Consider the following 72,089-nt stretch of genomic DNA (forward strand, 5'->3'; position numbering starts at 1 on the left):
GTAAAATATATTTGTAAAACTAGATACTTTTATTGAATTATTTTAACATAAATACTTGCTTATTATTAGCAGGATAGACAAAAATAAATAAAAACAAATTATACAGTAATCATCTTTATGGTACGAAAAAAGAATATAACTGTATAATTTGTTTTTATTTATATTCCAGTGAACTTGTTTCACTAGGATCTTTTGTTAGCAAACTATTAAATCTATATTTTGAACAGTTAAAAATAAATAAAGCTTTCAATTTTTTTCAACTAATTTTGTTCCTGATTAAAAGTAACTAAATAGCTTTATACTTTGCTATAACGCTTGAGTGTTGCACTTATAACTTTATTTAGCTAGAAAACAATATACATCAAAAAGTAACTATTAAAACAACGTGTTCCAGAAAAACAAAACGACGACTTCAACTACGGAATATTGTTAAACTATAGACCACCCAAACAAGAAAATCCTCCACCGAAACAAGAAACAGCACCCCATACAAACATATTAGCCCAAAAAACAGGAACAATCAAACCACGAGCCGTAGTAACTTACGGCAAAGGAGTTAAGAAAGTTAGTGAAGTTCTACAAAATTTTCTGCAAAACGAAGTACATACAGCAAATGAAAACCTGGAAACCGTTAGAAAGCGCAGGGATGAAGAAATAAAAACAATTGAAGAAAAAGTGAGAAGTCTTGAACAGTTTATGGGAGCGTTTAAGGCAATTGCTGGATAACTTCTGTTAAAACTTAATTAACAAATACATTTTTTTTTAATTCTTAAAAGTTATGCTCGCTTTTTTATTATTTAACATTCCTTTAAACTTCTTACCTAAGATCAAGAGCTAATTTTTACATTATGTTTGTCTAAGTATATATTTTAGATGCAGCGTGTATAATATATATCTATGCAGCATTTTTTAAAAAGTTTCTACTAATACACTTTAAATAAACGGATTCTTAAAACAATCAAGCTTTTTTACACTTAAACTGAGATGTTTTTAAGCTACTGATCGTTTTAGTTATATCTCATTAATAAAAAATATGATTTTTTTTATCTGTAAAACAATAGCAGTTTTTTAACTGAAAAACTTATTTTAACTATTTTTTGCGTTGTATTCAGACTATTAAATGACTTAATATTGTATTCAGGTTTTTAATTTTCAATAAACATAAAGTCAACTTATCTTTTTAGATATTTGATTTTAAATATAATAACATTTCATAGCAAATGCTAACAACTTTTAAAACATATAATTTTAAACAGTCGTGGTATAATTAAGTACAACTAAAAATGGTTTTAATATAAAAATATAGATTTTTTTTTTCATAAAACGTAGACAAGTATCATATTCTTAAAAATATTTTACTAAGCAGACTTAAACAAGTTTATGATTATGTAAAACCCAATTAAACCATTTTTTTATACTTAGTTTTTGTTAATAAAATGTAAAAAAAAAAATTATTAATAGATTAGTTAATTGATAGTTATGTGAAAAATTGTAATCATTTGGTTTTAGCAGCAATATTTCCAAGACAAACTGATTCGAACTTTTAAATTTAAATTCCGATAGTTCTTAGCTAATATGACTATTTCTTCTAATTAGCGTATTTTTGAAAACTACTTTTTTAATCGTATTAATTGAACATATTTCATTTATTGTTACAAAAAAAAGTGGTGTAAGGTTATAAAATTATATATAGTTTAATCTCTAAAATTATTCGACCCACCAAAGTAAGTTAATTTTGTTTAACCCGCAAAAGGTTTTTTTGTTATTTATTTAATTTTTGATTTTTTTTCCGTCTAATAGAAAAGCTCCCTATCCCTATAATGGGTTATAAAAAACAAAACTATATTTGAAAAGTAAACTAGCAATAATAGTTTTGAACTGTTTAATTATCCTAATAAAGGTTTAGTAAGTCGTTTATTTAGTATTTTAAGATTAAGCATTCTATTTCATGTGAAAAATATGTTAATAATATTAATTTTTACTAGCTAATTAAAAAACTAAATAATAATTATTCGTTAAAAAATATTAGTACATTCTAACCTTTTATGTTAATTTATACTTACAACAGTTCTGGTTTATTTGTAACAAAATAATTAAGTTAAACTTAAATTATAATTTGACAGAATCATTAAGAAACACTTATTTTTTAAAGGACTTCAATGTTGTATCCTATCATAGTTATAGTGCTTATATGTTTATAAAAGCATTAAACATAAAAAAAAATCGAGATAAAATGGGTTAAAATATGTTTTAATTTTTTTCAAAGAAATAATAGATACATACCTTTTTTTACTTTATGTACTGCTTTGTAACTTGTGATTAACCTGAAAAATGTTTTAAATTAGTTTTAAAAAACTTAGAAGTATTTTGACATTTTAAAGTCATTAAATGATTTTGATACTTCTGTAAATCTAACTGTTGTTTAATCTTTTACGCATTTAAATTGAAATACATGTAATCTTGATAAGTTAAGAGCAAAAAAAAAGCTTAAAATTACTTATTTTTAAAGCAGTTTAGTTTAATAAATAAGTACTATATAAATGGTTTTTAATTAATAAATATTAAAAAAAAACTTAAATAATTAATTAACTAAAACTTTCAACAAAAAAGTCACATAAATTGTTTTCGCGATCAAAATTTATTAATTAGGTTAACTTTTTGTTATTATTTATCTTTCTGAGTTGCAATGTTTACTTTTTGAAATACGTGTTTAACGATTGTTTGTTTAACACAGAAAAAAGAGTACTTATGTATACTTTGGCTTAAATGTGCACAAAAAACATTATTATGTTATAACTTTAAATGCAGTTAGAAAAGATTTTTTTTTGAAATTAAGCTAATTATATTTTGTCAGTAAAGTATTTTCAATAATCTGTAGTTAAGCAATCGAGTTTTTTTTTTACTCAATTGAATAAATAAAACTGCTATATATGTTTCATACATTCTTAAAGTTTTAAAAGCCTAAAAAAAATTTTTTTTTTTAAACAACTTAAATCAGTTATAAACAAATAATAGGCGAAATAAATCTATTTTACGTTTTTTAACCAGTTCGAAACTGAAGTTTATGTCAAAATTATTATGTTAAAAGAAGTCACTTAAAAGTTTTAAAAATGTTGCTTTTTGTTACCCGATAGAAAATATAGTCTTAAACAAAATTTTGTATTAATAGTGATTATAATAAATTTAAAATAGTTTATTTGAGCAAAGCTTGAAGATTAAGCGTTTATTTATATATTCATATTCTATAACTAAATATGTTTAATAACCTTGTTCGTTACATGATGCTTTATTTAAGAGATATTAGTACTAGCTAACAAAAAGATATTTAGTTTGTTTAAGTTAAATTATGGTGTAAACACTACAAAACATAGTACAGAGAAAAAATCGTAAGGGTTAACAAAATGAATAAATTTTAGGTTTTGACGTTGTAGGTAAACTAAATTAAATCGTAAAATCAACAAAAACATCAGCAAAAGTTTGCAGAGCAAAAGCCTGGACTCTCGCATGCCGTGCGATAAGCTCAAGTTTACAATAGGGTTGATCACAACAATTTCATCATCAGACCACAAGCTTCAGTAGACTAAAACCGGTCTCAGTCCACCGAAGCTTGTTGTCTGATGATCGAATTGGTGTGATCGACTCTATAGTTAAGTCGTAAAAGTAAGATATCTTTTATACTTAAATGTTCCATTTTCAATTTAAATATATTATTTCTGAGTTGTCTGAACTTATTAAAAACTTTAAATTAAATACAATCCAAAACTTAAAGTTTTTATGTATTTAAGATAAAAATTTAGCTTAAAATAAGTTATCATTAAAGTTTAATAAAAAACTTTCAGTTATAAGCAAGCATTAAAGTGATAAAGAAACAAAATCATGTTTAACAATTTAAACCAGGGTTTCCAAAATCGTTTTCATAATCCCACTTTTGAAAAAAATTCGCCCCTTTACATGAGCCAAAGAATAATTATAATTATCTAGTGTGAGTTTTATTTCTCCAGCTAGTTATCCCTCAAATCTCTATTTACTCTTCTTATGGACCCAACATATGTAGTATAATTTCTATCAATGCCCTAAGTTTAAAAATTACATCCCTCCTTAATAGTTATTCCCCTCCGTATTACTAAAATCGCTCTCCCCCTTTAGGAAGCGAACGACTTAAAATAAACAAATATGCATCGTAAGTTATAAAGAGTGCAAGCTAATACTGCAGTAACGTAGAATTAATCGCTAATTTTGCGTTTGTATTCACTCTAATTGCGTTTATGTATTATAATAATACAAACTTGATTATTTTAAGTTATCGAATGATTGATCATAACAGGCGTTCGTATCTGTTTGAGTTGTTGTGCAAACAAAATTTTAATTAAGCAATGGTCAGTTACTCCTTTAAAAAATTCTACTTGTAAATTATACAAATTAATAAATGCAGTAATAAAAGTTTTGTTTAACCACAAAACTATCAATAAAAAGAATATTAAACTTATGTAATTTTAATTACTTTTTATAAGTTTTCTTTACTTTCCAGTTTTTTTTTTCAAATCAGAAAATGCCTACATAATACTTTCTTAAAAACGTCTAAAATTGTGTTCAATGTGTTTTTGTGATAATTGCTTCATGTAAAAATATTTCAAACTAAAAATTCTAAGGTCGAATTTTTTGGTCCCATACAGTTTGCATTGGGGTGGTTTTCAGAAAACTGAAGGGTGCCAAGGTTAAATTTTCTTCAAACCATCTAAAATTTTGTCCAGGATGTTTTTGTGATATTTGCAAAATGTAAAAAAAGTAGCTGACAACTCTAAGGTCGCCCTATTTATATACACAGCACCCTATTGCATTTTATTTGATTTACTACCTTAGCCTTGGCTTATAAAGCTACTGATATAATTATTGAAAATAATTCAAAATTGACAGCTTTTATTTGATAAAACAACAAAGTTGATTTTAACTTTAATCTTAGAAACTTTTGAATATTTTTGTTTATAAAATGTAATTTTTTTTTTGTTGTGAAACTTTTAAGAACTAACTATCTAGCACTAAAGTACCATCATATAATGAAATAAAACTAGTTAAATTAATAAACAACAAAAATAAAATCAAGCTTGACTAAAAACTTTTTAAAATACATGACTAGAGTTGTAAAAAGTTGTTTATAAGAAATAAAAAGATATATAAAGATTCGAAGCTGTATTGAGTCGAGAATACAAATAAAACTACTAAAGTCTTTAATTTGTTTTAAAGGACTTAAAAGCGAAACAAAATACTTTTTTGTTAGTTTTTAGGTAATAACTGTTTTTAAATCTACAAAAGATCATAATTAATCTAACTTAAAACAAAAAATAAAAGCATGATAAAAAAAAAATACTTATTTATTTCACAACAGTTATATTAAGGTCATGAGTGTTAAAAAAATTGTTTACCGATCCTATGGGTACGTAAAAAACAAGCAAAACTTCTTGTTCCGAGAAGTCGAAAGAAGGGACCACGACGAAGCGATCAAGCTGGTCTCTTGGTTTTGGACGAACGCTTTCGTCCACAAGTGCATGAGAGTAGACGAAATCAAGGCGAAAGTTCTCGCCGAGTACTACGTCGACGCCCACGCTTACAACGGGCTGAGCATCGGCGTTTTCGACGAGCGCAACGGTGAAATGATCGGGCTGCAGCTCAACAGCATCCACGAGTTCGGAGAAGAACGAACGGACACCGTTCCGAAGGAGCACACGTTTCGCGACATCCAACTGGCCACCGAAGGAGACTACTTTGAAAGGAAAAAGTCCCTAGGCGGAAAATTTTTAGAGTACGGCGTGGGCGTGCTCTACCCCGAGTACGCCAAGAACAACATCGCCACGGAAACGGTGGCGAAGAGCGAAGACGTGGCCAGGGTGCACGGGTGCAATGAGATGGGCGGCATCTGCTCTTCCGAGTACACCTACAAGCTGTGCGTCCACCTGGGCCACTCGTGCGAGAAGAAGGTGAAAGTTTCCGACTTTCACGAAGCGAGACGTGGTCCGGGCATCGACCCGAACCACCGGTATTTTTATTTTGTGTCAAAGTCTTTGAAAGAGAATGAGTTGTAGTTTCTAATTCACTGACTTGTTTTGGTTGTAAAGAGTTGCTGTTTATATTTTTCACAACCTAACACTACAGTATAAGTTTTGAAAGCTTAAAAAAAGGATTTAACTTAGAACATGTAACTTCATTTTACTAATAATTACATACTTATAAGATGATTTACTTCATATTATAACTTAATGAAAGTTAAATAGTGTCTACATGATTTTCATTTTTGAAAGTTTTATTTTTTAAAATCGGTTTTTGTAACACTATTAGTTTTTGCTGTATAAAATTTTTAATAACTTTTATATAAACGACAGAAAATTATTTCCTGTTGTATATAATTAGTTTTACAATGTAATTTAAACAAACTATTATTCAGTCATCCCAACTAGTGTCTTTTTAAAGCTGTTTGGTCTATTCAAAATAAATTTACTATTTTATAACACTTTTGTTTTTATATATTTATAAATAACAAACTTAGATTATTCAATATAGTAAACTTAACCAATTGATGGTATTAAATTTAAATTCAAACAATTACAACCATAGATAATTAAACAAGCAATCATACACTTAACCTTGAAAATAAGCGATCGTATTCACAATACTTTTTGTTTAAACAAATCTAGTTTAATGCTTAGAATATGAACTGCTTCTGATGTTTCTAAATGATAATTGTTTCTGCCAATAGATAACTTATAAATCTGCTTTGATTAAAATTGTCATAACACCTCGAATTTTCAATTAAATTCTGTCCTTTTCAGTTAAAGCTCTGATGCTTTTTTTTGCAACACTGATGTTGTTTTGAAACTATTTGGAAAATTTTGATTTATTAAGTTCCGTTTTCCACATGTGTGATCTTTAACATGCTCAATCAAATTTGCGTGCAACACTATATTTTTAATGGAAATTTGTTGTTCACTGGAAATAATTTGCTCGCGAAGCTTTGTTACATTTGTTTATTGTCTTGAAAAATATTTGGAAACAAAAAGCTTTTTGCGCATTGTAGATTAATTGTGCGCATAGAAAATTTAAATATCAACAGTTTAGACAAAAGACTTTGAAAAATTTGAATGTTCCGTATAAATATAATAATTTTACAGCTGTCTGCACTTAACGCTTTTTTGATTTTTATTATATAGAATATTCCTATTTCAATTAAAATTCGTTCTTTTGCAGTTTACCGTTAAAGTTTAAAAAATCTTTATTTAAAAAAAAAAAAATACTTTTAAACAATTTTTTGCGCTGAAAATATATAAAAACACTAGACTTTCTTTACAATTTTCAATCAAGAATAACATTCTTTTAAGTCAAGACCTATTTATGTGTGTTTACGGTGATTAAAAAAGCTACTTATAAATAAAAAGTTTTTGTTAGAGATTTGTAAACTTTTATAAAGAGACATTCTAACAGTGATTAAAGATAAGTTTTCAATTAGTAACACTTTCTTAAAATAGAAACACTAACGATATATCTAAAGTTTTCTTGTAAATTAAAGTTATTTCATGTTTTACTTATTTGTTCTAAAAGTTTAAAACTACAATAACTAACTTTATAAATTACCATAAAACTTAAAAAAATATTTTGTTAACTCTTATCGAACAAAGTTACAAAAAATATTAATTTTACTATTATTTTTATTTGATTCTATTTCAAACAATTCTTAAAATTATGTTATACTTTTGTAGAAGTACAACGTTAGAAAAACTAATAAAAAAAAAACATGCTTGATTAAATTTTACTTGTTATCTTAAAGTTCTTCAAAATTATTTTTTCACTTTATTAAGATATCATTTCAAGATGAATTTTTATGAGACTAATGAAATAAATTAGTTTTAATAGATTAAAATATCAAACGTTTATCTTAAAACTTTCGTAAAAAATTCAATTTTACTTGTATGATTTAGTTACAATATTAAAGAACTAATATAAAACTCATTTAGATTTCTTTTATAAAAAGCTATAAAACATATTTTAGTACTAATTAGAAATTTGTAAACTTAAAACCGTTCTTTTTTTGTATCAATTAAGTTGTATAACCAAAACAAATAGATAACAATTTAATAATTTGTACATTTTACGATGTGTTAAACAACTTTAAAGAAATTAATCGAAAATCTTTATATTTTTTTCTAAATTCCAAAGGAATTTATACTAAACCAAAAAATCTATTTAATTTACAATGTGTTCCATCGAAATTCGATTCGAGCTGTAATGTTCTGATCATTGATTATAAATCTCGTTAAATAATCTTTAAGTTAGTAAGTTGTTTTTTTAGTATTTATAAAAATGCTTCAACAGTTTTTTTTACATTTTAATTAAGTAATTAAATTTGATTAACCAATATAAGTTTACATGTGTATCCTACTAAAAAGTGCAATATTTTGTTGTTAAAAAAGTATAAAATCATTTAAACTTAAACTTTTAAACCACAATAGTATCGAATAGATGTATAAGTAGAAGTAAGTCAATTAATCTAAGTGTTTGAATAAGTCACTAGAAAAAAATGTAATACTAAACCTTTGAGGAATATTATATGATTTAAAAAGAACTTAACAATTTTAACATACCAAAATACTTGTTTTTTTCAAAAAACAGTTGCAACAATGTAATATTATATTAGTTTGAAAACCTCAATATCTATAAAGATATACTAAACTTCACTAGAAGGTTTGTTAAAATTATTTCAACCGTTTAATACTTTTATTGTAAATCATTCGTACTTTTATACACATAAAAAAGAAAGAAGATAGACATTAATAAGTGCATGTCATGGCCAACACCCAGTTTTTTTTTGTAACGTTTTGGAAATTTTTTATCAAGTATAAAAAGTTACTTACAAGTGTAATCAATTATAAATAGTTTTGTTTAGATAGTTTTATTTTTACACTTTTAAGGACCTTGAATTTCAAAGACATTACTTTAAACCTAATTTAAACGTTTACTTTTATATTATTTTTGGACAGAAAACAACTAATCTGCCTGAAAAAAGATAAATATAAAATGAGAGAAACAAAGAAAAAAGTCATTCATTTATCTAGAATACATAAGTTCCGTGTTGTAGCACTCTATTCACATATCTCATCCAAAGTCGAGAACATGAGAGCGTTATATTTCATTGTAGCTGCAACAATTCTTGTAGAAGTTGTAAGTAGTACAAATAGTACAATAAACTGTTGTGATGGATATAATGTTAATAGATCGAGTTACGTTTGCAATGTGACACAACCTTGCGGAAGAGATGACACCCAATGTAGCAATATAAACCTTCAGTTTGATGATCAAAATATTGTTTCACGTGGGTGTTATTTGTCTGAACTTTGCAGCAATGCTACTAAAGTTTACGAAAATCTGCTGACAATATTTCCCTCTATTTATAACGACACCGGTATAAGCAACAGCTCGCTGCCAAGTTCTGTGGAAATTAAATGCTGCGACGCTGAAAAATGCAATGGAGTGACTTTGGTGAACGAAACTGCAAGCAGTATATATAATGCAACAAACGATGTAACAAATGGTGTAACTACTCCAAATGAAATTTCAGTTGAGCTCAGCTGTTGTAGTGGCACCGCTGTTGGCGATTCAACAACGCCGACAAGCTGCGACACAAAAACGCTTTGCAGTAGAAACGACGACAAGTGCGGCACGGTCGAAGTTCAGTTCGATGACCAGACAGCCATTTTTCAAGGTTGCCTTCCCTCTGCAAGCTGCCAGAATGTCACCGAAGCTTACGAGAGCGCGAAGGAATACTTTCTGACGGAGGAGCTCGGATTGAACGCTTCGCAAGCTCGACCTGAAGATGTCGTATGCTGTGACACGGCAAACTGTAATGGGGTGGGGTTTGTGAAAGGAGAAAGCTTCAACGTGTGTTTTGTTATATTTTTGGTGTTGAGTTACTTTTATTTTTAAAGTATTAATAAGCTAGATGTTTTTTTTTCAGTTCATTATAGTCTTTGTTCAAGTATGGTGTACGAATCGATAATGGGTCTTTTCGTACATCGAGGTCTTTGGATCAAAAAATTTTTTGAGCACTTTCATCTTTTGATATTGCTTAATATAGTTATGATTTTATATAATACACCAAAATGACCCAGTTAAAGATGTAAAGCTCGTGTATAATTTTGCTAAAGTTAAGTTTTAAAGATTTTTTATTTGTCTAACTTGTTATAATGCCTCTTAAAAGTTGTTTTAAACATTTATTTTCTGTTTAAGTACTGTATTAAAAACGAATAAGTTGAAGCTAAACCTTTATAAAATTCCTTCGTTAAACAGTAATTTTTAAATTTTGTATCATAGTTTATCTATAAACTTTTTCATTTGTTTATTTGTAGTTATGTATACTTACTTTTGAAATTTTGATTTTGTGAAAGCTAATTTGTAAACTTAAGCTTATATCTACTTTAGAGTACTAATTTTATTATGTAAAGTTCAAACTTTTAATTATAAAAATTAGTTTTCTGTATTTTACAGATTGGTTAATAAAAATTTTGAACAAACTTGTGTTGCATTTTTTTCAGCTTAAAGTTTTTTAAAGCATAGTTGATAAATCTTATTTGTGCATTGACAATAAGAAATGTTTTTAATTACTTTGTAAAGTTTTAACGTAACCAACAGATAAAATACTTTTGCTGAAATATTACTAAAAACACAACTGTAAAACTGATAATAAAGAGTTTTACAGCAAGTAAGAAAATACATTGTAACATTTTATTTGCCTAAAAACAAGAATACTGAACAAAAATTGTTTACAAATTAGTAAAGAAAAGCTCGTTATATGGATACAAGACCGTAAAAATTCTTACAGTTTAATTTTAATAAATCTAAGTTATTGTGTATTATCTCTTCTAATAAATATTTATAAATTGTTATCATAACTTTATTACTTAGACCTAAATTAAATATTTTTCAAATAAGATTATTTTTAGAGATATGGTTAAAATTTTTTAAAAACTTACTAAAATGTAGTATGTTTTATCAATTTAAAACATCGTTTTTTCTAAATAACTTTTAACATTCTTTAACCATTATAATGTTATTATTTATATGAGCTAGTTTTCAAGTATAACTTACTTTTTAAGACTTTGTCTCTTAAAATCTTATAAGAATTTGATGTAGAAGAACAATAAAAAGTGTTTTCTACCAGTTTATTTTTTTGAATAAAAACACAATTTCTATCTGTTTCCCACAAATTTCCCACAAAACGTTTATCGTTGCAAAGGGCAGATTACTAATGTTTTTTATCATAAAAAATATGGAACAACCTACACTGTGAAAAAGAAAGTTTAAAAGTTTAATTAACTAAAATAATTTATTCTAAATTTTATTTTACTAAAAATAGTTTGAATAAAACTTCACAGAAACTAAAAAAACAATTTAACTAAAATTTTCTGACACTCATTTAAACAACTTATTTTACACTTTTGAATAGTTTAATACTTCAAAACTAAACTTGCGTAATTATAACATATACGCTTAGATAGTTACAGATCCATCGTAGCAATTTAGTAGTTTCATACTTTAATAGCATACATGGTACCATATAAAGTCCTTATTAAGCAAATTATCTGCTTTTGAATAAAAATTTTTACCGTAAACTTAACTTCAAAATAACTCTAATCAGTTTGGTAAAAACTTACTATAAGATGATAACATTTTTCTATTTAAAATAATCAGTATAACCATATGTAGAACATAAAAAAAAAGACTAAAACAACAATCACAACTTGTTTGTTCGTTCTGTCATAAGAACTCAATACTTGAATTTCCTATAAACTAAAATAATATAAACGGTTAAATTCTTCGCACATTTTTTTTACAATGGATTTTTTAAGATTTCATCTGTTAATTCCTTAATATTTAGCTTAATACTTTCAAAATAATGTTTAACTTTTAGACGTACTATTATTAACTCATCTTCTTTTGTATTTAGTATCATGATTTCTCTTTGAGGTTCTATCAGTTTTTAATTATTGCTAAAAGGTTTATAAGCTATTAAAATTACTTTTTTGTCGTGATTGAGGAATCCTCATGGCTGTTTTTATTTTTCAGTTTGTCTAAAATTGAAATTTCTAATCTAATAGTTTTGTTAGTGTTATGTCTGCTAAAATTATTATGCCTATTTATTTCTTTTGATGGTTTCCTAGTTTGTCATAATCTGTTACAATACAAAGGTTATGTTGAGGCCTCTACTGCATGTTAAACCGAACGCTCAAAATTGACCTATCAAAAAATGAATGAATTAGTTAATACTAGTTTAGTAAGTGCAGTTTATACAAGCAGTTTTCTTGTACTGTTAAATCTATTAAGTGTGGTATTGCACTGACCAAGTTCCGGCGCTAAAACATCACTTGGAGAAGCTACTAGAGCAGCGATTCTTAACGGTAAGTTTTAGGGGTAAGTTTTTTTTATTACAAGTTATTTAAATTAATGTTTTTTTAGTTTTCGTTTTAATTTATAAATTAGTATCTAGCTTTAGTTCCCTTATAGTTAAATAAACTCTTTTCGTGTTACGATTTTTCTGTATTTATTAAGCTCAAAATTAAACACTATTTTGTATACTGGGGGTAAATTTGGTAATTACCTTCCAAAAACGAGTAAACTTGGTAATAACTTTCCAAAAACGTGTAAACTTGGTAATAACATTCCATAAAGGAGTTAAACATTGAAAAAAAGTTTAGAACCGCTGTACTAGAGCATTACAAGTAATTAGTAAAAGTAATAAAAGGCAAAGGAACCGTGTAGAACATAGAGGTTACCATGTATTTAGGGCCTAGAGGTACTAAAAAGAATAAAAAAATAATAGCTTATAAACTTTTTCTATTTCAAAGAGAAAAAAGTCTTTGAAACTGACTCACAGTAGCTAGTTATGGCTGTTTAGATAAAAACACTCTAAAAAAATGAAGAATTACAACCGGAAGATAGACAAGCAAATCACGGGACTATCTTGCTAATCAGCGATGACAATTCAAGAAATTTTTGACCCCTTTAGTGATTTTTGAAATTCAGATTTGTATAAAATTAATAGCAAAATTTTGTTTTGTTTAACAGAAAGTTACAACAGCTATCATTAGCTAAACTAAGGAACAAATGTGTTGTCAAAAAATTGTATATATTGTACCTTGTTTGAAATTTATAGTTAACTTTTTAAAAAACTTCAGGTTAGTTAGAGCTGTAAAGGAAAATAAATCTCTCCTGTCGAAAAAACCTTAATTGTTTATGTATTAAAATATAATGGAGGTTGAGACAAAATCTTTTAACTTTAGATACACTTACAAATACTTTTAACAAATACAAATAAATTAATTTCTTCCAGTATTAGATAGAAATGGACTGCTTTATAATCAATTCTGTTTAATTCGGACGATCGAATTGACCAAATACTTGATGGAACTTTAAAGAAAAAACGCATGTCTGTTTCTGTCTCAGGAAAAGGAAATAAACTTCTAAGAGTTCCTTCATTACTTACGGTAAAAATGCTGGTAAGGAAGTAATAAATCTTATTAAAAAATAAAATTGTATTAACAGCATTAACGGTATGGTTATTGACACTCAAGATACAATACAGGGCACATCACATGTGTTCGTGTGACAATATAAAAGTGTCCGGTAAGTAGCATTCTAACTATGGAAAACTTAAAAACTCTCTTAATAGTACTCTTCAAAGTTTTATGTATCTTTGGAACAAAACCTGTGAACACCGTAATGGAGAATTCGTTGTTGTAGATGTTAGTTCTGAAATTCGCATAAAATATAAAAATCTTGGAAGTTTGTCTCGTTTAAGTGGGGATGATAAAGAGCTTGTTGAACTATCCCTACTTTACTTCCGCATGATCTCTCGCTGGGTTTCACTGTTATCAACTTCCAGGATCTGTTTCTAAAGTTAGATAGGTGAGCAAAGTCATTTACGCTCTTAAAAATGTCTTGCCTTTATAATAAAACTATTTGAAAAATATGTTCACACCGGGTAGGTGTCAGAAAAACACATCGTTACTCTAGCACGGAGTTACATTTTAGCACAGATTGCGGTTTAGCACGTAGAGACTCTTTAGCACAGTGTCACTTTAACACAGAAAGTCACTTTAGCATGTAGCTTCACTTAAGCACGATCGATACCTTATACTTTATAAGTTAAATAGTAATTAATATCATACAGTCAGGATCCTGTTGAGTACCCACTTCAGAACTTCAAAATGTGAATTTAAGGAAAAGAATACTTACTAAAGTCATTTTAATTTAACATTATAATTAAGTAATGAGGAAATTATATAACAAAGCTAGGCAGTCTAATTAAGTAAAATGGTATCCATGGTGTGCGACTCAATAACCGAAAGGTTTTTCGTGCACCAGATCCTAGGACCAAATATTTTGAGCGTCTTTTTATGTCGTTCAACAAACTACTGCTAAGCTTATACTAGTAGGATTTTAGATAAGGTTGCTTTTTACAGTTTTAAATCAATAAATAATGAAAAAATAAAAACTCTTGTACGAGTCTATATATAAGTTTAATAATAAGTAGATAAGTATTAAAAAAAATTGCGACCCGCGTGCATGTGAAAATTAGAGGAACTTTAAATTTTATTTTATTACGATATTCAAAGCTATATGTGTTTAAAAAGTTAGTAAAATAAATTTTGGATAGTCTATCAAGTTATCAGAGCTTATAAAAAACAAAGCTAAATTATTTACTAATATTTGTTAATATATATGTTTTACACCTTCTACTTACAATTTACGTTTAGAATTTATTAAAATGTTTTTAAAAACTAAACTTCGTATATGTTAATATTTTTATAAAAATGATTTCATGTTGAGAAATTAAAATTATTAAAACATCTTCGTTAAAATTTTATAGTAAAATGAGTTATAAAAAAAGTAATTTTGCTTTTACCTAGTTAAAACAAGTTAAGGTATGTTTTAAAATAGCTAGTAATAAAACTCAAACACGAAGATTTAGATAAACTTTTAATACATTTAAGTCTTGCTAACTTTTAGTTTACATGTTTCATAGATCGTTTTTAGACTTTTAAACATAATAGTACAAATTTTATATGAGCATTAAAATATTTTTTGTGCTAAAGTGTCACTCTGTGCTAAAAAGTTACTCCGTGCTAAGGTGTCACTATGTGCTAAAGTGACGCCGTGCTTTTCTGACCCGTTCCCATTTAAACCACTTATTCAAAAGAAATTTAAACATTTTGTTTATTTTCGCACAAATTGCTACAATACCTATTAGATCAGTTGTACTGTAGCTTCATCAGCTACTAGCAAAGACTTAGACTAAATAGACAACCTTCAAAATTGCAAAAATATTTATGAGTTAAAAGCATTAAACTCCATGAACCGCTATCTCTGTCACCCGTTGAAGAACTAACTCATCTGAGCTTGTTTGACTATGATACACTCTATCAGTAATAACTAAAGTTTCTAATACTTTAAATAATCAAATAAGACAAAACGAGATTACGATCTTTAAAGTAAAAATTAGTTTCCTAAACTGCCTGTTTGTGCTACTGAGGAAGAAGAGAAGGGAGATCTAGAAGACTTTGTTAAAAGTAATATTTATATGCTTGGTTTTTAAATCCAAGACTGCAGTTTTTTTTATGGAAACCTCGGAAAAATGGATTAACTAAAAAGGTTACTTAGACCCTTTTAAATTAAACTAGTGTGCAAAATATTTCAACAGTTCTTTTTATTTTCGCTTTTGATAAAAAACCAATTATGATTTTTGATATCTTTTTTTGAAGCATTGTATTAATAGAATCTAATACGTTTTTGTTGGTGTTACTGCGTTACTGTAAACAGATATTTTAGTAGCATTAAATTCATAAACTAGAAAATACTTTTCAAAAACTTTTTAAAGACCAAGCTTAATTAAAAATTTTGGCAAATAAAAGCAAACTATTTGTTTTTAAAAACATGATTTAATACAACAAAAAGTTTGTCAACTATAAACAAAAGCTTTGATATTTTTATACAGAATAATTTTTATCAACTTAAACTACAAGTAAACACTGATGCTTAACAGAGTTAATATTAAAAGAAAAGAAGCTGTACAAACTGCTAATTCATATTAATAAAAAGTGATATTTCTTAATGACCTGAAATTAAAATATTTTATTTTTTAACTTAATTTTTTTTAAGTTAAATAAATTGACAAAAATATGTTTAATATTAAAGAGCGTCGTCTAGTTTTAATTTAACAAGCTGTAAGTCTAAAAATACCAAAAATTTATTAGAATATACTGAGTAACGAAATATAAACAAATAAAATGTAACACAAAGTTTTAAATAAACAGTTTTCAAAACATTTAATTATTTATAACGGTTAATGAAAAGCTTTATTGTAGAAAAAAATTATTTTTATAAATTTCCGTTTAACAACATTCAATTTTGTAATTATAAGTTGACAATTTGTAACATCATTATACCAATAACATAGTAACGTTCACATATATCATACAGTAATATCGTATACTAACAATTAATAGTTTTTCTGTAAATTTTTAAAGAAATTCTTATTTTACCAAAAAACGAAGAAAAAAATTACACACCCAATTGACAATTTGTTCGCGCAATTAATGTTTAGACTATTGATTAAAACCATCTTTAAATAATTTTAAAGTCAGCAAGCTATTTTTATGATATTTGAACTAAGATACTAAATTTATATAAACGATGTAAGTTTATACGCCTATCCTAAAAAAAAAACGAATACTTTTAATATTTTGTTAGTGAATAAGGCTAAAACCATTCAAACTTGGACTTCTTAATCCAGGTTAGCATACAATAGATGTATAGTTGAAATGAATTAGTCGAAGTGATTGAAATTATAACAAAATTTTATATACAAAAGTTGCGTTGAAAAAATATGAGGTTGAAGAAGAACTTATTATCTTTGCAAAAGCTACAATAAGGTAACGTTTAATTTATTTAAATATCTAAAAACCAATAAAATATTCTATATTATTTCCAAATCTAAACTTGAATGGAAGGTCTATTCAAATCATTTCAACTGTTCAATACTTTTGTTGTGAACCATTTGTTCTTTTATACACATAAAAAAAAGATATATTTTAATAAATACATGTCATGGCCAACACCCAGTTTTTTTGTTTGTAACGTTTTAGAAAATTTATACTATGTACAATAAGTTACTTAAAAATGTAATTAAGCTTAAACATACTTTGTTTAAATAGTTTTGTAAAATTTTACATTTTTCAAGACCTTATATTTGAAAGACATGACTTTGAGCCCAATTTCACCGTTTACTTACTTGTTTTTTTTTTCTTTATCTACGAGGGTAAAAGATAAACAGAAAACAAGAAAAGTACAAGAAACAAAGGTATCCATTTTTTTCAAGAATACATACAAGTTCAGTTGCGAAGCATTCTGCTTACATGTATCATCCAAAGTCGAGAACATGAGAGCGTTATACTTCATTGTGGCTGGAACATTACTTGTAGAAGTTGTAAGTAGTACAAATAGTACAGATGAAAATTAAGATGAATACAACTGCTGTGCTGGAATTAATACTAATAATCCGACTTACAATTGTAATGTGACACAACCTTGCGGAAGACATGGCACCCAATGTAGCAATATAAACCTTCAGTTTGATGATCAAGAGGTTGTTTTTCGCCAATGTGTTTTGTCTGATGATTGCAGCAATGCTATAGGAGCTTACGAGAGGCTAAGGATACTTGTGAACACGTTTCCTACGGAAAACATAAGTTTAAGCAACAGCTCGCTTATTCGTTCTTTGTAAATTAAATGCTGCGACGCTGATAAATGCAATGGAGTGACCTTGGTGAAGGAAACTGCGAGCAGTATATATACAAATAATGCAACAAACAATTTAGCAAATAATGTTACAAACAATTTTACACATAATGTTACAAATAATGTAACTTAAAATATTACAAATAATGCAACAAACAATTTAGCAAACAATGTAACTAACAATGTTACAAATAATGTTACAAACAATGTACCAAATGATGAAACAAATAACGAAGCAAATAATGTAACAGTTTTGATTAACGAAACTATTACGAATGACAGTTTAGTGGAGTACAGCTGTTCACACCCACGTGAAGATGTCGTATGCAGTGACACGACAAACTGTAATGGGGTGGGGTTTGTGAAAGGAGAAAGCTTCAACGTGTGTTTTGTTATATTTTTGATATTGAGTTGTTTTTGTTTTTAAAGTGTTAAAAAGCTAGACGTTTTTTTGCAGCTAATTATAGTTTTTATTAAAGTATGGTGTACGAATCGATAGCTAATAGGTCTTTTCGTACATCGAGGTCTTTGGATCAAAAACTTTTTGAACATTTTCTTTTTTGCTTTTGTTCAACAAGCTTATAACTTCCTATAAATGCACAGAAATGGTTCAATTAAAGATGTAAAGCTCGAGTATTATTTTTCTGAACTTAAGTTTTAAAACTTGTTTTAAACACATGTTTACTGTTTTAGTACTGTATTAAAAACTATTAAGTTGAAGCTAAAACTTTGTAAAATATTTTGTTAAACTATAATTGTTAACTTTTGTATCATAGATTATATATATAAACTTTTTTATTTGTTTATTTCAACTTATATATACTTATTTTTGAAATTTTGATTTTATGAAGTTTATAAAGTTTATTTGAAAATAAGAATTTCATATCTTATTTTTATACTTTTGAAATACTAATTTACTTTAAGTATTTTTAAACTTTTATTTACAAAAACAGTTCTCTGTCTTTTAAATATTGGTAAATGTGAATGAAAATCTTGAACAAGTTTGTGTTGCATTTTTCAGCTTAAAATCTTTTAAAGTTTACTTGATAAGTCTTTTTTGTGCACAGACAATAAAAATGTTTCTAATTAATTTGAAAAGTTTTAACGTAACCAACAAATAATATAATTTTGCTGAAATATTACTAAAAAAAACACAGTTGTAAAACTGACAATAAAGAGTTTTTACTGCAAGTAAGAAAATGCTTTATAATAATTTAGTTTTTGTAAAGCAAAACTAAATATTGAAAAATACTTATTCGAATTATTCATAAATAAGTAAATAAAGGCTCGTTGTATGGGTACAAGGCAGTACAAATTCTAACAGTTTAAATTTAAAAAAAATTAAATTATTTTTAATTAATTCTTTTAATAAATATTTAGAAGTTGTTATCACAATTTCATTAATTAGACCTAAATTAAGTATTTTTTCAAATAAATTGTTTTTAGACAACTGGATAAAAAAAATTTATACTTACTAAAATGTAGTATTTTTTACTAATTTAAAACAATTTAAACTACTTTTATGAATACTTTTTCATATTTTTTAACCATTACAATGTTATTATTTACATGACCTGTTTCTCAAGTCCAATTTACCATTGAAACTTTGCCTCTTAAAATTTTATATGAATTTTTCGTAGAAGAACATTAAAAAACATTTTTTATCATTTTATTTTTTTAAAATAGAATCACAATTGCTAATTGTTTCCCAGAAAACGTTTATCTTTGCAAAGGACAGAGTAATGATGTTGTTTACCATAAAAAATATGAAACAACTTTCACTGTAAGAAGAAAGTTTTAAAAGTTTAGTTAACTAAAAAAAAAATATTTTTATTTTACTAAAAGATTGTTTAAATAAAACTTCACAGAAACTTTAAAAAATTTAAACTAAAATTTTCTGAAACTAGTTTAAATAAATTATTTTACACTTTAGAATAGTTTAGTACTTCAAAACTAAACTTGCATAGTTTTTACTTATTGCATAGATAGTTACAGATTTATTGTAGCAATTTAGTTGTTTCATATATTAATACTACACATAGAATCATATAGAGTTTATATTTAGCAAATTACCTGCCTTTGATTAAACTCTTTACTATAAACTTAAATTCAAAATAATTATAACCAGTTTGGTAAAAACTTACTATAAGATGATACCATAAATTTGAAATATTTAGTATAATTTTGTGTCGAATATCAAAAAAAAAAAGACTCAAAGAACAATCGTAACTTGTTTGTTCTGTCGTAAGAACTCAATACCTGAATTTCCAAAAACTAAAAACTAAAATAAAAGAACGGTGGAATCATTACTACATTTTTTTTACATTGGATTTTTTAATATTTCATTTGTTAATTCCTTATTATTTAGTTTGATACTCTCAACATCTTGATAAAAATTTAGACCTTTTTTTTTTAAGTCGTCATCTTCTATATGTAGTTTTATAATTTCTCTTCGACATTCTATCAGTTTTAACTATTGCTAAAAGGTTTATAAACGGTTAAACTGACTTTTGTTGTCGTGATCCTCATGGCTGTTTTTATCTATAAAATTATCTAAAAGTGATTGTTTTTACCCAATAGTTCGGTTCGTGGTTATGACTCTTATAATTGTTATGCCTATTCTTTTCTGTTGTTAGTTTCTTAGCTTGCCACATTCTGTCACCTTACAAGGGTTATGTTGAGGCCTCTACTGCATTTCAAATCTCATAGTTATAGCTCGGCTATTAACATGCATCTAGTGCTCTGACCTTAAAGTTACGCGGTAAAAATTTTATCAGCATGGCAATTTTCACCAAAATTGAACTAATGACATTTTATAAATTCGTTATTATCGGTATTTTCATAAGTTTGACAAAAAGCGTTTGTTTTCTTTTTTTATCAATTAGTTGTTATTTTTGTAAACTTTTATCCAAGCTAATAGTTGTCTATGATAGTTCTTCATAATATACTTTTTTCAAAGATCTGAACAACCAAAGTTGGAAAACTTAATTGGTTTCTTTAAAAATAAAATACTAAAAAGAAAAAGCACTTTTTTTCTTTCTAAAAGTTATAGATTATATATTTATTGCTATTTAATGAATTTTTACTCCCTTATCTGCGATTGTATTTCATTTGGTTAAACGTCGAATTGAACAAAAATGCTTCAAGTTGATCTACCGAAAAATCAATGAATTACTTAATACTAGTTTAGTAAATGCAATTTATATAGTTTTATGGTACTGATAAATCTATTAAGTCTGGTATTGCACCGACTAAGTTTGAGAAGCTACTAGAGCAGCGATTCTTAACCTGGGGTTAATTTACCCCTGGGGATAAGTTCCCTTGTTAAAAGGGGTAAGTTTTACTTAATTAAAAGTTATTATAATTAATTTTTTTGAATATTCTTTTTAACTTATAAATTAGTATTTAATTGTAATTCTTTTATAGTTAAATAAACTCTTTTAGTGTTACGATTTTTCTATATTTATTAAGCTCAAAATTAAACAATATTTTGTATACTTGGCTAAGTTTGGTGATTACCTTCCAAAAACGGGAAAGCTTGGTAATAACTTTCCAAAAAGAAATTAAAACATGGAAAAAAGGTTTATAACCGCTGTACTAGAGCATCACAAGAAATTAGTAAAAGTAATAAAAGGTAAAGGAACCATCTAGAACATAGAGGTTACTATGTATTTAAGGCCTAGAGGTACTAAAAAGAATATAACTAAAAAGGTTTATAGAACTTTTTCTATCTCCAGAAGAAAAAACAATTTTTGAAACTGACTTACAGTAGCTAGTTATGGCTGTTTAGATAAACAAACTCTAAAAAAATGAAGAATTGCAACCAGAAGATAGACAAGCAAATCACGGGACTATCTTGCTCATCAACGATGACAAGTCATAAAAACTTCTGACCCCTTTGTGATGTTTGCAATTCAGATTTTTATAAAACTAATAGCAAAATTTAATTAGTTCAACAGAAAGTTACGACAACTGTCATTTGCTGAACTTTGGAACACTTTTTTTTGTCAAAAATTTTATATCTTTCAACTGCTCCTTTTTTTAAAATTTAAAGTTAACTTATTTTAAACTACATGTTAGCTAGAGCTGTAAAAACAACTAATTCTCTCCGGTCTAAAAATTTTCAACTGTTTCTGTATTAAAATATAATGGAAATTGAGAAAAAAATCTGTTAACTTTCAATAAGCTTATAATACCAATAAACTAATAAGTTAATTTCTTCCAGTATTAGACAGGAATGGACTGCTTTAAAATTTATTCTGGTGATTTAGTACAATTAAGTTTACCAAGTACTTATCACTTAAAAAAAAAAGCATGTTTGTTTCTATCTCAGGAAAAGGAAATAAATTTCTAGGAGTTCCTTTATTACAAAAAAAGTATTAATGGTAAAAATGCTTGTCAGAAAGTTATAAATCTTCTTAAAAAATAAAATTGTATTAACAGCATTAAAGGTATGGTTAATGACACTCAAAATACAAAACAGGGCGCATTACAGGTGTTCGTAAGACCTTTTAAAAGTGTCAGGTAAGTAGCATTCTAACTATAAAAAAATTAAAAAGTCCATAGATAGCTGTCAACAAAGTTCTATGAAGCCTTAGAACGAAATCTGTAAACACTGTGATGGAAAATTCCTCATGTAATTTTTGAAATTCGCATAAAATATCAAAATCTCGGAAGTTTGTCTGGTTTACGTGAGGATTATAAAGAGCTTGTTGAACCAGCCCTAATCTACTATGCATTAAACTCTCGGCTGGGTACCACTGTTATCAACTTCCAGGATTTGTTTCTAAAGTTAGATGGGTGAGCAAAGCCATTTATGCTATTAAAATAGTTTTGCTTTCACAATAAAACTATTTGAAAAATATGTTTACAATGGGTAGGTGTCAGAAAAGCACATCGTTACTCTCGCACAGCTAGTCACTTCAGCACGGAGTGACACTTTAGTACAGATTGCGGTTTAGCACGAAGTGTCACTATAGCAAGGCGTCACTTTAGCATTTAGCTTCTCTTAAGCACGATCGATACTTTTTAGTTAAATGATAAATAGTAAATAGTATCATACAGTCAGCATCCTGTTGAGTACACATTTTAGGCATTTAAAATGGTGTAAATTCAATGAAAAGAATACTTACTAAAGTTGTTTTCATTTAACATTTTAATAAAGTAATGAGGAAATTGCAAGACTAAGCTCGGCAGCCTTTTTAAGTAAATTACCAATTATATTAAAATAAATCTCTCGCAGGTAGCATTAAGTTTAAAATAACCTTAGAAGACTCTACTGTTAGAAAACAACTATAATTAATAACACAAATAAAATAAGTACCATAAAGCAAGAAGTTGGTAATTCAAATGATAATTGAACTATTAAATACTTAATTAAGTGTTCTTAAGTTTATATCATACTAATTCATAAAACAAAATTTTACTTATAATTTACTTGCAACTTATTTAAACATTTAACTAGGATGAAAATGGATTAAATTTATACTATATTTATGAAAAATACTAACGTATACTTTAATGAAAGATTGAAAACAAACGAAAGTTACAAAACTGTAGTTGTTTTGTATTAAAGTTATACGAAATCCCGCGTAAGAATTCCATTAAGTTTTTTTTATCCTAGTTTTGCCTTTAAATAGTTTTTAAACAGTTATATATATAATATTGTATAAACCTATCAAACTTAGCCATAATTTATTTGCTTATTTATCTTTTTGTGTATAGGAAACCTCTTTAAGCATAAAATTTTTTAATACGTCAGTAGATTTTGGTATTACCTCTTTTAAAATGAACACTTTAATGATATTCATTTACTTACTGACTATTAATCTTAAGAAACTAAAAATGGGAAAATTAGTTCTAACATTTTTGAAAGGTTTGTTTTAAAAAGATTCGAAACAAAGTTTATACTAGTAGGATTTTAAATTAGGTTTGTTTTTAAAATTTCAAAACAATAAAATAATAAAAAAGCTAAACCGTTAAAAAACTATTAAACTAAGTTTATTTACCCTTTTAGTAGTCTATGTATAAGTTTTATAATACGTAGATAAGTATCAAAAAAAGTTGCGACTTGCTCGCATGTAGAAATAAGAAAAACTTAGCATCTTATTGTATTACGATATTTAAAACTATATGTATTTAAAAAATTAGTTAAGTGTTTTTGATAGTTTATATAGTTATCAGAGCTTTTTAAAACAAAATTCATTTCTAATGTTTATTAATATATATACTTGACATCTTCTATTTCAAATTTATGTTTAAAGCTTGACCTCAGTTGAATTAACTTAAGCTTATTAAAACAGTTTTAATAATTCTAGAGTTCGTATTATTAACAGGTTTATAAAAATAGCTTTGTTTGGAAAAAACATCTTCGTTAAAATTTTGTAGTAAAATGAGTTATAAAATTTGTAGATTTGCTTTTATCTTGATGGTAAAAAGTTAAGGTTTGTTTTAAAATAGCTAGTAGTAAAACTCAAACACGAAGACTTAGTTAAATTTTTAATACATTTAAGGCTTGCTAACTTTTAGTTTACATGTTTCATAGTACGTTTTTAGACTTTTAAACATAAAAGTACAATGTTATATGAGCATTAAAATAATTTCCGGGCTAAAGTGTCACTCCGTGCTAAAGTCACGCCGTGCTTTACTGACCCGTTCCCATTTAAACCACTAAGTCAAAAAAAAATATTGTTGATTTTCACACAAATTGCTACGTTCCATATTGGATCATCAGCTCCAGGTAAAGACTTAGACTAAATAGACAAGCTTCAAAATTGCAAAAGTATTTATAGTTGAATGCGTTAAACTCCATAAACCGCTATCTCTGTCACCTGTTGAAGAACTAACTCATCTGAGCTTGTTTGACTATGATACCACTCTATCAGTTATAACTAAAGTTTATGATGCTTTAAATAATCAATGAGACAGAATGAGATCACGATCTTTAAAAATAAGAATTAGTTACCTAAACTGCCTGTTTGTGCTACTGAGGAAGAAGAGATGATAGATTTAAAAGACTTTGTTAAAAGTAACTATATGCTTTGTATTTGAATCCAAGGCTGCAGTTATTTTTTGTTAAGGAATCATCGGAAAAATGGATTAACTAAAAAGGTTACTTAGACGTAAAAGAAATAGTAAATGACACATGTGTTGTCGACGATGTTGCCGAACGAGGTGATTATTATTCAAAGCATTTTTTAACTTCTTAAAAAAATGAAGATAAGACAATCTACAAGTTATAAAGTAAGATGGGAGGAAAGTGCAAAACCTTCTAAATAAAAAAAAAGCTTTAAAGTTAAACTAGTGTGAAAGAAAATTCATCAGTTCATTTTATTTTCGCTTTTAAGAAAAAATATATTAATATTTTTGATCTTTTTTTGAAGCATTGTACTAATAGAAAATACGTTTTTGTTGGTGTTACAGCGTTACTGTAAACATTATTTTTATAAACGAAAAAAAGTAGTTTCAAAACTTCTTAAAGACTAAGCTTAATCAAAAATTTTGGCAAATAAAAACAAAGTGTTTGTTATTACAAGTAAAATAAAATACAACGAAAAGTTTGTCAACTATAAACAAAAGCCTTGATATTCTTGAAAATGATAATTTTTTATCAATTTAAACCACAAGTAAACACTTATGCTTTACAGAGTTAATGATAATTAAATTTCAAAAATGAAATTATATAAACTGCTAATTTATCAAAGATATTTCTAAATAACCTAAAATTTTTAAAAATTATTCTTTAACTTTTTTTTTAAGTTAATTAGGTTGAATAAATTTATGTTATATTTCAAAGAGCGTTGACTACTTTTAATTAAACAAGTTGTGAGTCTATAAATACCAAAAATTTATTAGAACATTCAGAGTAACGAAATATATAAACAAGCGAAACGTATCACTAAGCTTTTAATAAACTGTTGTCAAAACATTTAATCATTAAAACAGTTTATGAAAAACTTGTTTGTAAAAAAAAACTTAAAAAAACTGTTATTAATTTCTGTTAAACAAGATTAATTTTTGTAATTAAAAATTGACATTTTGTAACATCATTATACCATAAATACAATAAAGTCAAATATACAATATATATACAAAATTAAAACCATAAACCTTATATAAAACAAAATAAAAATTTTCAAAAGCTTTGTTGTAAGATATATTATAATATATATATTTATCTAATACTTTTGAAAAGTGTCCAAGTGAAAGAAAAAACATCATTCAGATCACATGCTGATGGTCAACCTCTTCCATCTCCTACTGTTGGGAGCTTTCCTTGATTTGGGATCGTGAGTCTTTGGAGCTCGGTACATCCTGTTCATGAACATCACCACGTCTCCCGGGTAGTACGCAGTTTTCGATCGCCACAGTCCTGTTTACAGTTGACACTTTTTTATTAATTTTATCGGTTCTGTTCTGTGTGTGTCACCATAAGTTTTTGACAAAACTGTTTAGTTTTTAAGCGGTGAAAAAATTATTAAAAAAAGACTTTCGTTCTTTAAACACTGAAATACTTAAAAAAGTTTTTAGTTAAAAAAACTAAACTACTTACAAAATTTTTACTTTTTAAATACTGAATTATTTGAACTTTTTTTAACTTTGAACACTAATTTACTTACAAAATTTTTAGTTTTTAAATATTGAATTAGTTAAAAAAAATATAAATTTGAACACTAATTTACTTACAAAAAACTTTTAGTTTTTAAATACTGAAGTAGTTTGAAAAAAAATTATAACTTTGGACACTAACTTACTTACAAAAAACTTTTAGTTTTTAAATACTGAAGTAGTTAAAAAAAATATAACTTTGAACACTAACATACTTACAAGAGACTTTTGGGTTTTTAATTTAAAACCTTTGAATCACGTTAAAAAACATTAAATTTTTCAACTTCACCCACCCACTTGCTTCCAAACGCCTTCCAAAGCTGTCGTTTCTGGGTGATAGGGCTCGCCCTTGCTGTCCACCTGCGCCACGTACCAATTGCTTGCACTCGTCCACACCAAGTCCCCTTTCTTGTACTGCTTCGATTTTTTCCATTCGAATTTTGCTGAAAATTTAGTGTAAAGTATTAAATCAGTTTTAGCCTCAACAAAATAATAAGTGAATAAAATTCTACTTTTAAAACAATTATTTTTCATTTTGTTAATTTTATGTTTTCGTTTAAACAGGCATACAGTTTTTATAAACTTACTTCTCTTTTGTTTTGCATAGTTCTTCTTGTATGCAGAAGCATTTGTTGCAAGGTACAACAATACAATAGCTAACAGTAGAACTCGAACCATTTTAAACTAAGGAGCCTGGAAATTAATTTGATAGTTAAACTGCAACAAAAAACTTACATCTATTTAACCGTTGTTTAGATTAAATTTTTGAAAAACTATTAGAGCTCAATTGTTAATATCTGAATAGAGTAGTTTCAAGTTAAAAATCTATTCAAGTATAAACCACTAGTTAGTACATTAGACTGCTTAACATTATCTAAGACCGTTATGCAGCTATAGAAAGTTTGAAGGTTTAATAGCAAAGCATCTTTACAACTGCAATTGTTTTCGGCTGTATGATAGAGTCTATATAGCGCATTAAAAGGAAATAGACGTATCTCTAACCTACCACGTTGACAACTGACTAATTTAACCCACACAAAGTTAAAAAAGTAAATTTTAAGTTTTTAACGTGAGATTTTTTTTGTTACATCTTCTGTTTATTTTTTGGTAAGCTTTTAATAAAAAAATTGTTCCTATTCTTTTACCTCTACAGAAACGCTAGAAAAACTTTTGTTATTTTTAATAAACTTTATGGATATAAAACATAAAAAAAATTAATGTGTAAAAAATACTTTTTAATTAAACAGAAACTTAAAAAATCAAGTAGCTTCGAAATATGGAAAGCAATGTAAACAAAAAGTATTAAACTAAAACGTAACACTTTATTGAAATTTTTTTATAGTAAAAAAAACGTTTAAAAATAGTTTAATTTAGTGTGTATGTGTTAAACTATTTATCAAATAATATATTAGTCTTAAAAATCCATTTATTACTTTTTTTATCAAGGAACGCAATCTGCGCCCGGCAGGCCAGATGCAGTCTGTAAAAGATAAAGCTGCGCCCCGCAAACTTGAAAATCTGACCCGCCTAATTTTTTTAAATGTTCTCTAGATATTCTGGGGTTTGAAACCAAGAGTAAAAAAATTGCAGGTATAATTAACGGGTAAATTTTAACTAGCATCATTTTTTGTTGGGTCTGTATTGAAGAGTAAAAAAGGTCACGTTTTAACAAAATAACAACCTCGGCCTGAGAAGATTTGAAATGTGTCCTGCTACAACCAATTGGCTGCCAATCCTTGATATAAAAAGTAAAAAAATGATTATTTATATTTTTGGTTTTTTATAGCATAACTAGTAATAGGGCTGGAGAACAAAATGAGTTTAGACCGTTTGTTTTGTAAGAATTTTTGACTTTATTAACTTATTTTAAGGTTGTTTCATAACTTATTGTTGCTTTAAAAGGTAAATAAACCAAAAAACTAATGTGTTTTAGCAACTCACAGACTGTAGAAGTTGCTAAAAAGTGAAAAAGAAGTGGGTGTATTTTAATGTTTAGTAAAACAAGTAGCCTTCGCTTCAAGTTTGAAAGAACTTTATTATGGTAGAGTAACACGTGTTTTATCTTTAATATTTTCAATTTATCGAAGCTTTTGAATATTTTTTTGTTTTTGTTACTTAAACATTTCTAGCATTGAAAGAAACTAAACAAATACTTGTAATCAAATGCTATAGTATCATTCTTTTAAGCTAATAAATAAATCTACAAACAAAACATCTAAGAAATATTGTTAAGTTAAACTTTGAAAACATTAATCGTTTTTACATTTGAAAAGTTCGAATAAGTTATACTCAAACAAACTTTTTTTATAAAAATTCTTTTTTTTGCAAACAAATAAAATTTGGTATAAACTTACTAGTTGCCTTTTTTAAAGTTTTTTTGAGAGCAATAGAGTATTTTTAAAAGTTAAATAACATTCCAATATGTAGTTTAAATTAAGTTAAAATAACACTAAATATTATTGTAAAACTTTTAAATCATTTAGTTGCTTGCCTATTATTGTAGAAGTTGGCAAGTTTTGTAGTCGGCAAGACAAATATTTAGAAAGTATTTTTGATATTGTGTATACTTATACTGAATACTAACGTATTTTTATAACTTCATGTTAATTTAATCAACCACCTTTAAACACAATAGTAAAAGTTATCAGGCTAGTAAAGGGAAATTGCTGCCCGCGTGACACATGCGTGATAGTTTTTAGCTAAAAACATACTTGTTTAAAACAATACAATACAACGTTTTGGTGGTAAAAATGTTTAACTAGGCTCTTAATTCAATATTTACTATTTAGTCGTACTTTTTTATAGCTTACTTTATATCATTTTGGCTTAAAAAAGTACTTGGTATTCGATAATGCATTTATTTCAAAATAACTGTGGATCGTTCAATACCTTATCTATTCAGTGCGGCCCGTGAGCGAGATATTGTAGAAAAGTTGGTCCGATTGCTTTGTTGAACGATCTTTTATTTCAATAAAATTTTGCTTTTACAAACTATTTTTTAGTCTTTAGAGTGCCATTTTCCAAAGTTACACGGCTCTCAAAGAATTTGTTAAACAAGTGCGGCCTGCAATGATATTTCTGTTAAACTTGCGACAACAACAGACGAGCAACTAAATAGCTCAATAGTTTTACAAAACTGTTTAGTGTAATTTCAAACTTAATTCAAACTTCTTATGTGAATGTTATTTTACTTAAAACAAAACTCTTTTGTTGTTGCTTTATTTTTTTCTAAGCTAATATTTTGTCTCTAAAAAGACTACAAATATAAAAAGTTTAAACTGTAAAAACATAGTTCATTCAATATATCGATTATGAATTTTTTGTATCGTTGCGTCAATCTTTTAGGAATTTTTTTTAAAGTCAAGAACATAAGTCTAAGAACAGATTTACTGTAATAGAAACATCAAAAAAGCTAAACTTAGTTCCATTACACGTTTTTTTTATACATGCTGGCGTTTTAATCCACATTTAAGCCTACGCGTTTTCAAACAGCTTGTTGTTACCTGTTAGTTAAGGTTTGAAAAAGCTTTAACTTTAACTTTCAGTGTTTTTTTTTAAATATAACAAAGATTAAAGATTTTCTAAAATGCTAAAACATATGCGAACACTTTTAGCAAACAGTTTATTAAAAAGTTTATACTGTTAGAGCGCTAAAAAGTATGTTTTAAAAAAAGTCTTAATTATTTCAAACTGATACCTTAGCATACGGTCCACCAAGTAAGAGTAAGGCCAGTGATCTAGTTTTTAACTTGAAAACAACTTATGTACAACAATTAAGCTTTTTTATAACAAAAACATTTAATTTGGTTTTAAATGGATTTTCAGTACACAGTAGTGTACTTACTAAAAGACCAATTCAATACATTTCTAGTTTTAAAGACTTTTAAAATAGTTTTCTAGCATCATTTCATGAAACAACACGAAATTCAAAGAACTTATTTTAAATTTTCGGCTCGCAAAAGACTCTTTTCTGATAATTATGCCTTGCCGACTATAAAAGTTTCCTAAATTTACTTTTTTAGGCAAGCTTCTAAATAGTTTGAGTAGTTCAACAGCCCGGTTTACTAACTTATTAAAGCGATTCTTAACTTTATTTTTCTCCGACATGTTTTGATTGTAAAAAGTGGTTTTAGCCATATAAGTTCAAACTGTAAAAGAGTAGTTAAAAGCATAAGAGTTTTTTTACAAACTTATCTTAACTTGTAGAGTTTTAACTAAGCTATTATTTGATCTTTACAACTTTTTTAATCTTCAAACTAACTTTTGAGGTATACCCGGTTAAAGTCAGATAGCATAGTAAGTTCATTATGGGAAGAGAAAACTAAACCGGTGAAAAAATATAAAAACCAAGATAAAAAAATTGTTAGAGAGAAATATATCAGTTTGAGTAGTTAGTGTATAGCTTTCTTTTGACCAGACAGTATTCTTTTATATTATATATATATAAAAAGTATATAAAGCTAAAAAAACTCTTCAATATTACATAATGTTTTATAGTCTGACTGTTCAAAAAATATAGTTTAATTAGTCATTTCACAAACCTATACTAACATAATGTAGAACTGTTAAAACGTTTACTAAACGTTTAGTTCATATAGTTGTTTATAAATAAACTTTTTTACAATGTATAAATCATAAAAAGTAGGTTCAAACTAAGTTATTTTAAGTTTATTTTAGATTTAGGTTTTGTTGAACTATGTAAACTCCCTATAACTTAAAATGAATTCTATCATCTTATTTTGAAACACAGTCAGTTTTTAGCAACGCAGTCAGTTTCTTTTAATGTTATAAATTTAGAAGTTTATATTATTTATCTAACTAAAATTAAAATGGTCAAAAACCTTGTTGAACACAACTTATCTTTATACTTAAAAATCTTTCATAACTTATTGAATATTCAAAAGGTGATAAGCTTAACAAAAAGTAAAAAAAATTAACTATTAACTGAAGACGAAACAAAAAGTATTCTTTTTTGTAGACAGATGAAAACTATTTGATCATAACACTTATTTTAACTAGAACCAAAATTAGAAAAACTAAATTTTAGTTATTTTTACACTATACTTGTCAATTATTATATAATTTTATTTTCTCTTAATTCCCTCTTCTTGCAAGCTATTTTAAGTTCAACGCAAACATTTTTTGTTTAAGAATTCATTACACTCATTTTAAGTACTTCGCTTAATCTATGAAATTTTTAGAACAGTGTTTGAGGTATTTTTTGAAACAAAAAAAATACCTAATCAAAATTAGAAACTTTATCTGTGAAACTTAAAAGTTTTTTAAATACAGTTTGTTTAAACTTGAGTTTTTTAACGGATATTGTGTCACTTTGTTTATGGCTTCATTGACTTGTTAATTTTGAATAAATATTTTCGGTAAGATTTTGGATACGCTATAAAGTTATTACTTTGTCATTACATATAAGTGAAAATTATTATAAATAACAACAGTACAGTAGACTACCGCTTAAGTACGCACTTTTTTTGGTACGCATCACGCCTTAAGTACGCACTTATCAAGAAAGGTAGAATGGCCAACCTGCTGAGTTAGCCTAAGACTTTCACAAATTTTAAATTAGGGTGAGTAATCCTGAGTAGTCTAAGTGGCCAATTGTGACAGTCCTGTTGCTAAATGTTAATAAACTAAATACTTATGTAGTGGTTGCAGAAAAGTGAAAAGAATAATGATATTTGAGTTGTAATGCTATTAAATTAATAAATCTAGATGACAAATCTAAAAAAACCTACAAATACAACATAGTTAAGTCATAACTTAATTTAAATGTACAAACATTGATGTTTTCAAAATGTTTGGTAAACACAATGTAGTTTGGTACTTTACTTCTAACAAAACAAAATATGGCTCAATATTCTTTTTTATACCATTGACTGACATTGACTTTCTCTATTAATAGTATGTATTAATTATGTAGAAAATTTTTATAGACAAAATATTTTTTTTTTAAATCTGATAAAAAGTTTTGCGGATTAGAATAATGTATTAAATTTTATTTAAAATAAAAATACTTGTTTATTTGGCTTAATTATTTGGTGGCTAGTTTTAAGAAAGAAAACAAACAACTAAAGTTCATATTATACTATGTCTTTAAAAAGTACGCACTACCCGTGCTAAGTACGCACTTTTTGGTCGGGTTCAATTTGCGTACTTAAGCGGTAGTGTACTGTAATTAACAAGTGAACAATAGTAATGTTTATAAAATCTATCTAAAAAAAATAGAAAAGGCCCGCAAACAAAAAAATGCTAACCCTTGTGTCATAGAGCAAACAATATATAATTCAAATTTTATCGAACTAAAAATAATAATCGCTTTATTTATTAACATATTAAAATGAGATTAAAAGTATAATTCTCGCAGTTTGTTGCTAAGTGATAAAAGTTGGTAAAATTTGAACAAAGCAGCTTAAATAAAAAGTCCGTATTAAGAAAAATGTAACATACCAGCAAAAATAAAATTGCAAAATGAAGCAAGAGCTTTTAGATACACTGTACTCGAAAGCAAAATGGTTCGCCGTCAATCAAATAAAAACAGTTAATTTCAAAGTAGATCCGTCACTAGATAAGTGCGTACAGTTATATTTTTGTATAAATATTTAGTTTTCTGTTTGCCAAACATACTGGTTTATCACAAGTTTAAAAAAGCAAGCAGTAAATAAGTTGTAGCATAAAACATAAAAAGTTGTTTATTACAACTGTAGTTTATTTCTTTAGGATTTAAAACATATTTTGAAGTACTAAAAATGTAGTTTATAAAAAAAGACTGAAAAAGTGATCGTTTAAACTTTTTTCAAACTTTTATTACAGTTTCTAAACAAACCAACTCCCACCTAAAACCAAGTATAAGTTCATGCACTTTTTAAATTTATCGACTTAAACATCTAAAGTAAGAAATTAATAAATTTAAATTTTTTAGAGCAGTAAACCCGGAGAGGGAAGCGGACTTGTTGAAGGGAATTGATAACTATCCGTCGCATGAGTGCCCGAAATCGCTTGTGCTCGGAGAAAAATACGGAAAGAAGTACCCCGTCATCACCATAAAAGATCTTAACGTTTGTAGTTGAATCTGATTGCACACAAGATAAACAACTTTGTAATTGTATAGAATTAGCAATTGTTGTAGCTTGATGAAAGTGTAAAGCTTTATTTTATGAGTAAATGCAAAAAAGTGTTCAGTATGAAGTATTTAATAAAAACAGTTTCAAAATAATTCTAGTGAAAAAAAAATAAAGTTAAGTAAAAATGTTTTTATATAGATCACTTATTTAGCTTTACAAAAAATATATAAATAAACGATGGTTTAAAAATCTACCAGTTTAATGCAACATTTTGTTAAAATTAATTTCGTACAACAGTCCTTCAGCAGTGAACTTTAAACTAGCCTTAATTATTTAGCTTTTAAAAAAGTTTTAGATAAAACTCTGAAAAAAGTCTGAAAAATATAGTACACTTTGGGTTTGATTTAAGAGTTACAACCAAAGCTCTCAACTGCTGAGTTGGAAAATATTTATAAAAGTATCACAATACTTCTCCGTCTCACTATTATAAATTTAAGTACTCAATTGTTTTTTTTTTCAAACAACTACAAAAAAAGTTAAGATCATCAAAATACATGAAGCTTAAGATTATCAAAACGCTATTCAAAAAATTTCTCTCTATGTCACAACAACATATTTTACCACCTTGTTTCTTTACTCGATATAAAAGAAAAGCTGGTACTACCAAACAAGCTATCAAAACAAATAATGCTATAACTTGAAACTTTGTTTTTATTTGTAAAACTCGTTCAAGGAAGAAGACTTTTGGGCGTTCGTTTCGAGCAAGGCTTGGAGCGAGTGCAGCTCAATAAGAGTGGCCGACGGAAACCTGATGAACCAACTCACAACTACCCTGGATACTTTTCTCACAGAAAATAAAGTTTGATTTATAAGCTCATAACATTGTATTTTTTAGTAAAGAAAAAAAAAACTTTTACAAATAATTTTTAAACTTCAAATTTGTTTAAAGGTGTTTAAGTTCAGCACATTCGTTTATGACGAGGCGGCTTACTTCACTCGGAAGGCTTGTATGAAAGATAAAAAAGATTCGCAACCGGGTAAAAATTGTTGTGATCAAAATATTGCAGCAGTTTAACTACTTAACATGCTTTATAATTTTTTTTTTTCAAATTTCGGACGCTTTATTTTTAAACATTTATTTGTAAAGAAAAATTTACTGTTTGACGAAATTTAACTTTTTTTTAGATTAACTTTAATAAATTTCAGAATTAAAGAAAAATGATCTCACCGCGATTTGCCTCGTATATTACGGAACTTCAATCAAGCACCTTCTGAATCTACTTCATGCGGACGGACACGTTGGTGTTTGCGCGAAAGACATTTTAAAACAAAATAAAATATCCGCTAGTGGTGACAACAAGATGAAACTGAAAGATTTTCGGAAGCTATGCAAGCTTAGCGCGTCAAAAGAAAACGCTTTTATTGAAACAAAAGAAAAGTGGTAAAATAGTTGTATATGTATATGGCTTTTGAGTTAAACAGGTGGTTTTAAAACATTAGTTTCATTAAATGGTATTTTTAATTTTAATGTTTTACTTGTTACTTTCTTAATAAAAACTAACAATATATAAAAAGCTTGGAAAGTCACCAGCTTGGGAAAGATGAACACAAACTAAAAATCGGAAGAAAGCTAACAATTAAACAACAAAGAAATAAAGTATTAAAACAAAACTTTGACAATCTCAAGCGTCGAGCGAGGATAAACTTGTAAGAAAAATTTGTATTAAGATCTATAAAAACAAAACAAAAAATAATAAAACATCTAAAGTACACAACACATTCTAATTGTAATTTCAAATAAGTCGGTTTTATAAAGAATAGCTTGAGTTTATTTATAGTAACGTTTAAAAAATTTAAAACATATAAATAATGCTAAATAGAATATTGTATTTAGTTATTTAGTAATGTTCACAACCTCAAGAGTATACAAAAACTAATTTAAACTAAATCTTAGAATAAATGTTTAAATCGATTGGGTTTTAGTACAAGTTTAGCTATTTAAAAGTTGGTTTGAACTTTGAAATTTCACTTAAAGGAAAATGTTTATAACAAAACAAACAATCAATTATGCATAAAATAATCTGAAAAAAAATCATAACAGTTTCGAAAAATTTTAAATTTAAAAAGCAATATGATTTAAAAACAACTCACAGTTTTGATTACGTCAACGACAAGTACGGGTTATCACGTGACGCGTACGAGCAGTGGTGGTGCCGCTGCGTGGCGCCCTTCGACCCCCTCCTCCGCGCCCCCGCCACCCTCCGAACCTTTCCTCCCCTCCTCACCGACAACCGGCACCTGGTGAAGCAGGAGGCGAGCAGGGAGGAGGTGAGAAAGAAGCCGCCCCTCCCCCAGAAGGGCGCCCTGGCGACTAGGGGCAACGAGGAGGGAAAGCCCCTGCTGAGGTGCGATCGGATCAGGGGATTTTTCGATCCCCACAACTATTTCAGCGTGGAGGCGGCGAAAACGAAGCCGGAGGTGGACAAGTGGCAGTAAGTACAGATTTATGTGATGCATAAGTAAATATTAAATGTAAAAATGCTGATTAAAATCGTCTGATGCGACTATAATCTAATTTTGATAAAAAATATCGACAAATCATTTTTATTAAAGTGGAAAATTTTTACGAGGACACGCTTTTTCGTATCTGCGGATTAATAGTTAGAACGATAATATTTTGAAGTTATAATCATTTCTAAAGTGCACAAGTACAAAATACTTTATTTTCTTGCTTTTTTAAATGCTGTTTACAAAGGTGTATGTACTTAATAAAATGTAGTAGAGTATACGGCTGATAAAAAATAAACATGACTGAGAAAGTTATTGAAAAAAATCCCTAATAAAAATCAAGTACATTAAATTAATCACTTTGATATTTAGACTTTTTAATTTTATCAAGGTGCATTTGCGATGTTTGTACTGGAGACGCGTTGAGGAACAACTCTGTGCTTGATTTGCTTTCCCAAATTATTAACAAAAACGAAAACGATCAAAAATATAAAATAAGAAAATTTAAAGACAGATTGTCTTGTTCCGACATATTTACAAAAAAAAAGCTTAAAAAAGGCAAAAAAGGTTTTAAAAAATTAATCAGCTTTTGTTTGTTTTTAAATCAGAACATTTTGGTGTTTACTTTTTGGAAACGAAAAAACAAAGTTTAAATTACATTAGTTTTTTTTCTATTCCATATTCTGAAGTTTATTTTATTTAACGAGCTTAGTTTTACTATAATTGTAGAAAAGCCAAAAGAAGTTTCTCCTCCTGAACAGCAGCCCAGTAACGATGCAGTCAAAAGTATTTCGAGCTCAATAAAGCCTAAAAACAGCACAAAAATTAGATCTAAACACAATCAATCCCTTGTGAAACTAAAGAGCAAGTAAGTTATTAAAATAAATTTCACTTCTATTTTACATAATTTTAATTGGTTTTACAAAGAGGTGTTTTAAAAATTTCTTGTTTCAAGTTACAAGTGACATTTTAAATTAACGTTCTTAAAATGTTTAAGCTGTTAAAAGCAGATATTTACAGTAAGTTTATTAAAATAGAAAAATAAAAGTATTTTCCAACTTTATAAGTTTTTATTAATTTGCTTTTAGAATTATTAAGTTTGCACCAAAATCTATTTTAGTTCAACAGTTCCAACTAAAGCAGTGAAGAAAATTTGTCACAGTTATGGTGTAATTATTTTTAGTTGTATGAAATTAATCTAATTACAAGGTTTTAATTTACTATTTTAGTAATGACCTTGTTGTTTTTAATAAATCTTTTAAAATAGTAACACACTTTAGTATACGAACTATGGCTACATAAAGCTATTAGTTTTCGCCAAACAAGTTTTTAGAGTAAAGCTATTTTTATAGTATTGCTTTCGAGAAAAAGCAACAAAAATCAAATGAAATTTGGTGGGAGGGAGTCAGTGACTACACGACCCCTTATTGGATAGCTGGTTAGAAATTAGTTTTAATTGTTGTGAAATGCAAACTCTATTATTTATAATCTATTATCTTTTTGTTTGTATTTAAAGTGTTGATTAAAAATTAAATTACGCTTGCATGTGTTTTCGTAAATGCGTTTTTATATATCTCCTCATTTTTTTAAAGACAAAGAAAAGAATGAGGTGTATATTGAGTTCAGGCCGGAAGAGAAGTATCAGTTTCCAAACAAAAATTTAAACCTTGATTACAGCATGGAAAGACTTGAACAGAAGAAAGCTAAAGAGAAAATCAGTGAAGTTTGTTATTTAGGAGTTTGAATTGTTTGTTGTTAAGATTTTTTAGAATCAAGTCTTTTTTTAAATATGACACGGTTTTTTTCACAGAAAAACAGTTTTTAAGTTTTATTTCATTTTAAAAGTTATTTTTTTAGCTGAGCAGAAGTTATTATGTCACATGCAAATATTTTCATTAAAAATATGCAATCAACAGCGGGACAAAAATTTCCTGAACTGCTTGAACGAAAAAGAGCAGAAATATGAGCCGTTGGACTATCCTATGCTAAAAAAGCTTGGAATAATTTACACGTTTATTTTGTTCTTGTTATGATTGAATTGTTTAGACCAATGGTCTACCTGTGCACAGTATTATACATAGAAAATGTTCTACTGTAAACGTAAAATGTTTTTATTGAACAAATTATACTTAAGTTACATCTAATCCGAATACTTTGTTAGAAAAAGCTACTTATAATGTAAATTAACAGTTTATTACAATAAACTTTGTTTATTCAAAAAAAAAAAGCTCAAAACATAAGTAGTAGTGATTTAAATGACAGTTTTTTTTGTATTCACAAAACTTATGTTCTAGTAAATTGCTTTGCACAGCTTTTGAAAAGGTTGAAAACGACTTGTTTAAACTTTTTTTTACGAATTGAAATAGTACAGTTGAAAACAGTTTTATATCATTATACACTTTTTTCGTAATAATTTTTTTAAATTAGTTTTCTTAACAGCCATCAGCCTGATATGAGTAGAATGTATGAACAGTTCGAAAATGAATCAAAATTAAAACTGACGACTTACCAAAACAATCTACTTGTTAGTTGATTTGAATTTTTTGTAAATTTACCAGTACAGCTTGTTACTATAAAAAGTATATTAAAATTACAATTAGACTAATAACTGTTTTTAATTTTTTTTTAATCACCATTTAAAATCAAAAAAATAGTTAGGAAACTATTCCTTTAACCTCCTAAATTCATGGTGTTAGGTATATCTTTAAATAAAGTTATAGCTGTTTTCAAAACATGCATATGTATAAATATAAGATGTAACGTTAAAAGGCGTTAAATCCTGGAGATCCTGATAAGCTAAGCTTATCGGAATATATACCACAGATGTTCTTGTGCTAAAACTTTATTTCAACTAACGGCGTTTCACTGCTCTCAAATAAATTTAAGAACAGATGAGTGCAGTGAAACGCCGTTAGTTGAAATAAAGTTTTAACACAAGAACATCTGTGGTATGTATAGATATATATATAGATATATAAAATAAGGTTATTGTTCAAACTTGAACACCTCCTACAGAGCCCACTTGAAGAGCTTTTAAATAATTTATTGTAAAATTCCGATTTTAAAAATACCGGTACATATTTTTCATAAAGCCTTAATTTTTTATAAAGCTTTAATCATCAGCCAGTTAAATTCAAAATAAAAAGCTGTGTACTAAACAAAGATGCAAAAAATATGCAAAAAAACACAAATTGCATCTTTATGATCCTTAGCTTTATGAAACATATGTACCGGATCTTTTAAAATCGGATTTTTCCAATAGATGTATATATGCAAAACATATAAGAGAATAATTTTGATGTTTATTTTTAGATAAAAGTGTTTATTATTCTTTATACTTATTAGACAATGTTTTCTGATAAAATGCAGAGACATTAAGTGTTATGTTTTAAAATATTCAACTATTTTCAAAAAGTTCTACATGTGTAAGTTTTTAGGTCAAAAAGTTTCTTTACCCATCTTAAAGTGTGTTCAACAGAAAATGATAAACAAACTTTAAAACACCATATGAAAAACAATTAAAAAAAAAATAGACCATAGGTATAAAACAATAGTAAACAAGGATTTTTACAATTTATCAATATAACCAGTTTTAAATAATAAAATTACGCTAAGTAAGATTTTATATTCCAGAACAACTCGGCGCGTGCCACGTTCGGAAGCACGAACAACAACGTCGTCGCGCGAGTGAAAGAGGAGCCGGTTCAGACCAAGAAGAGGTTCACTATTGACGGAAAACTCAAGAAAGCGTCCCATGGCAAGGACAGGCTGAAGAAAAGAGCCTCCTCCTTTCCCATGGTAAATTGTTTTTGTTTATCTTTGTTTTGTTTTACGATCAAACATAAAAGATGCCTGTTAATGAAAAACTACTTTGTCATTTAACAAAAATAGCAGCAGCTAGAATGTTCAAGTATTTTCACTGACAAAATCTGTTTTGTTCGATTTCAACCAACTTTGTTGAATAAGCTTTCTTAAAAACTCAAAGCTCGCCGACGACGCGATCGCCACCTTCCGTCGCCTCGTGCCGACGGCCACGCTGCAGGACAAGTGCGGCGCCTTCGTCAAGCAGGCCGACGACTACAAGGAGCAGAGGAAGAGCATGTCCAAGAAGCAGAGGAAGGTGAAGGTGAGGAAAGACGAGGAGCAGGAGGGAGTGTTCGAGCAGCCGGGCCAGAATGAGACGTACGAGGAGGCGGTGAGGAGGGAGCGGAAGAAGACTCCCGACGAGAATTTCAGGAGGTTGTGTTTGGCGGCGCTGGACGTTTTCATCGTCAGGAGCGAGGCGGTGATGGTCAGCAACAGTTTTAAAGTTGGTTTAACATTAATTTTATATTTAATTCAAGTATGTTATATACTTTAAATTTTTTGTTAAATTTTTGTGGTTATGTTTAAAGAAAGAAGCAACTATGAATAGGTTATTGTAATAATTTTTTTTGATAATTTGCAGTAATGATTTTTATTTTTTTTTAATTTTGTTAGTTTTTTGTTTTTATTTGTTATAATTTTTTACAGCACGTGCAAAGCGTGACCATCAACAGACATCCGTTTTGCACTTTCCCTAAACTTTTTGAAAAGTCTGCTGGTCAGGTGTAATGTTCTTTGAAGAGAAGTAACAAGAAACTGTAAAATACTTAAATAAACAAAAAGATGACAGCAATAGCTAGAATTTTTTACGTTACTTTGTTTGTGTATTACTTATACAATAGTCAATAACAAAGTGTATACTTGTAAACTCCTATGATAAACAACTTCTTATTTTTTACACAATACTTTAATGAATAACTGGTAAGTGACGAACTAGATATTTTCGCTTGACAAGTCGCATCCGGTTAGCCTTAGTTTGGCCTAACTTCGTTTCTTTTCTGCGTCATTGTTTTGTTTTGCAACAATCTACTTTATGACGCCACCATCAAGTTTGCCACATGCAAACTTGAGTTTAAGTATTTATTTATTAATACATTAATTCAGTGCTGCGTTTATTTTAAGATATTCCAAATAATATTCCTAGTTATGAAACTTTAAATGTTGTAAAATATTAACAAAATACTTTTGTTTATTCGATATAAAACGAACTATTACTCCTTAATTAAAATTTAATTCATATAGAAAAACCTGTATAAACTTGTAACCTTGTCTACTAGTTAGCGCTATTAATCCTGATGATTTTTTATTGATTTTGGATATTTGACTCAGTAGGGTGGAGAATATTTTACGAGCAGTGAAAAGTTTACGTGGGTAAAAAAACAGTTGTTTTGATTTTATAACAAGCTCTGCTCGTCTGACTATTTAGAGTCTGGTGACTACATTTTATTTATTTTCATATTAATTAAAAATCATAGCACGTTAAGTTTTCTAATGAAGTTAAGATATTCGAAAGTATAAATAAAATCTTGGTTTTTGTTTAGTTTAAATAATTTTTTTGCACTCTAAATCTACAAGGTTTACATTTTGGAAACGCTGCTCCAAGCATAACAAAAAAATAATATCTAAAAGCTATTTTAAAAATTGAGTTTTTCTTATTAATAACACTTGGTGAAATCAAGTTTAAATTATAGAATATAATCGAAACTAAAAAGTTTAGAAATTTAACCTTTCTCTTAAATATTTTACAAATATCACTATATATATATAAAAATAACAATTTAAAACAGTTTAACCAATCAATAGCTTTAAAATTTAAAATGAAAACTATATTTACGTATCTAAATTCCAATTTAAGATAAGCAATTTATTTATAAGATTATGAATATTTTTGAGGATTTTTCACAACTTCTTCATACGGAGGAGGTTCTACTTCTTCTTTAGAATAATCTACCGAGGAACTTTGTGGACTCTCAATACTTCTTGTTGGTGCTGAAAAAATTTAGCGTAATTAACTTGTTTTAAATGTTATATTCCACAAAGTTAGGTTGTTTATGAGTCATAAGCTAGCAAGCTAAAATAGAAAAAAATAGTCAAAAAAAATTTTGTGTAAAGCTTTTGTTGACTTTAAAGTTTAAATTTTATTTTTAAATATTCAATTTATATCTAAAAAAATAGTTGTTTTACACTAATTGTGTATAACTATTACATTACCAAATTTAAACATTTTTTATACATTTGATATCCTTTCAACATAAATATTTAACAAAAGTTGAAAATGTAAATTGTTGGTAAACTTCTTAAGCAAGTTTTAATTATAATGTTTTCCATAAAGGTTTATATACTGACTTAACCACTAAAACTTTAAAATATTTAAAATAATGATACTTTACTAAAATACATTATATATCTAAATATAATTAGTTGTTTATTTTAGAACTTAAACTGATGAGAAACTGTTTTAAATTTAAACTATATCAAAGCAAAACTAATAATTGCAAATTAATTAAAACCTTAAAGGCATAGCTCATTAACAAAGCTATAAAATGAAAATCAAAGATTTAATTACAATTTAGTTGTGTATTTACACATTTAAAAATGTCGTAATACAAAAAATAATTTGCTAGTATAAACTTAGTTTACAAGTTATCTTACATGATTTATCAGAAGTACTTAGAAAAATACTCTAATTAATGCATTAATTTAGCTTTTTAATTATTTTACTTTAGTCAAGCTTAGTAATGTTAAGTAATGTAAAATCATTTGATTAAATTTTAAATGAAATTATTCTAACAGAATAAACAATATATGAAACTTTGACAGTGTGAATGAAAAAAAGTTATGAAATAAAAACTTAAAATAATTTTTTTTTAATTATTTATAACTTTATTAACTTTAAGTTTATCTAAGTAAGGTTTCTAAATTACAAAAACTAAACATAAAATTAATATATGTAACACTTTTCTATTAATTTTTTTGGTTTTATACTTTTTATTACTAGTTGTATAAAGTTACTTACCTTCTTCATTAATTGAAAAGTCAGAATGCGTTGCATTGTTTTTATATTTTTTGTGGAAAAAAGAACTGCAAACTTTTTGAAGCAAATATAGTAGTGTTAATATTGCAAAATACAGTAAAGTGTAATAGACAAGTTCCATTCTTATATAAATAAAGAATTACTTATTTCCTGATAAAAATGTTTAACTCTTAAAGAAATTGTTTAACCACAACATAAAAATGACTCATTATGTATTAAAAAAACAGTTTGAAGTGGAATAAATTTACTAATATTTGTTTACAATTTTTACTAAGCTGAAAGTTTAATAAATGATTGCAATAATAGTTGTTTTTAAATAAGTTTTTAGTAAAACCTTTAAACATGTTTTTTAGTATTTAAAGTCCAACGGAGTAACTCGATAAAAAAATTATATTTTTTTTAATTAGAACAACATAATTGGTAATCTAAAAAATGCTTGATTACACTGATGAAGCATAAGAAAAACCTCACTCTACCCTTTTCTATCTTGTACTAACTTTTTTGGTTATTAAACTAATTAGATTCAAAAAAAAAAGCAAGCTTTGTTGTCAATGAAGCTTTTATAAACAAACAGGTTAAAGTTTCTAACAAAACTAAACTGTTTTTACTGTCTTACAACCATAGTTGCTATAGTTTAAAGCTTTTTTAGAGCTAAAATGTAATTTACATACGCCTAAACGAAAATAAGCTACAAATCATAGCAATTAGTCTTACAACATTTTAATTTTTTAATAACTACTTACATTAGATACCAATACATTTACTCGCTATAATTAAAAGTAATCAAAATCTGTTTAACATTACCATGCCTATTTACACATTCAGTTTTGACAATGTAAAATCTGTAAGCTTTTATTTTGCCTAATAATTTTAAAACATTTCAATTAAATTTTAATCTTTATTTAAAAAAGTACTGCAAGTTTAAACTAATTGTTTTTAATTTAAAATCAACTGATTAGACTTAGTTTACTAATCAAAAGTAATCTTAAAATTTATATTGTGACACTTAATTAGTTTTCATATCAGTTTTTTGATAAGAATGGTTTTTAATTACAGTTTATGTTCATTCCAGTTATAGTTTTTAAATTTTTTTGAATTAAGTTTTTAGGCTTGAAAACGTATCTACTTTAGGCATTACAGAAAAACTCCGTTTTTCTATTATCAAAAAAGCACTTGACTAAAAATAAATAAGCTTATTAATTCAGTGTTTCATGAGGATATTTTTGAGAAATAATTTTGATCTTAGCTGTTAGTACTACAGTATTATAAGAGTTGTAGCTATTTAAAAATGTTTTTTAAGTTTGTTGTTTTTGTTGCTCTACTTTAATTTGTTATTGATTTTATTGTAGCAAAGTTTAATTAAAAAACTTCTAGTTAAATTTCAACAGCTGTGATACAAATGTAATTTTCTTTAACTTTATAAGGTGATGATTTTTGTACACTCATTTTATTGGTACTCTTCATCATAATTAAATCCTACCTTGTTTAATTACTATCTAATAAACACTAGATTCTTTTTGAGACTACTTAATATAAGTTAGACAAGATAGCTTGGGTGATTTATCTTTTATACAAAAGAACCACAAAACACTATTACAAAATCTCTATTTCAAAAATGTAAATTACTTTTAAAACTTTTATAAATCACTTGGTAAAGGTGGAAACTTAATAATAAACTAATCTTAGTACTATAAAACAATTAAAGAACTGGCAACTATTTAAGTCTATTTCAAAAGACCTAAAACAGTTAAGTAAAACTAAATTAAAATTTCTAGTGGCCAACAAACTGTCAAAGGTTTAATTAACTACAAACATGTAACTCTAGCTCAAATATTTAAGCAATTAAACACCAATTTGAATATTAGCTCTATTTCTAAATAATACTTACACTTATAAACTAAAATTTTCAAATAGGCTATATCAGTAGGTCAAGCTTCAGTAGTTCCTTGTTTCAGCCACAAAAAAACACACATAAATTTGTGTTTGTTATAGTTCATATGAAATGTTTCATCATTTATTAACCCTTTTTCCTCATTGGCTTGTTTGGCTTTTAGAAAAAACATTAAAAGCCCTGCGGCGATTTTTCGGGGCTTTTTTTCGTGATATTTTCTTCTCGTTTTCACCCTAATTTTTTTCAAAGGCTTTCGTCTATCGATGAGAGTCTTTTTTTACCCAATTTTTTTTAAGGCTGATAGATATACGTTTATGATTTTTTTTTTAAAGCTTTCGTTTATGGACAAGAGTCTTTGTTTTTACAAAAAAAAAATTATGGCCGATAGAAATACGTTTATGATTTTTTTTTACCCACATTTTTTACAGCCTATAGAATTACGGCTTTTTAAGTGTTACTGTTTTTTTTTTCGTTCTAAAAAAATTATATTTAAAGTTTTAAACGGTGCTGCTGAAAAGTGAGCATCGTTTTTTTTTTCTCAAACAGAATTTAAATAAGTTGAACCGGGTTTTAAACGACTAAGATTCTAATAAAAATTGTTAATAGCTACATAAAGTTAATATTTTTAATTTTTTAATTCTTTCTACTGAAAAAAAATATATAATTTTGTAATACATATACTAATTTATTAGCAGTTAAACACCTAAAAATTTTAAACTTTTACTGAATTTAGATTACTATTTTTGTTCGATTAAAGAATAGGAATTGATAATTAAAATTTTAAAACAGTGAATTTTTTTATGATTAATGTTTTATACGATAGGAAATGCATTTAACTATTATTTAAAAATCGATTTGGACAACATTATTAACAAGAACCGAATTTTGTTATACAACTAGTTTTTATAAATACTTAATAAATACAGTCATGGACTACTTTTGTAATGATATTAACATTTCATTTTCTTATTTTAAAGCGGATGTTGTAAACTGTTTTACGTAGATTCCGTGAGGTGCTTCCAGTATTGAAAAAACAAAACATTTTTTGTTAGGAGTTACATTTGTTTCAGTGCTTATAAAACGGAATTTTACTTGCATTTACTCGCAGTGGCAGTAGCAGTTTCGGCAGTTATTAGTGTGCATTAAGTTAAAATGCATTTTAAACACGTTAGATTTAAGAACTAATGTTTTCATGTGTGTTTAACTTTGGTTCTCGTATAGAGTGATGTAATTGTATCTTTGTGTTGTTTAGTTTATGTAAATAAAATATAAGTGTTGTTTTGATGGTTGTACTAATCTATTTTAATAATCCCTATTACCCCCCTAATAACACATCTGTAACGGGATACTTTTAGTAAAAAAAAATTGTTTTTTATAAGTTGTTAGTACCTTTACGAAATTTGTTTTGTTTAAATGTGCCCTAGTGTTTTCTTTACTCACTTAAAACTTTTTACAATTTTTATTACTAAAAAAATATCATTTTAAACGTTTTATTAAGTTTAATTAACAAAATAGAAGTTTTATAAATATACTATTCGCACAAACGCTGTCTTTATAACTAGAAACACATCGTATACCATATTCAATGAAGATATAAAGGAATACTATTTAGAAAAAATAATAATTTTACAGTAATTTTAAACTAATATGCAGAACAATGTTGTATGTGTAGAAACTAACCTTATTCTGTATACTTTAAATCAAAAATCGAGCTTTAGTACAAATTACTAAAAAGAAAAATTTTAAAACACTGTTTAAGATAATGCTATAGCTAAAATCAATAAATGTTTTTAATTGTGTTTTTAAAACAAAAAATATTGAAAATTAATCGTAAATTATCGACGTTAATAACCTTCTTTGCCATATGTTAACAAAAACCCTATCACGATTATTTTTAAATTGTTATTAGTTAGGTAATTTCACACAAATAAAATAGTCTAAACTTTTAGACATTTCTCCACAATGTTTGCCTGACCACACTTCATTTTCAACGTCATAAAATAATACATACCCATCACTGTTCTTAAAAATTACTACTTTGTTTTCAATTGAAGTGGCGTAAATAGCGGGAACATGCTCCATATGTCTATTAGGAAATTTTAACAAAGTAAAATGGTTGCAACTCAAATCGAAAACTTCAATATTGAAAACACCAATTAAATATAGTTTGTTTTTAAGAGCAACTGATTTATGATTTCGTTTTGTCTCAATCATGTTTGGCATTGATGACCATGTATTAGCTACATGATCATATGCCTCAACAGATTTTAAATATCTTTCATTGTATCCACCAGATATAATAATTCTTCCATCAAATACAGTACATGATGCATTTTGTCTTGTTACGTTAATTTTACCAACATCTTTCCATGTTTTGTAAGTTGTATTAAACTCTACACAAGAGTTAGTATTATAACCATTTAAATATCCTCCTATCGGGTGGGTGTCAGAATGACACAGCGACAAAACGACACGGTGCGTCACTTCGACACGGAGGGTCACTTTGGCACGGCGACAAAATGACACGGTGCGTCACTTTGGCACAGCGACAAAATGACACGGTGCGTCACTCTGGCACGGAGGGTCACTTTGGCACAGCGACAAAACGACACGGTGCGTCACTTTGGCACGGTGCGTCACTTCGACACGGAGGGTCACTTTGGCACGGCGACAAAATGACACGGTGCGTCACTTTGGCACAGCGACATAATGACACGGTGCGTCACTCTGGCACGGTGCGTCACTTTGGCACAGCGACAAATATACACGGTGCGTCACTTTGGCACAGAGGGTCACTTTGGCACAGCGACAAAACGACACGGTGCGTCACTTTGGCATGAAGGGTCACTTTGGCACGGCGACAAAATGACACGGTGCGTCACTTAGGCACGGTGCGTCATTTTGGCACAGCGACAAAATGACACGGTGCGTCACTTTGGCACAGAGGGTCACTTTGGCACAGCGACAAAACGACACGGTGCGTCACTTTGGCACGGAGGTTCACTTTGGCACAGCGACAAAAATACACGGTGCGTCACTTTGGCACAGCGACAAAATGACACGATACGTCACTTTGACACAGCGACTAAATGACACGGTGCGTCACTATAGCATGGATTAACAAACTTATAAGCAAAACTAAACATCTTCAGTAATATAACTTTTAATTGTAAAATTTCGATAGTAATTAGTTAAACAAAATATTATAATATTTTTTCCAAACTATAGTAGCTTGATGCATTTGAAACTATATATGATACATTGCTTTTAAATTTAAGTCATAGTATAAAAACTAAAATATTCTTAAGTTTTATTTTTTACGTTTCACGATTTTTCATATTTATGTACTGAATAAAATTTAGTGTTTTTTGTTAAAAGTTTAATTAATTATTATCAGGAAATGTTATAAAAAATAACTAAGATTTAATTTAATACAGAGTTATTTCGTAGTAAGAATAAGTCATTCGTGTTTTAACTCTAGTTTATAAAAATACAGAGTTAAGCTACTTTTGTAGTAACTAACCATTTATATTAAATATGTACATATATTTATATTCAACAAAAGTTAATAAGTTAGGATGTTTACTTAAAACTCTGTATTGAAAATATATAATAAACTTGTCTAAAAGCAAATAATTAAAATAAACGGACTTGGAGCCTAAATTTATGAAAAAGTTAAAAATAGTATTAAGAAAGTTAAGAGTCTGATGCAACCATTCATGGGCTTTATATATTTATGACCTTAAAATAAAAATAATCATTAGAAGATGTTATACATACAACATTGCTGCTGCAGCCTTCTAATTAAAGCTGCAGCCATTCTATTAAAGTTAATACTTTAAGTCTTTTTTATTTTTAAAAAACTTTTTAGTCTAAAATATAAAAAATTATACTTTGAGTATGACAGATATTATAGTATTTTATTGCATATAAGGATATAATTGCATTTATATTTAATACAAAATCAGTAAATAAATTTCATAATAATACAGTAAAAGCAGATTTTAATTTGCTTGTAAAACATTTCTTCTACTTTATATTCTTGAGATTTATTACAAAGTTTTGAAAACTCGGTTTTGTCTTAACTCTGTTATGAAAATAATATTTAATTTTCTATTTTTAATCTTGCGAATAAAAAAAGGAGTTTTTTGTAAAAATAAATACATTTTCTAGGATTTAAAAAAACTTTTTTCTAAAATTTTAAAACAATATTGTTTATTAATTAGGGAGTTTATTTCTTTCTGATGAAAAAGTAAAAAAAAAGTTATTATTATATTTTTGTCAGGGAATGCAGTATTTTAGTTCAAAATTGCAACCTATCAAGTCGCCAAAAAAGCGCAAGTATTATTTTTTTTTAACATTAAAACGTAAAATAAGAACCGCATTAGAAATTAGAATTACAACAGCAGAAAAGTTGCTTTCGATAACGTCTGAGTTTTAGTTTATAAAACAAATTTTCCTCTGTATTTACATCTACTAGTTTATTGTTTTAATGTAATGAATGATTGATCTAAAATGAAGATTGTATTTTTTAAATCAGAATGTTGCTGAAGTTTAAAAAATATGTTTATATGAGTTTTTATCTTTTTAGTCGTAAAATGGCAAAAAACTTTCTAATTTTTATTACTCGTTTTAAGTTCTAGTACTAAACTGTGTTTAAGTTTTTCCACTCGAAAGAGGTCAAAAATAAATTCCCTTTAATTTTGGCAGTCGTATTTTGTTAAAAAAAGTTGCTGTTTTTGCATCTTTGTGAACGTTGTTTGATATAAACAACTAGTTGTCGTTTATTAAGCACAGCTTTTAAGCACACCTAACACCTTGCTACTGCTTAAAAATGAGCATGTTGTTTATAAGTACGACGATGGACAATAGAAGGTATAAACATTACGTGTTTCACTTTATTATATGAAGTCACGATCAAAAATTCCTGCGGTCTTTGTTTTAAAAGTTAATCAATGTGATTGTTGCTGATTCTACAAAACCGGTTAGAAGACAGGAAACCGAAAAGTTTCCTAGAACAATAAGATCGTTGTCCATACCAATGAACATTGAAGTTTCACAACAAATCGTTCCCTCCCTTATTAACCACCGTGTCATTTTGTCGCTGTGCTAAAGTGACCCTCCGTGTCATTTTGTCGCTGCGCCAAAGTGACCCTCCGTGCCAAAGTGACGCACCGTGTCGTTTTGTCGCTGTGCCAAAGTGACCCTCCGTGCCAAAGAGACGCACCGTGTCATTTTGTCGCTGTGCCAAAGTGACCCTCCGTGCTAAAGTGACGCACCGTGTCGTTTTGTCGCTGTGCCAAAGTGACCCTCCGTGCCAAAGTGACGCACCGTGTCGTTTTGTCGCTGTGCCAAAGTGACCCTCTGTGCCAAAGTGACGCACCGTGTCATTTTGTCGCCGTGCCAAAGTGACCCTCTGTGCCAAAGTGACGCACTGTGTCATTATGTCGCCGTGCCAAAGTGACCCTCAGTGCCAAAGTGACGCACCGTGCCAAGGTGACGCACCGTGTCATTTTGTCGCTGTGCCAAAGTGACGCACCGTGTCATTTTGTCGCCGTGCCAAAGTGACCCTCTGTGCCAAAGTGACGCACTGTGTCATTTTGTCACCGTGCCAAAGTGACACTTCGTGCCAAAGTGACGCACCGTGCCAAGGTGACGCACTGTGTCATTCTGTCGCTGTGCCAAAGTGACGCACCGTGTCTATTTGACGACCGTGTCATTTTGTCGCTGTGTCATTCTGACCCGCTCCCCTCCTATCACATATAGGCTATCAATAAATGAACATGTACAAAAACATGAACGCTTTTCATTTATTTCACCTACGATATCCCAAGTATTAGTGACAGTTGAGTATTTCTCTACAGGAACTATTGTGCTGAAGTTACCATGATCAAAACCACCAATTAAATAAACTTCACCTTTAATGCAAAACATTTTCGAATTTATTCGTACATGGTTAATCTTTGATAAAGTTTTTACTCTAGAAATATTATCATCGTCGATAGTAAAAGCATGTGTAAGGGAATTATTCTTAATTTTACCACTGACAATAATAAAGCTAAAACTATCTTGACTGCAGTGCCTTCTTGTATATGTTTGCTCGCTGGAAGTAGGTTTTTTATTGTTTATTATAAATCTATTTACAACTTTAGAACACTCATCACTTTCAGTTATCCACAAGTTGTTATCTAGAACATTTTCTAAAGCAGCAGTTGTTAACAATGATAGACGAACTCTCTGCAAAAGACAATTTGCATGTTTGCCACGTTCAACCCTTTTATGATTCAACCAGGCGCTTGCTGCATTGAATACTTGCATTTCTGAATCAATTAACAACTCAGAGCTTGCTAGTATCACAGCCACTAGTGTAAATTCTAACTCTAGAAAGTTTTTCGAATCAGCAACAGTTGTAAACCAACGCTCAATGGCGCGTAAAGGTATCTTGGAAAGTTCTGACTGCCTAAACTTTTGAACAAAAGATAAAAACGTAATCGAGTTTAAAGCAGTGATCTTATCTTCTATATGTTTTTTTGTCTAAATTGCCATTCTTTCATTTAATAGAACCTTGCTCAATTTAATTCTTTTTATAAAATGTTCTGCGGTAGTTTTCTTGTTTTCTGCGTAAAGTTTGAAAGTAAATATTACATTTACGAATAACAACAGCTATATAAATTTTTGTGTCTTATTTTAAATTAATTATGTTAATTAATTTATTAAGTTTAAACTAAAAATAAGACTGCAAAAAAAATCAATAAACAAGACGCAAACAATAAAGTTGATCTATGATTAAGTGCTACAAAAAGTTGAACAATTACAATTTGAAAGAAAAAAGTTGTTAATCAAAAACTAATATTAAAAGGCAGGATAAAATACACTGTGATATTTTTTATTGTTAAGTTCGATTAACTTTATCGTTTTTATGTGTGTTAAAAGTTTAAACAAGGTTTACATTTGAAAAAGTATATAAATATTTACAACATAAAAAATATTAAATAGTTTACTCATTTTTACTGTTCAACAATAAGTTTGATTGCTAGAAAAAAGTATAAAGTCCTAACTTTATATTAGGAGAACAACATTTCTTTTTTTTCTAAACTCGTTCAGCGCACTGAGTAAGCTTATTCAGTTCAAATAACTCGTCAGTGCATTTTATGAATAGTTATAAAAACGTGTGGAATTCACTGAAATCTAATTGTTAATTGAGCAACTAATTAGCATTTGAAACAGAAACTTAGAAATGCAAACGAAAAAAACTTGTTATGTTGAGACAGAAGCTGAACAGCTAGTTAAATAAATCAAACTAAACAAGAACTATTAGTTAAAAAAATTAAAATTGTATAGTTAGTCTTTATTAAACTTGCGGAACACCAGTTTAGAAAGTTTTTATATACAGTAGACTACCGCTTAAGTACGCAAATTGAACCCGACCAAAAAGTGCGTACTTAGCACGGGTAGTGCGTACTTTTTGACGACATAGTATAATATAAAATTTAGTTGTTTGTTTTCTTTCTTACAACTAGCCACCAAATGATTAAGCCAAATAAACAAGTATTATTATTTTAAATAACATTTGATACATAATTCTAATCTGCAAAATTTTTTAATAGATTTTAAAATGGTTTATTTTTTCTATAAAAAGTTTCTACATATTGCTAGTCAAGCTAAGTTTAGTTTAGTTAATACATATATTATAATTTGATACATAATTCTAATCTGCAAAATTTTTTAATAGTATTTATAATGGTTTATTTTTTCTATAAAAAGTTTCTACTTATTGCTAGTCAAGCTAAGTTTAGTTTAGTTAATACATATATTATAATTTTCTATTAGCTAAAAAGTGTTTGATTAATTTTTTATTTGAAAGAAAAACGTTTTAGGACTGTTTTTGTAAGAAAGTTTATATCAGTATAAACATTTATAGTATAAGTGCACAATGATAAGATGCTCATTAATTTTCTTCAACTTTAGTTTTTTGTTGTTGTTGCTTCTTTTTATATGTTTATTTTGACTTTATAAAATTGTAACTAGCTTTTGTGGTTAACTAGTTATGTAATATGTCACATTAAATAAGCCTTTCTTTTGCAGATATTCTGAAATTTTTTTAATAAAAAAATTTAGAAATTTTAGAAAAATGGATGGAAAGCGTCAGAAAATGACTCTATGGAACAAGTCTTTAGAAAAAATCTGAGTCGAAGAAAATTTAGAAATTTTTTGTCTTTCTAGATAAGTGCGTACTTAAGGCGAGGTGCGTACCAAAAAAAGTGCGTACTTAAGCGGTAGTCTACTGTAAATGATCTTATTAAGTACCAGGCACGTAGCTTGTAACGCTTTTGCAAATTTGCAGAAATGTATACTTTTGTGCGAAAAAAACTTGCTTTTGAATCGATTCTTCAGCTTAAAAAGGCCCTGCTTTCTTAGCTTTTAGAACTCATTTATACTTGGTTTTGCACTCCTAACAGATAATTTTGACATATAAGTATTCTTTAGCACTTTCGGTGTCGTAAAAATTTTGTACACGTTTATCTCGTTTAGATTTCATTTGTGAAAAATCTATGCATTGCAAAATTATTTCTAATAAAATATGTAGCTTTTTCTTCAAAATTCAAAGCCATACAATTTTGTATAACAAAATAATTTATCGTTGTTTTTACTGACTACGTTCAATGTTCGACTTTGAAAAAATTCAACAAAAACCGCGAAAGTTGTACAACTAATATTAAAGTTTTGGTTGAACTTGAGGTTACAAAAACCAAATTAGATTTAATGAAAATGTCAAGATTTTAAAAGTGTTAGAAGTTTAAAAATATCATTAAATGTGTTGAACTTTAATTTGTACATCTCTTTTGTTTTTTAAATTAAGTCTCAAAAGTCTAAAATGTTATCTAACAAAAGCAACCAATGTTTCAAATAACTTCTAAAGTGTAAAACAAATATCAAAACTATAAACTTTAGGCCTATTAAACTTAATTTTAAGTTATATTGTAATTTTCTTATACTTATTTTCAATGAAAGTTGTTATGGTTTTACACAATTGGCAACACATAAGGAACCATAGGGGGTGTGGAGCAACATAAATTCCCTTGTATAAAGTTATTACTCATACTTCCGCATTCAGTTTGTTTTTGAAATTTTTAACTGCATATTATAATATAAAATACACCTATTTTAGAGGTAGTTTAAACTGCTCTGTTCCCGCTACCTATGAAGTCATCACGCGTTATTTCAGTTGTTTTAACTTTTTGCAGATTTGTAGCTTTTTCGAGCTAGGTTTAATCCCTGGCTTTTAGTGTTCATTTATACTTGGTTTTGCACTCCTAACAGATAATTTATATATATATGTATTCTTTAGCATTTTTAGTATCGTAAAAATGAACGAACTAAATTATCTTAATTATATACGTTTAGCTTATTAAGACTTCATTTGTCAAAAAGCTATGCATTGCAAAATTGATTCTAATAAAATATGAAGTTTTTTATTCAAAAATCAAAATCATACATTTTTTTGTTACAAAAATTTGCATAATTTATCGTTGTTTCTACTGACTACAATATATGTTCGGTTTTGAAAATTTCAACAAAAACTCCGAAAGTTGTACAGTTAACACAGGGGTCGGCAGGCAGTTGGTGCTCGCGGGGCAAATTGAAAATTTCCAAAATCTTCGCGGGCCACAGTTTTAGTTTTAGTGAACTTTAAATAAACTTTTGGTTTTAGTTTTAGTCACACTAAAGAAAGTTTTACTTTTATTAAGTTTAAATATTAATTGACTTTTAGCTACACATAAACCGTCTATTTAAGTTATACATACTTATCGAAATAAAATTTACAATGACTAAAATACTTAAGTCTTAAAAAACTACGTACTGTCTTTACGACTATATAAGTTTAATTTAAAGTTTTTACTTTTTACTTACAATCTATTTCTCTATGAAAACCGAGCTTTAAAAAAATTTTTGGGGCGGTACTTTAATACATTGTAACGCCTCTGGCTATAAATTAAATTCAGCAAAAGAGTTTTCTCTAATTAGGGGTTTTTTTAATTTATTAACTTTCTAAATTGCCGCCTTATAAATAGATTATTAGATGTGTGGCAGTTCAAGCTTAACCTTTCTATGTGCTAAATTGTGAGTATTGTTATTAATCTCTTATTTTTAGTTCTGTCTCTTAAATTGATATTTCTAATAAAGTTAAATTGAAGTTAATTTTACTTTGGTTTGCATAAATTTGAATAAATAAACTTTGCTGTTAATAAAGTTAAATTGAAGTTAATTGTACTTTGGTTTTTGCATAAATTTGAATAAATAAACTCTGCTGTTGATAAAGTTAAATTGAAGTTAATTGTACTTTGGGTTTTGCATAAATTTGAATAAATAAACTTTGCGGTTAATAAAATTAAATTGAAGTTATTTGTACTTTGGTTTTACATAAATTTGAATAAATAAACTTTGGTGTTAATACTTAATTATATTGAAATTATCTGTAATTTGGTTTTACATAAAATTGAATAAATAAGCTTTGGTGTTGATAATTAATTAAGGTAGCAAGCAGCTTTTGGTGCTCTTAATAATCTCTGAAATTTACAAACCAACTTTAATTAATTTTAAAATAAACTAGTGGGCCACAACTAACTCTTGGTATAGCACAATGAGTAACAGATCCAAGCCCACCAAAAAGGATAGTATGTTCTCTAAAGAGAACATACATCATACTTTAGACAAGGTCAACAACCCCAAAATTCGCTGTAGCCAACGTAATATAGACAGAGGGATTAACAAAAGGGGTGTTGACCCACACTCTTTGCGCCGTAGCCAACCTGGTCCATCAGACCAACCACAAGCAACGTGCGAAAGATAACATTTTTTATATAATGAACCGCTTTTTCATATTTTGTAAAACATTAACCTTTAAAAATAACTTTTGCGTTTTAAATAGTTTTTACTCTTTAAAAATTCAGTAATAAGTTAACTTAATATATTTATACCTTTTTACAAGGTAAAAACACTTTAAAAATATTTAACAAAATTGATATTCAAATACTTTAATAAAATAACTTTTTGACAATAAATTAGTCTTTTACATGATCACCACTTAAAAAGCAAACATGACTGAGTTATATCAAACCATTCTAATTTTATTACAAGTTGAAAAAGCTAAAAACTTGCTGCTAATCAAACTTAAATACCTAACTAAAATATCATCATTAAACAAAGTACATAATATGTAAGTAGGCTAGAATAAAATAATAATCAATAAACTACACTATAATCATAAAAACTTTTATGAGAATTCAAAAATTTATTCAAATATAAAAATTTGACACACACCCGAGTTTTAAAGATGTCTTAAACAGTTTTAACCTAGTATGAGTTTTACAAATTTTTAAACTAGCCTGTTTGTTTGGAAGCCCTGTTTAGAATAAAGTTTACAAAATAAAGAGATAAAAATTTTTACCAACTATTAATCGAATATATTTTAAAAATATATATTATAAGTCAGCTTGAATAGACAATTAACTTTCTTAAATTGTTTTAACTAAAGTATACAATTCATTAAGCCATTAAAGAAGTAGAAAAACTAATTTATTATTGAGCATTACTGCAATTTGTTATCTGCAATAAAGTATTGGGTTTTAAAAGAGTAAATGTGAAATATAAAACGAGCAATAAGAATTAAAAAAACGTTAGTTAGGAGTTATTGCGAGAAACGAAATAAAAAAAACAAACTACCTAAGTCAGTTTCAACAAAGCACATGATTATCTTCTTGTAGTTACAGAATTAATAGAAAAAAATGTTAAGGCAAGTTATAAAGTAGCAAAAGTGATTACTAAAAAGAAGATACCGTTAAGAATTGAAAACTTTTTTAAAGAAAATGTTTTGGCGGTAGTAAAACACTTTTGTTTATTTGTTCAATAACAAAAAAAATTCGTGTTTAGAAGATTTCTGAAGATTATAAAGTAATAATAATCAAATTAAGAATTTAATCAATTTGTTAAGATAAGACCACTGATACAACAGATCCTGCTCATTAGAGAAGTTTTATAAGAGGTGTTTTAACTAACTTTGAAATTTTAGAAGAATTTCTAGGTTTAATTCCAATGCAAAGCACAAAAATAGATAAAGTTAGTTTATTAGCAAAGGTGCAATGCACCAGTATAATGGGTGTTGATTTTAAGTTTTTGTAAACAATGTTGCTACTGCAATTATTGCTAGATACATAATGGTAATATGATTTTGTTTAAAACCAGATCTTGAACTTATGTTGTTTATCATTAACTTCATTTAGTAATAAACCAGGAAGCATTATGAGCGAAGATAACAAGCATAAGAAATTATGAAATTAATAACTTAAGACGTGAAAACAATTTTGTCAAACAAACTTTACCACCGACAGTTTCAAAAAATAGTAGAAAAACGAAAAGTCAATACGTTGACCTAGTTTACTTTTGGCTTGTTCTTTGGTTAAGATTTCGTTTGATGTTATAATTAGTCTATGAGTTTAGAAATGAAATTTTATCTTTTCTTAAAAGTAAGCATATGAATAATACTGCTTATAAAGATAAAAACTTGATACTATTTTAAGCATTTCTGGTATTTCGTACATCGAAACTTAAAAACCTAACTTGGTTTAACCAGAAAAAAAAACTAGGAGTAACAAAGTTAGACTATAGGGGTTTCAGATAAAAGAAAAAAAAACTATACAAAATTCCACAACCTTTAAAAGCATCAAACTAACAACAGATGTTGACGTTTTCAATGCAATTATTAACTTATCAGACGAATTTTCAAACTGACTTTCTGACCATCAACTATTAAATAAAATTCAGATCCTATAAAACTTCCACAAAAATGTATTTTCTTAAAGTGTAGCGCACATTTACAACCAAAGTTTAATACGTGCAATAGCTTGATTGAATTTTTTTCTTTTTTTGTAAATTATCGAGTACCATAGCTTATTAAAAAAAGCGAAAAATGGCAAAAGAAACAAAAATTTGCCAAAAAATATTGTTAGAAAATTGAAAATATATACCTAACAAAAACTACTTTGGTTTTTGTTATATATATATCATTTTAAGCATGTCTGTACACACTTATGGAATTAATAATACTAATAATACATTGTTTTTAAACTTAACTTATACTAACTTAGTACTAAATAAAAAAGTGGTTCAAAAATGAGTATCTGAGTACATTTGTGTGCATAGAAACTAATTTAATGTACACAGAAAACTTATAAAAAATCAAAATGTGTCGAAACCAAAGTATAACAAACCTAGGTTTTTATTATTATGTAATTTTTAATGTGTTCGTGCACATTTAAATATAACATATAGTTATAAAACATCTATGAGAGAAACAAAGGTATAAATTACATTATAAACTAAATACTTAATTTGTAAAGAAATGACATTTTAGTTAATTACTGTGCATTACTTTTGTACAAAACGAAAACATTTGCATTTAGTTTATTTACTAAAAAGGTATTATATAACTATCTTACTAATTCAAAGCACTTTTTACATTCTTTCTACAGAAATTAATTTACTGTTGTAAAAATAAAATCATTATGAAATTGAGAAAAATCACCTGGTGCAATGCTAACCTGTCTTTTTCACATTTTTAAGCTAAAACAGTAAAGTCTTTTAATTATATTATAATGTTATACAGGGACTTATTACTAAATCAATTAAACAAATTTATAAATTAAAAAAAAAATATTATTAAAAAAGTTAAAATAAATTTTTGCTCAGCGGGCCACATTTTCATGCTCGCGGGCCAGAAAATTTTCTTTCGCGGGCCGCATTCCGTTCAAAAAATTAACGTGCTCGCGGGCCACAGATTTACCCTTCGCGGGCCGCAGTTTGCCGATCCCTGAGTTAACACTATAATTGTTTTTGAGTTAAATTGCGATTTTCTTATACTTATTTTCAATAATAGTTTTATGGGATTACACAAGTGACAACACATAAAGAGTCATAGAGGTGTGGAGCAACATATATTGCCTTGTATACAGTTATCACTCATGCTTCAACATTACAATTATTTTTGAATTATTAACATAACTGCATACTTTCATTTTAAATTCAATAACTTGAGCAGGAGCGTGTTTTGACTGGTTTCCTGTTTCCTGTAAACTCACTAAAAAAAAGAAACGAAAAAAGAAAAAAATATTGTTAGAATACCACTAAAAACGTTTTTTATTGACTTTGTTTTTGTTATTTGATAAACTTTAAATAAAGAATGTTAAATTTATAACACTGAAAGATTATAATAAAACAAATGTTTAAGCACTGCTTTGGTTTATTACCTGGTTTCGGTGAGCCTTAGCCGACCTTTTCAAATAATTTCAAAACAGTAAATAACATTTAGACATTGGCAGTAATGTGAATCTGAACTCATTGATGCGTAAAAAATAAATAAACATTAACTATTCAAATTTTAATGAAAAATGCATAATTAGGTGAACTAAATATTGGTATTAATTAATAAATAAAAATAAAAGAAATTAAAAAACTAAATGCAATAATATAAACGAAAACACAACAAATTCTTAACAAAATTCTGAAAAAAACTAACGGATGATTAAAATGCTAAAAATATTTAAATTATTAGGTTTTAGACTCATTCCAATAGAATAATAAAAATTTGTTTCTGTGCCTGCAAGAACTCATTACTTCTGATCTTTTATTAATACAGTTCTTATCTGCTTGTAGGATCTTTAATGCTTCTTTCAAGCACAACCTGCACGTCTCGATTCTCGGTCTTGATTCATATTCTTTTTCCAGTATTGTCCAAGTCAATTCAAAATTCTTATTTTCGTTCTTCAATGTGTGGATGTATTTTGATAGCTCAGTTGCTTGTTTGTATTGAATATAATTTCTATCTTCTGGGTTGCTATTTATTGTTGTTCTGTGGGTTGCCACTCTTTTTTTAAATTGGTTGGCGCTTAGACCAATATATGATTTAGTTGCATTGTCAGTTTTTACTGTGGCCTGGTATATGACATTTTTTGCTCTACAGTTACCGCCTTTCAAAGGACATTTCTCTTTGTTTCTACAGTTACATGTTTCATCTTCATCATTCTTGTTGCAGTTTGTGAGCTTCTTGTTATGATTCTTTATGATTGTCTCAATGTTTGGCAAACAGCTGTAACTTAATTTGATGTTGTTCTTATTCAAGTATTTTTTGAATTTACTGTCTACTCCGAAGTATTTGTTTATTATTTGGAGAAATTTCTTGCCAATGTTTGTTTTTATTGATTTGCAGTATGGTGGATTAAACCATATTATTTTTCTTTTTCTTTTTCTAGGCCGTTTCTTTCCATCATCTTCATCTTTGAACTTTATTTTGTAATTATAGCCACTTAACTTTATTGCGTCATTGTAATCTTTACTTATTTCATTGAATAGATTTTCATTGCTAGAATTTTTGGAAAGTCTTTCTTCTATCATTTTTGGGATTTGTTTCAGTATTGCTGGAGGGTGGTTGGACTTTGAATTAATATATATAATTTTGCTGTTTTCTTTTCTATATGGTTGGAATGTGTGGTTGTATAGATTGAAGCTTAGGTCTAGATAGTTAATTTTACGTGAAGGATTTTCAATATCTAACTTTATTCCCATTTCTTTTGATATGTTGTGCTTTGATTAACACTGAAAGATTAAAAAGTTTCCTTAACAAAAAATGCTCGTTTTTGTCTGGCTGAAATAGATTTTAAATAAAATTTTAATTGTGACCTCATAATAGGTAAAAGTTTTAAAATAGCATTTCTTTTCTAGAAAAACTTTTTACTAAGAGCTCTTAGTTTCCACTATAAATTGTTACTTAGTGTAAATAACTTTTGATACAGCATTGTTTTTGAACTAGTAAGTACAATTTTACTTAAAAAATGTCCAATACAATCAATAAAGTTTTATTTTACCAAGTTGGTTGTATATAATAATGTTGTGTGAAACTTTTGTACTTTAAAATTAATATTTTTTGCTAAAGTGTCAACTAACTGGGGTTAAACCTTGAAAAGTTCAGTTTAGGTTTAGAGAGTTTTCAAAATTATTTTTAGACCACTACACAACCTGGCAATTTATTCTTTTATCATTTAATGGTATTTTAATATTTTTTTATTTAAGTTGTTTTATTTTTATATAGCTGTTTGCCACAAAGTTGGTTCTTGATTTATTGAAATTTTTAACTCAGAGAGATTTCAAAATCATTATTAGAATTTCTGCACCATCAGGCAAACATTTATTTATAATTTAAAGATTGGTAAGTACCTAGGATGATGTCGCACCAATATCAAGCTGAAATTATATTGTGTTTAATATCTTTTTGAACTATAATTATCGGCTTGAAATCAATATTTTAAGCCTTATATGATTGATCTAAAATTATTCTTCGTTTTAAACAAGCTATATAAATACATTGTTAAAATTTTAAAAACAAAAGCAATTAAATATATAAGTTTTATTTATGTATTTATAAAATATATTTTTAAAGCCTATAATTATGGTAAAAAGCAACATTGAATTTAATATGATTTCAGCTTGATATTGGTGCGACATCATCCTAGGTAATTACCCATTTCTTTAATGAAATTTCAATTTTTATAGATTAAATTACTTGAAAAAATGTTTTTAATATAAATATAATTTTTTTCAATTCTTTTAGTTTTAATTTGTGTAAATTTAGTACAGTATAATAAATTAAAATATATATTATTTTTCCATTGCTACTTATATGTTTTTTTTATTTGTAAGCAGAAAAAATCATTTTAAACACAGATTTTTTCAGCAAAATATTGCGTACTTAACTGGCAGTGAATACCTAAGAAATGCGTACTTAAGCGGCAAATTAAGAACAAAAAAATTGTGAACCCCCTTTGAAAGAAATCTAGACACGCCCCTGCATTAGAGGTAGTTTAAATTGCTCTGTTCCCGCTATGATAGGGGTGGGCAACGTTTTTCAATCAACGGGCCGGATCCGGAAATATTTAGTCTTTTGCAAGCCGGAAAATTTTGAATTAGTTATTTACGGGATCCAGTGTCCAGATCCAGTCGAATAATGACTTTTTACCTCCGACTGCAAACTAATTTTAAGTCGAGATCCGGATCCGGTCGGATTCTAAATAGAATATAAGTTTCGGATCCGGCCGGAATCAAGTTATATTGATACAGTAGATCACTTTTTTGAATCCTTAAATTTCACAAATTTTTCTCAAGTCTGACAACTTAAGATATATATTGAGACATGTCAGGTGTTAAAATGATGTCTATAAGTATATTTAACATTACAATTGACAAAGGTACGTATGTAAAATATCGTACTTGAAAAAACACTTTGCTTTGAGTAATTTGACAAAACGATATTCCAACTAAGTTAGAACAACACAAAACACTAGGACAAAATGGAACATTTATTAATACACATTAATTAAGAAAATAATTTTATATCATGTCTTTAAAGTCCAATTCTTACAGTTTTTATTTGTAAAAATATGGTGCAAAGTTTTATAAAAACTTTATTATTTTGACCTTTCGCGGGCCTGTCACTTTGCTTGCGGGCCGGTCATTTTCATTTTCCGGCTTGATCCCATTAATGTTTAAAAAACGGTTGGGGGCCTGTCATTTTCACTCTACGGGCCAAATCCACCCCTACGCTATAATGTTATCCATTTCAGGTGTTTGAGTTTTTTGCAGATTATTAACTATTTAGAGTAGGGGTGGGCAACGTACGGACCGCGGGTCGGATCCGGCTCGCGGGCGAATTTACAGGCCCGCCAAGGGTCAATATTAGAATTTTCTAATAGAACTTTGTATCATATTTTTACAAAACAAAACTGTAAGAATTTGATTTCATAAACATGCTAAAAATTACTTTATAAATTAAAGTGAACTAATAAATACACCATTTTGTCCTAATATTTTGTTGTTGTTCTAACTTAGTTGGAATATCGTTTTGTCAAATTACCCCAAGCAAAGTTTTTTTTAAGTACGATATTTTACATACGTACCTTTGTCAATTACAATGTCAATTTTATTTATAGACATTGTTTAAACATCTGACATGTCTTAATCTGCATCTTAAATTGGCAGACTTGAGAAAGATTATTTAATTTGATGGATTTAAAATAGTGATCAACTATATCCATAAAATTATATTCCCGCTGGATCCGGATACTGGATCCGGTAAATCACTAATTTTAAATGCTCCGGCCCGCAAAAAATCAAATTTTTCCGGATCCGGCCCGTTGATTGAAAAACGTTGCCCACCCCTAATTTAGAGCTAGATACGTCTCAGTTAAGTACATAAACTAAGTAACTTAAAAAAAAGTACAACCTCAAAACTTTATTAAACTGTTACTCATTATACTTTTTTTATCTCTTTAACAAATACTAATCTTTTATTTATAGTTATTAACACAGTAAAACGATTTTACTTAAGAATTAATACGTAGTACAACCTTCACAGTCTAGCTTTACAGTTTTTGTATTTGTTATTATGTTGATTTTGTTTGCTGTATATATTTGTACAGAATAATATATTTTGTAAAATAATAAATTAACAGCTCACCTAGATTTGGAATATCAGTTTGTTGTGCAATAATTTTTTTGCAACAGTCGTAGAACTCAAGTTTTTCACTAATATTAAAACTATCATCTGGTTGAAATATTGATGAATTTTGATTTTCTTTTGAAATACTTTTAAGCATTTTCATAAATTATTTCTGTATTTTTTTATGTTTAACACAAAAAAAAAGTTAATTAACGTTAACTCTACCAAAGTAAAAGTTTATTTGTTTTTCTTAAAATAAAAGTTTTAAAAATATGGTATTAAAAACTTTCTTTATAAGAAAGCTTAGCTTACACTAAACAACAATACTTCACCATTAGAAAAAAACTGAGTTAAATAGTTAATAAACTAAAACTTAGTTAGTTATTTTATTATCGAGAATATTTTAAACTTTTATTTTCACTAACAATCAGTTAGAACTATTACATTTTTTTTACACGTTAAATAGTTAGAATACATGAAACAATAGACCTCTTCTAAGTAAAGTAAAATTTTGAGTATATCAAAAATGAAGTGTTTATTTGATTTTGAAATATTAAAACTAATGCTTAAAGTCATTAATAGACAACTATAAACTAGTTTTTTATTAACAGGTTGAGGGTTCTAACATTTGTAAGTTTTAAATCTCCCACAAATTGTGCCTCAGACCTTTTATTTTTGATTTCGAATATAAATCCCAGAACATCTAATTAAAATTTCAAATTTTTCAAGAAATGTACCTAAATGCCCCCTTACGGCCAATTTAGCAGTACTGAAACCCTTATGCCGCTTTGCAGCTTATAACTTCCTAGCTTGGTAGAATGCATATTTTAAACAAAAAATACGTAGTTTTATGAGTATTTCTGTTAAAATATTTGCAAACTATACAAGAAATTTATAATTATCAAAGTTGAATAAGTTAAAAAATGTACTCTTCAGTCATGAAAGGCCTATTAAAAGTTATTAAAAAAACATTTTTGAAGGATTTTAAAGTTTTAAGAGTTTAATTTTTAACTTTGGAAACTTTTGACCAAATAACATATTGTTTTTATTATTACAACATCAGTTATACCATAGTTTTACAAATTATTTGTTTAACTAAAGTGTAAAATATTTTTCACGCATGTTATTTTTTTGTTTTCAATAATATTTTTTACATACCGGCAATTTGTTTTCTCTAAAATTAAGATAAGTTGTTTATTAATTTTTGTTAATATTTTGTTATTAGTTTCTGATCAATATAACATTTCGTAATCATGTTAGCTTCACAATGTTAAGAAAAATTTTTACATCGGCAATAAAAATCAGACTTAGGTTCAGTTTAAATTGTCTTACAAAAAATGAAGAACCAGACTACTTATTAAGATTAAGCATTCAGTTTAAATGGTGTTTTCAAACTGTTTAAAGTTTAAACATTTTTATGTACGTGAGAAATTAAAGACAGTTAAAAAAACTTTATTTTAAAAGGTACTACATTTGACAAAAAAAGTTGCTACCCCACTGACAAAAGTTCGAGACACGCTTCTAATAATTAATAGACAAAAAATTAACATTATTAAAAAACAACAATTTGTTGCCCGTTTCTTTCTTTACATAGACCCTTAAAGCCAAATATTCTATTCTTTGGGATACACTTCACACATGGTCCGATTGTTTATGAAGCTTCTTCTTGTACTACTTTAATTCATAATTAATTTGCTAACTCTGAAATTTCATTTTACAGAAAAAGTATACTTACTAGGTAACTGTTTTTTTTATTAGCTTTTAACAGCGCTATAGTTTCGTTAAATAAATAAATTGTATATGTATTACAAAACTAAATTGATTATTGTTTTTTTGAGTTTGAACAATAAAATTTTTGTGCTTTACTTTTCTTTTTTATCTCTTTCTTATGTGACTTTGAGCTTAATGGACCAGGGTTTATTGCCTGGGTCAAGCGTTGGACAATAATCTTGCAATAACAATAATAAAACATTATTATTAATAGACAAAACAGTATGTCAAATAACAATAGTATTTATAATAATTTAACTTAAAAATTATCAAATTTATTTCAAATTATACCAGGGTTACCACTAATAGAGGTTAAAAAAAGTTCTTGAATTTTCTATGTTCAGTAACCTCTCGGATCTTTACGTACTCGTGACGTTACGCACTCTCGTTTAGTTAAGCATTTCAGAATTCTATAAAATTCAGAAAATAAAAATTTTCACTTGTTTCAATATTGCACTAATTAGGTTTAATGTATAGTTTTGAATTAAAATATGTTTTTAAATGCTAACACACCTCTCTATATCTTTAGACTTTGTAAATTTATGTTCCTTGACTAATTGATAAACATTTAGTTATACCTCAGTATATCAGAAACTTTGTTAACAATAAGAGATTAAATTAAAATTCTGAAATAAACATGACTGTGTTTAATAATAAAAGTATAATAAAATAATGAGAGTTTAAAACACAAAGAAATAATACAGCAGTCTTGCCCTATATATTAATAAACACCATTTTATAATTGTAAAGAAATGCTTAATTATAAAATGAGTTTGCTAAGTAGAAAAAAATATAAATGTCACATATAAATAAAGATAAAGATAATTTCTACTTATTATTAAAATAGTAAAATTATTTCTACTCGTACTATTATTTTAAAGAAATTGAAATCCTTTTTTTTAATATATGTATAGTTTTATCTGTTGTTTTCATATTTATAAATTAAGTAAACAAATAGTTAAAAGTGGGAAAGTGCCCAGTCTGCTTTTAACTAGAAGCAATATTAAAAAACAGCCATTATAGTAAGTATATTTGGTACCTCTCGTTTCTTTACGATATCTCATATCTTTACGCACTTTTTCTGTGGACACAATGTGCATAAATAAGCGAGAGAAACACATGTAGAAAAACTGGGAGCTAAAATTTCAGAAATTTTCAGAAAATCAAATTCCCCAAAGGTGAAGTTTTATTCAATTCGTCTAAAATTTTGCACTGGCTTTTTTGTGGTACTTGGAAATTGTAAAAAATTTTAGCTGAAACTCGAAGGATGCCATATTTATAGTTTTTCCCAATGAACACTACTTGCATTAAAAATTCTTTTAATTATCATCTTTAATGAGCAATTCAGAAAATTTTTTTAGAAAGCCAAGAATTTTTGAAATATATTGGTTGTGACTTTGAAGTAATCAAGATATCATGTACGTATAACAAATTTACTTAATTATTATAAGCTGATCTATAAAGAAAAACAACAATGATTAGTCTGAGTTTGAAAACCCTTAACATGTTAGTATTCTATACAAGTAACTCTAATAAAACACTTTAAAACAAAAGTAAACTCACTCTCTACCATATAGTAAATACTAACATGATCTTTAAAGTTTTTAATTTGTTCCTAAAAATTAATTAGACCCTGAAAAAAAAATTTGCAAAAGCAATATATTTTAGAAATAATATTAGCAAAATGCAGTTTTAGTGATGATAAACTTTCTCAAAAAAGAATTTTATTTCAAACTTCCTTAATTTTCTTGCCTTTTTTTTTTTTGACCACCCCTATTTTTTCTCTGAATTTTCCTGACTTTTGTCTTATATTTTTGTTTTTTCTGACTTTTCCTAATGTTCCTGCCTTTTTGGCAATCTTGTTATATAGAAGGTGAGGTTCTAGGTTTTTTAATGAATACACTTAACTTTTTTTTAATGTAGGTTTTAGGAACTTTCAACTAAGAACTTTATAAAATGCAAAAATAAATTAGCAGTTAGGTTTAGGCTTCATTTCTTTTAATTTAAATATATTTAAGCATTTTTGAAACTTGAGTTAAGTTATTAATCGTATTTATTTTAGTAAAAAAAAAAGATTTTTTATTCTACTATAAGGTTTTTTATACTATTACTTTTAATATTTTTTCCTAATGTTCACTAATAACTTAACATGTTCATAAAGTATTATCAATAGTGACAAACCAACTTTTTCTTAATAATTGGATTTTTTTATTTCCTTACTAAATCCATTTAGTCCTTGATATTACGTTATTAGTGAGATTAAGTTTTGTTTTATCTTATGAAAATTGAAATACAATATGATAAAACTAAATTGTATTGGCATTAGCAGTGGTAAATGACACCTAAAAGAAGCTAACATCAGTTTTAGTTAATTTTCAAATTTAGCAAAAATATTAAACTTTCAGTCTAAGGGGCCCCACACTAAAAGTCAAGTCTCAATCCAATGGATTTTTTTTTTAATTAAACACAAAGGACCGTTCTCTAGATATTAAAATAAAAGGTTTTATTTAGTTATTAAGATAAGGAAAATAATTGGATCTAAAGTTTGGACATTTTTTAAAAATTCTTGAAAAACCTTACCAAGCTAACTTTACACTCGTATATTTTAGAGAACTCCATAGAGGAAAAACTTTTAAAATAGCTTGAAATCTTTTTTACAATGTTCTGTTATTATATTAAAATTCGTGTAGGAATCTTACTTAATCCATCAATACTTTGTTTCCATGATAAAATAAAGTTTGATTTAAAAAAATAAAAATAATTAAAAGTATTTTAATATTATAATATACTATTGATGATTAAATTACAAAACTTGAATTTCCAATTCAAATAGTTTTTATACACATATCAGAACTTTTAATAAAATGTTTAATAAACTAGTTTCCTTTTACAAACCCGCTCTTATTTATTGTAAATTTATTTATCAATCAAAAAAAATAAAAAATATATTTACAGCTACTTTCATTTAGCTTGAAATTATTGTTATACTTTTTCTTAAACAATGGTTATGTGTATATATCAGTTTATAGATTCAACATTCAACTACTTAAAAAGTATTAAAAAGAAAGCAACTTAAAAACACTATCAGTAAAAAAAAATCTTAATTTGTTTTTATCATCTTTTTTTTTCAAAGGTAGTAAAGGCTCCAGGTACTTTTTAATATAAGTATAAATGGCTTATTTAACGACAAATAATGACGCTCAAAATATTTGGTCCAAGGTCATGGTGAACAAAGAACCTTTTTGTTTTCGAGTCGCACACCAAGAATATGTTTAATGTTTTGTCTAGGACATATAAAGTTTCTCTATGAAAATCAATTAACAAGTATTATAAAATATCATAAGTTTACTACAAATTGAAATATATTTTTAATTGTTAGGTGAATAGGAATAGCTTTTCTCTTATGGAAGATTTAATAATTTACTTCAACTTACTACAATTTTTTTAACTAGTACACTGTTTATTTGGATACTTGAAATTTTATCAAATTTACTCTACAATGTACAGTCTGTATAAGCTATTATGATATTTTACTCGAAATTATTAAGATAATATACTTAATCAAATTTTAATTAACTTCTTCTTTTTATATAACCAACAATAGTTAAATAAAAATTAATTGCTTTAAAAGTTAAAATAAAATAAACAATACTACAATACAATCACTAAAATACTAATTTTAATTTTTAAATTTGGTCAATCATATAATTAAAAAAATTAATATTGAATAACTATTAGAAGCAAATTTTACTGAATAAAATAATACTAAATAAAAATACTTGTGAAAAAAATTATAAAAACAAGATCTTCTTAAATTTACAAAAATACCGATAAAAACAAAATTTTGAAATGTCATTAGCTCACTTTTATTAAAACTAATGATTCTATACATATTTTACTACGCTGAAAAAATATGTTTCTTTTTCAAAGTGTAGAGTCGGAGCAACAGATGCACCCTAGCATTTTTCAAAAGTGGTGCGCACATTTTGTCTAAAGAAGACATTTTGTCATAATGATTGATTTTATATCGTACTTGAAACCATGAAAAAAACAGACATTAAAAAAATTAACTCACAATACTAGTAAAGATTGTAATGATAAAATGTTCAATATCTTTAAGTTTCATTAGCACGATAGCCATAACTCATAAAACAAAAGTTCTGAATATTAAATTATTTTTTGCTTGTTTTAAAGTTGATTGTCATATTCGAGTAATTGTCAAACCATTTTCTCATAAAAATTTGGTAACTGTATATTGCAGTATTTTAAATATCTTACGCAACATTTGTTTCTTATGTCATAAATTTCATTTTTACTCCAAAGGAAAAAAAATAGTTTTATCCTAAAATACCTGGAATAAAATCGGAAATCCGAAAGAATTCCGGTTAGCCACGAGGACACTTAGTTTTAATTATGGTTAAAGTTAGTTTGATTATCTATAGATAAATAGTTTATTGAAAGACAAAAAAGACGTTCAAAATATTTGGTCCTAGGAGCTGGTGCACAAAGAACCTTTCGGTTATCGTGTCGTACACCACGGATACCTTTTAACGTCTTGTCCAGGACAAAACTCACTACAATACAAGGTTGTATAATAGTTTAGTAAGTGTACATTCATAGAAAAGTTTGTCAAGATGCTACTTAATATATTTATATTGGTAGCTGAGCTCTTAATTTTAAGTTTAAAGTATTAAAAACTATCAAAAAAAAGCTTAATACAATTTTATAGAGTTCTAATGTTACAAATATTTAAAAAAAGATCACTTACTTATTCTAAAACCATTTTTAAATATGTTAGCAACATATCTTCATTGGTAATATGTACTTTTGTATTTTTTGTATAAAACTATGTAAGATTGAGCTTTTTAGTTAAAAGAGCTACAAACTTCGAGAAAGATGATTTGGAAGAATGTTGTAAAATTATAAAATTCAGTCAGTTTTATTACTTAATCGGTAGTTTATAAAGATAGGTTAAGATTCTGTTTAAAACACTACTACACTACTTAATAGAGTTAAAGTATACAAATGGTGTTTTGTTACTGAAATAGTTTTAAGATGTTAAAGCGATTTTTTTTTAATCACTTAAAATATTATAAGTAATAGTAATATAAAAATATAACTAGTCTATTTAAAAGTTTTTTTTTGGAACTAGTTGTTACAACACACTTATTAAAACGAGCTGTTGCAACTACTGGAGCGTGAAATTTTTATATAAAAAAAGTTAATACGCTTAAGTGCTCAATTTCCAAAACAACATTAGCATTTTGGCAACTCTTACGATGTACTAATTTTTATAATATTATTTCCCTGATAGTACGGAACATTTTGGATGTTTTATTTCTGTGATAAGTTTGTATAACTGTACAAACTATATTGTTCATTTTTAAGTTTAGATCCGGAGATTAAGCGTACAAATAAATAACATTAAAGTATAAATAAAACAAGTTGTAAAGTTTTTAAATTGCTAACTAATGTTAACTTTTATTGCTATAAATAAAAGCTTACAAATTGAGTAGAACACCAAGTAAACATTTGTTTGTTAATATTTTTGTGTTTAGAATTTTCTTTAGTTTTTAGCATGTGTCTATACATTAAAAGACTATTAAATGTTTATGTATACTTGTGTAATACTTAATTTAGGAAAAACAAATAACAAAAATGTTGTTCATTCTAGTTTACTACTTGCTTTGATTAATTTACCTTTTAGCTTAGTTGGTTAATTTTTACAAACATACCTTAACTCAGGCTATAATGTAACAAACAAAACTCTGAGGATAACTCATATTTTTTTTGTAAAGTCTCAGACTTGTTAGAATTTTTTAATATTTGTATGTTTTTTTTTTCAATGTTTGAATTAGGGAATAAATTTTAGACAGTGAAGACATTTAAACCCTAATTATATTTTCCTATTAATTTTATTAAGCCTTTTAACTTTATTTGCAAAATTTATAAACCAAAAAATTAAGCTGGTTTTAATTTAGTACCATGTTATCAGATTTTAGGTTAAATAAAATTAGTTTCCAGCACCTTTTTTAGATTGACCCTTACTCTTCATTTTGACATCTAAAAATATTTTAAAGTTTTTTTCTCCTTTTTAATAATGTAAAAAGTGATTGTGGTACTTAATAATAAATAATTACTGACCAGGCTGTTACTAAAGTGACGTATAAATTTTTCTATAAACTTGACGTTAAACTAAAAGCTAGTTAGAGTCTTTTGAAGATATGTTAAACTTACCAGGGTTAAAATATTTAAATACAGGGTTGCCACTTTACCTGGAATACTAAAAAAAACTGGAATTTGACAATTTAGGCATAAAAAAAAACTGGAAAAACTTGAAATTTGAGAAGATTTGAAAAAAAAACCTAGAAAAACCTAGAATTTTTATCAAAAATCACTAAATAAACCTGGAATTAAACAATCTTTACATGATCAGTAGTAATATTTCGATTTGAATAAAAAATATATCATTTAAATAAAAATTGTGGTTATCATATTTTTTTTTTATTAAAAAACATATTTAAAGTAGCATACAGTATCTTTTCAATGTTTTTAAACTATTTAAAACATTTATTACCTTAAACTTAACTTTAAACTAAAAATAGAACAAAAAATGTGTACTTTTAAAAACCTAGAAGAAATTTGGAAAACCTGGAAAAATCTCGAAAAAACGTGTGGCAACCCTGTAAATACTTTAATAGTCTAGTTTTGTTTTTTATCAAACTTCCTTGTAACTTTAAGACTTAAACTAATTATCAAACAAGATGTGTACATCAGACTATTAAGTAAGCACCTTTATTTTACAAAAAAAAATTTGTTTATCAGGGTTGCCACTCGGTCAGGAAAAGTCAGGAAAAATTTGAAAAAATTACAAAATTCAGGAAAAGTCAAAAACAAATGGGGGGTTTTGAAAAAAGTCAGGAAAAGTCAGGAAATTTGATAAAAAAAAAAGTCAGATTT

Source organism: Thalia democratica, chromosome 7 (assembly GCF_965202585.1).
Source record: "Thalia democratica chromosome 7, ktThaDemo2.hap1.1, whole genome shotgun sequence".
NCBI lineage: Eukaryota > Metazoa > Chordata > Thaliacea > Salpida > Salpidae > Thalia > Thalia democratica.